Genomic DNA, 72,089 nt, shown 5'->3' with positions numbered 1-72,089 from the left:
AGGAGTGGTAGACACACGTCGATTGAATCGAATGATAGGCTTCCTTCCTTCCGTCTCTCAGTATTACTGTCGTTTGATGAAGTGGTTCTCCCAACTAAAACTTGGGTGTGTGGGATATGCGGTGAGAGACCGTATGTACAGAAGCTGTTGCAGTGTTGTAAAAAAGTACAGTCACAAATTGTAAAAAGTTTGGTCACGTGGCAAGTGTTCCGAATGAATAAATATGTAGTTGTTGAAGAGTCAGTTGAAGCATGTTGTTTTAATTGTGATGGCAATCACGTTCCCGGAATGCCCTGTACGGATGGATGTCACAGTAGGTAGGATCAGGGCCATCCAGGGCCATCCAGCAGGTCTCCTGTGTGGAGGCAGTGAACATAGCTGTAGGAGTGAATAGAGAGGAGATGGTAGTGGATATCCCACAGTCTGCAGTGAATGACATGCAGGAGAAGAATCCCAACATACTAATAAGAATTTATTCCGTTTATATCGCAAATTCTAAATTGCACTAGTCAAACTAATACTTTTTAAAAAGAAGCTAGACATTGTGAAGGCAGCAAATAGATTCTGTATCTCCAGGACTTTACAGCCGGAATGTTACAGGGAGCACTGAATGAAGAGGTTCCCCCCTCCCAGGTTCCTGGGCCTGTGTAGAGATCTGAAAAGTACCGTTTTTGTTTGAAATACAGTAAGGCAGGTTCGGTTAGAATAGACTGCGATAGCATGATCAAAGTCCACTGTTTAGCATTGTGTGTGTTTAGAGTGAAATTCATATTTAAAGACATTGTAGCCATTCTTTGCATAACGCTCAGTCCAGCTACAGTAGTTTACTAAACTATGCTGTCCAAATCAGCCCTGGGCCAAAGCAAGGAAAATGGACTCTGTAGCAGACTAGCAATCTTCCAGATGATTGAGGAACAGATGTACTACATCGACTAAGAAAGCTAAATCAAGCTACTTTTTAAGCTCCATCTCTGACACTGCTGGTGATCCTTCAAAATGTTGGAAAACAGCAAATGCACTGAAGCGTATAAATTCATCTTCTTCCCTGCCAAAGCAAGTTCTGTCTGACTCTGGCATCATATCTGAGAAGAATGTGTTAAGTGACGCTTGCAATCATTATTTTATCTCAGCAGGCTTTTTATTTGAGATACTGTACATGGTGGTTTAATTGACCTTGGTCAGTCATTCGACTGCTCTTTCCTCTGCCAGACTCTAGCGGACTCAACGGTTAACCTGTCAACTTCTAGTAAATCTTTGCTATCATTTTAACAATTTACTATCTGTGATGTGCTAGATGCCTTAAGATTGATGTAAAACAAAATCCACTGGGGCTTATGTGCTTGATCCATTTTTGTTGCAGCTCTCTGCCCCCCTAAATGCTGAATAATTAACCAATATTTCTTACCTGACGATCATATCTGGTACTATCCCCTCAGCGTTGGAAGGTGGCCCATGTACTCCCCCTTTCTTGCCTAGCTAAAATATTAGAATCCTTGATTAATTCTCAACTAAGATCTTTCTTATCTTTGATATGTATTGCAAATTGATATGTTTTGTACATCAGTTGGGTTTTAGACCAGGTCATAGCACTATCTCTGCTGCATCCCTAGTTATAAATGATGTGGTTAACTGTATGGAGAAAAAGCAACATTGTGCTGCCCATTGACCTGTCAAAGGCCTTTGATAGTGCTAGTCACTTACTGCTAATTCAGAGGTTTTCCTCAACTGGCCTAGACCAGGATGTATGTACTGTAACTGGTTTAAAAATTACTTGACAGATAACTCAATATGTATCTACTGATGGTGTTTAATCAGGTTTCCTGGATGTTACGAAAGGTGTCCCGCAGGGGTCGATTCTGGGTCCTGTACTTTTTACTGTTTACATTAACAATATCAACTTGTCTGTAAAACATTTTAACCTGCACTTGTACGCTGATGATACTGTTGCTTATGCTATTGCCCCAACGGTTGACCAGGCTCTATCTGAACTACAGTCTGCCTTCGTTGTATTACAGAAAAAGTTTATTGATTTGAAATTAGTATTGGATGCAGGCAAAACTAAGTAAACTCAGCAAAAAAAGGAACCAAATAACTTCACAGATCTTCATTGTAAAGGGTTTTAACACTGTTTCCCATGCTTGCTCAATAAAACATAAACAATTAATGAACATGCACCTGTGGAACGGTCGTTAAAGACACTAACAGCTTACAGACGGTAGACAATTAAGGTCACAGTTATGAAAACTTAGGACACTAAAGAAGCCTTTCTACTGACTCAGAAAAACTCCAAAAGTAAGATGCCCAGGGTCCCTGCTCATCTGTGTGAATGTGCCTTAGGCATGCTGGGAGGAGGCATGAGGACTGCAGATGTGGCCAGTGCAATAAATTGCAATGTTTGTACTCTGGGACACATGAGACAGCACTACAGGGAGACAGGACGGACAACTGATCGTCCTCGCGGTGGCAGACCACGTGCAACAACACCTGCACAGGGTCGGTACATCTGAACATCACACCTGCGGGACAGGTACAGGATGTCAACAACAACTGCCCGAGTTACACCAGGAACGCACAATCACTCCATCACTGCTCAGACTGTCTGCAATAGGCTGAGAAATGCTGGACTGAGGGCTTGTAGGCCTGTTGTAAGGCAGGTCCTCACCAGACATCACCGGCAACAATGTCGCCTGTGGGCACAAACCCACCTTGGCTGGACCAGACAAGACTGGCAAAAAGTGCTCTTCCCTGATGAGTTGCGGTTTTGTCTCACCAGGGGTGAAGGTCGGATTCATGTTTATCGTTGAAGGAATGAGCATTACACCTGTTGTCATTGCAGGCTAACTTAACGTTATGTGTATCAGGGAAGAGATCCTCCTCCCTATGTGGTACCCTTCCTGCAGGCTCATACTGACATGACCCTCCAGCATGACAATGCCACCAGCCATACTGCTTGTTCTGTGCGTGATTTCCTGCAAGACAGGAATGTCAGTGTTCTGCCATGAACAGTGAAGAGCCCGGATCTCAATCCCATTGAGCACGTCTGGGACCTGTTGGATCGGAGGGTGAGGGCTAGGGCCATTCTCCCCATAAATGTCTGGGAACTTGCAGGTGCCTTGGTGGAAGAGTGGAGTAACATCTCACAGCAAGAACTGGCCAATGTGGTGCAGTCAATGAGGAGATGCACTGTAGAACTTAATGCAGCTGGTGGACAGACAAAAAACTGACTGTTACTTTTAATCTCGACCCCTCCCTTTGTTCAGGGACACATTATTCCATTTCTGTTAGTCACATGTCTGTGGAACTTGTTCAGTTTATGTCTCAGTTGTTGAACCTTGTTATTTTCATACAAATATTTACACACGTTAAGTTTGCTGAAAATAAACTCAGTTGACAGTGAGAGGACGTTTCTTTTTTTGCTGAGTTTATATGTTCTCTAGAGTTTATATGTTCTTCTAGTTCTCTCTATGTTCGCTTAAAAAAAAAAGCATATGTGCTTTGGATGGTATCCATATTGATTGTGTCAATGCTTGCAAATATCTGGGTAAATGAAAAGCTGTCTTTTAAAAAGCATATTGACGAGTTAGTTAAAAAGCTGACAATAGAAAGGGGTTTCTGCTATAGAAATATGTTCTGCCTCTCACTAAATACTAGAAAGCAGATGATTCAGTCGACGCTCCTGTCGGTCCTAGACAACGGGGAGACATCATCGATATGAACGCAGCTGCCACTTCATTGAAGCCATCAGATGCAGTTTATCTTCGTGCGCTGTGCTTTATTACGGGCGACAATTTTAGTGGTCATCACTGCATTCTCTACCAGAAATATGGAATGCCCTCTTAGTGTCTCCTGACCCCTCCTGTCTCAGCCTCCAGTATTTATGCTGCAGTAGTTTATGTGTCGGGGGGCTAGGGTCAGTTTGTTATATCTGGAGTACTTCTCCTGTCCTATTCGGTGTCCTGTGTGAATCTAAGTGTGCGTTCTCTAATTCTTTCCTTCTCTCTTTCTTTCTCTCTCTCGGAGGACCTGAGCCCTAGGACCATGCCCCAGGACTACCTGACATGATGACTCCTTGCTGTCCCCAGTCCACTTGGCCGTGCTGCTGCTCCAGTTTCAACTGTTCTGCCTTATTATTATTCGATCATGCTGGTCATTTATGAACATTTGAACATCTTGGCCATGTTCTGTTATAATCTCCACCCGGCACAGCCAGAAGAGGACTGGCCACCCCACATAGCCTGGTTCCTCTCTAGGTTTCTTCCTAGGTTTTGGCCTTTCTAGGGAGTTTTTCCTAGCCACCGTGCTTCTACACCTGCATTGCTTGCTGTTTGGGGTTTTAGGCTGGGTTTCTGTACAGCACTTTGAGATATCAGCTGATGTACGAAGGGCTATATAAATACATTTGATTCGATTTGATTTGATGTCACGTAGGTTAATACATTGCTATGTTTTCATGTATAAAGCCCTTTTTACAAAAAGTCCCCCTGTTCCTAACATCATTACTAAACTTTAGACATATGAGTTACCACACCCTGTCTCAGGAATGGAAAAGTCTGGAAATTAGTTTCTTCTCCTACTGAGTTGGCTACATTACAGCTTTTAGTTTTCTTGCACCTTATTTGTGGAACAATCTTCAAAAGCTTCTTATATTTGATGTTCTGGTGCCTCTAGGGCCATTCAGAAAGCTGATTGAGGACCTTTATTTCTGATATGAGGAATCAAGGTAAGACCCAGATGCAGACACGTTGAATAAACAATGGTTTAATAGTCCAAGGGGCAGGCAAGAGACAGGTCAAGGAAGGCAGAGGTCAGTAATCCAGAGATGGGGAAAGGGTACCGGTCGGCAGGCAGGCTCAGGGTTGGGGACAGGCAGAGTGGTCAGGCAGGCTGGTACAGAGACGGGACAGGCAGAGTGGTCATGCAGGCGGGGTGAGAAAAAGGGTGAGAGAAAAAGGGTGAGAAAAAGAGACTAGGAAAAAATAGGAGCTGAGAGGACAAACGCTGGTAAGCTTGACAAACAAGACGAACTGGCAACAGACAGACAGAGAAACAGGGGATAATGGGGAAGATGGGAGACACCTGGAGGAGGGTGGAGACAATCAGAAAGACAGGTGAAACAGATCATGGCGTGACAGATGAATGCGTTTGTTTTTTACGTCTGTGTTCCTTTCTGCTTGCTTTTTGTATTTATATTGATGTATATATATTTTTAGTCATTTCTGTAATTCAGGGCTCATCTGCAAAAGAAACCTTGGTCTCAGTGTGACTCCCTGATAAAATAAAGGTCAAGTCATTTAAGTCATTTGTTGCCTCATGTGTCTCAGGCCCTTTTTGATATCAGATTCAGAATGAATAATAACAAGATTTGTGGTTGTTTGAAAATGTTTGATTCACCTTAGGCCAGGAGTGTTTCCAATTCACATGATCCGACAAGAAAAAACCCAGTCCTATAGTCATTGCACAGACCAAAAGGGAAGCTATCTATCATTTAAAAAAATTGTCATAGCCTCCAGATAGGACCCAGAGTTTTACCTGACAAGGTAATGAGATCAGGAAAAAAAAACATAAGAACACCTTCTAGATATTGAGTCTGGAATAAAAATATATTTTTGCATGATGGTGTGTATGGACAGTATATTAATAGAAAAGGTGTATACGAAAGGTGTGTGAGGTCTTTGTACACAAGTAAGTCAAACTCAATCACTGTGGTGGACTTTTGGTGGAGGGACCAAACTGAGTGTTGTTAGTAGGTAGTCAATACTATACACATACAACAAAGATTTTACTGAGTTACTGTTCATAAGGAAATCTGTCAATTTAAATAACATTTACATTTTGTAATTTGGATAAGAGCGTCTGCTAAATGACTTAAATGTATATGTAAATGTAAATAAATTGACTAGGCCTACTCTGTGGATTTCACATGACTGGGCAGGGGTGCAGCCATGGGTGGTCCTGGGAAGGCATAGGCCCACCCACTTGGGAGCCAGGCCCACCCACTGGGGAGCCAGGCCCAGCCAATCAGAATGAGTTTTCCCCCACAAAAGGGCTTTCTTACAGACATAAATACTCCTCAGTTTCATCAGCTGTCCAGGTGGCTGGTCTCAGATGATCCTCCCCAGATGTGGAGTTCTTGGGCTGGAATGGTTACACATGGTCTGCGGTTGTGAGGCCGGTTGGACGTACTGTCACTCTGAAATGACGGAGGTGGCTTATGGTAGAGAAATGAACATTAAATTATCTGGCAACAGCTCTGCTCGACATTCCTGCAGTCAGCATACCAATTTCAAGGTCCCCCAAAACTTTGTGTTGTTTCACGAAACTGCATATTTAAGAGAGGCCTTGTATTGTCCTCAGCACAAGGTGCACCTGTGTAATGATCATGCTGTTTAATCAGGTTCTTGATAATCCACACCTGTCATGTGGATGGATTATCTTTGCAAAGAAGAAATGCTCACTAACAGAATTGGAGAGAAATAGGCTATTTTGTATGCATGGAACATTTCTGGGATATTTTATTTCAGCTCATGAAACATGGGACCAAAACTTCACATGTTGCGTTTATATTTTTGTTCAGTGCAGATTTAGACTTGTAATATTTTAATTAACATCCTGGGACCATTCCCATCCCCCGCCCACATAGAGCATTCCATTGTTGTCCAGGATCATCCAGTTATGGGGTAAGGCTTAAAACACAAGATAAATATATGTATTTATTTATTTAACCTCTATTTAACCAGGTAGGCCAGTTGAGAACAAGTTCTCATTTACAATTGCGACCTGGCCAAGATAAATCAAAGCAGTTTGACACATAGTGTACAACTACACAGAGTTACACATGGAGTAAAACAAACATACAGTCAATAATACAGTAGAAAAAAATAAGTCTATACACGATGTGAGCAAATGAGGTGAGATAAGGGAGGTAAAGGCAAAAAAGGCCATGGTGGCGAAGTAAATACAATATAGCAAGTAAAACACTGGAATGGTAGATTTGCAGTGGAAGAATGTGCAAAGTAGAAATAAAAATAATGGGGTGCAAAGGAGCAAAATAAATAAATAAATAAAATAAATACAGTAGGGAAAGAGGTAGTTGTTTTCGGCTAAATTATAGGTGGGCTATGTACAGGTGCAGTAATCTGTGAGGTGCTCTGACAGCTGGTGCTTAAAGCTAGTGAGGGAGATAAGTGTTTCCAGTTTCAGAGATATTTGTAGTTCGTTCCAGTCATTGGCAGCAGAGAACTGAAAGGAGATGCGGCCAAAGAAATAATTGGTTTTGGGTGTGACCAGAGAGATATACCTGCTGGAGCGTGTGCTACAGGTGGGCGATGCTATGGTGACCAGTGAGCTGAGATAAGGGGGGACTTTACCTAGCAGGGTCTTGTAGATGACATGGAGCCAGTGGGTTTGGCGACGGGTATGAAGCGAGAGCCAGCCAACGAGAGCGTACAAGTCGCAATGGTGGGTAGTATATGGGGCTTTGGTGACAAAACAGATGACACTGTGATAGACTGCATCCAATTTGTTGAGTAGGGTATTGGAGGCTATTTTGTAAATGACATCGTCGAAGTCGAGGATTGGTAGGATGGTAAGTTTTACAAGGGTATGTTTGGCAGCATGAGTGAAGGATGCTTTGTTGCGAAATAGGAAGCCAATTCTAGATTTAACTTTGGATTGGAGATGTTTGATGTGAGTCTGGAAGGAGAGTTTACAGTCTAACCACACACCTAGGTATTTGTAGTTGTCCACGTATTCTAAGTCAGAGCCGTCCAGAGTAGTGATGTTGAACAGGCGGGTAGGTGAAGGCAGTGATCGGTTGAAGAGCATGCATTTAGTTTTACTTGTATTTAAGAGCAATTGGAGGCCACGGAAGGAGAGTTGTATGGCATTGAAGCTTGCCTGGAGGGTTGTTAACACATTGTCCAAAGAAGGGCCAGAAGTATACCGAATGGTGTCGTCTGCATAGAGGTGGATCAGAGACTCACCAGCAGCAAGAGCGACATCATTGATCTATTCAGAGAAGAGAGTCGGTCCAAGAATTTAACCCTGAGGCACCCCTATAGAGACTGCCAGAGGTCCGGACAGCAGGCCCTCCGATTTGACACACTGAACTCTATCAGAGAAGTAGTTGGTGAACCAGGCGAGGCAATCATTTGAGAAACCAAGGCTGTCGAGTCTGCCGATGAGGATGTGGTGATTGACAGAGTCGAAAGCCTTGGCCAGATCAATGAATACGGCTGCACAGTAATGTTTCTTATCGATGGCGGTTAAGATATCGTTTAGGACCTTGAGTGTGGCTGAGGTGCACTCATGACCAGCTCTGAAACCAGATTGCATAGCAGAGAGGGTATGGTGAGATTCGAAATGGTCGGTAATCTGTTTGTTGACTTGGCTTTCGAAGACCTTAGAAAGGCAGGGTAGGATAGATATAGGTCTGTAGCAGTTTGGATCAAGAGTGTCCCCCCCTTTGAAGAGGGGGATGACCGCAGCTGCTTTCCAATCTTTGGGAATCTCAGACGTCACGAAAGAGAGGTTGAACAGGCTAGTAATAGGGGTGGCAACAATTACGGCAGATAATTTTTAGAAAGAAAGGGTCCAGATTGTCTAGCCCGGCTGATTTTGCAGCTGGATTTGGGAGAAGGAGAAATGGGGAAGGCTTGGGTGAGTTGCTGTGGGAGGTGCAGTGCTGTTGACCGGGGTAGGGGTAGCCAGGTGGAAAGCATGGCCAGCCGTAGAAAAATGCTTATTGAAATTCTCAATTATAGGTGATTTATCAGTGGTGACAGTGTTTCCTATCTTCAGTGCAGTGGGCAGCTGGGAGGAGGTGTTCTTATTCTCCATGGACTTTACAGTGTCCCAGAACTTTTTTGAGTTGGTGTTGCAGGAAGCAAATTTTTGCTTGAAAAAGCTAGCCTTGGCTTTTCTAACTGCCTGTTTATAATGGTTTCTAGCTTCCCCGAAAAGCTGCAGATCACGGGGGCTGTTCGATGCTAATGCAGAACGCCATAGGATGTTTTTGTGATGGTTAAGGGCAGTCAGGTCTGGGGAGAACCAAGGGCTATATCTGTTCTTGAATGGGTCATGCTTATTTAAGATGGTTAGGAAGGCATTTAAAAAAATAACCAGGCATCCTCGACTGACGGGATGAGATCAATATCCTTCCAGGATACCCCGGCCAGGTCAATTAGAAAGGCCTGCTCGCTGAAGTGTTTCAGGGAGCGTTTGACAGTGATGAGTGGAGGTTGTTTGACCGCTGACCCATTATGGATGCAGGCAATGAGGCAGTGATCGCTGAGATCTTGGTTGAAGACAGCAGAGGTGTATTTAGAGGGCAAGTTGGTTAGGATGATATCTATGAGGGTGCCTGTGTTTACGGCTTTGGGGAGGTACCTGGTAGGTAATTTGTGTGAGATTGAGGGCATCAAGCTTAGATTGTAGGATGGCTGGGGTGTTAAGCATGTTCCAGTTTAGGTCGCCTAGCAGCACGAGCTCTGAAGATAGATGGGGGGCAATAAGTTCACATATGGTGTCCAGAGCACAGCTGGGGGCAGAGGGTGGTCTATAGCAGGCTGCAACGGTGAGAGACTTGTTCTTGCTCTTCTCTACTTTGCATTCAAATTTATGGATATGCATCTCCGCACTTGGTGTGAGATCTGTATAGGCCTTCAACAGTACAGTAGATGATAGCTGTCCAACTGTATAACTAAAAGCTAGTATTCAACAGCATATAATAACAACGTATGCCAAGCACGCCTGACCAACTTGTCTTGTTGAAATCTGAACTTAGTTCATCACTTTTCATGAATCAATCAACTTCGTTTCGTGTTGATATTAATGAAAGAGAGTGACCCGGCTCGACATGTTTGCTGGTTTGTGACCCACCGACTTCGCCTTTAAAGGGGAATAAGGCGACCCGAGAGTTGACACACACGTGAACATTATTTATACACACTGGAGATGAACATGGAGGTAAACATGGGGATGGTTCTGTAAAGATACAGAGAATGAAGGAATAAAGAATATTCACATACAGGATAGAATATGCTACAGTTGACTGTGCCTTTAAACAGCTTGGAAAATTCCAGAAAATGATGTCATGGCTTTAGAAGCTTCTGATAGGCTAATTGACATAATTTGAGTCAATTGGAGGTGTACCTGTGGATGTATTTCAAGGCCTACCTTCAAACTCAGTGCCTCTTTGCTTGGCATAATGGGAAAATCAAAAGAAATCAGCCAAGACCTCAGAAAACAATTGTAGACCTCCACAAGTCTGGTTCATCCTTGGGAGCAATTTACAAATGCCTAAAGGTACCACGTTCATCTGTAGAAACAATAGTATGCAAGCATAAACACCATGGGACCACGCAGCCGTCATACCGCTCAGGAAGGAGACGTGTTCTGTCTCCTAGAGATGAACGTACTTTGGTGCGAAAAGTGCAAATCAATCCCAGAACAACAGCAAAGGACCTTGTGAAGATGCGGGTGGAAACGGGTACAAAAGTATCGATATCCACAGTAAAACGAGTCCTATACTGACATAACCCGAAAGGCCTCTCAGCAAGGAAGATGCCACTGCTCCATAAAAAAGCCAGACTACGGTTTGCAACTGCACATGGGGACAACAAGGACTGTACCTAGGACTGTACCTAATGATGACCTAATGATGACCTAATAACCATGTATTACATAGTAACACCGGATTAATAACTAGCATGACAAAAGCACAGTAAGGAAAATGAGGAGGACTGTATATTATACAAATAGTAGGCTATTGCACAGCAACACACAAGCGCAAGGACTGTTTAAATATATAGGAAGTAGTAAACAGTGAATAATCATTGCAGACAATATCAGTAGTAACATAATAACAGGAATGAGAAATACATAGAATACTGCTACTCTAGCTCATCCTACACTGGTAACAACAGGGACAACTTTGTAATCATGCACCGATGTCCCCCCAAGCTATGAGTACATGGGGATAGTCTGATTGGCTGAAGCCACGAGCTGGAGGTGAACGATATCTCTCACGTGAGGGGGAGAACTGGACTACGCAGCGCTAGACAAACATAAACAACTACACACACGCTGGAAATGAGTCCCACAGCATCCTCCCCAGGGAGATTCTGTAACAGTCACCTACATACGGTACATTGCCTTCAAAAAGTATTCAGATCCCTTGAATTTTTCCACATTTTGTTACTTTACAGCCTTGTTCTAAAATGGATTTATTTCTAAATCCTCCACAATCGACACACAATTACCTCAGAATGACAAAGCGAAACCAGATGTTTTGACATTTTTGCAAATGTATTAAAAATAAAAACAGAAATACTTTATTTACATAAGTATTCAGACCCTTTGCTATGAGACTCGAAATTGAGCTCAGGTGCTTGCTGTTTCCATCGATCATCCTTGAGTTACTTCTACAATTTCGTTGGAGTCCACCTGTGGTAAATTCAATTGATTGGACATGATTTGGAAAGGCACACACCTGTCTATATAAGGTCCCACAATTGACAGTGCACGTCAGAGCAAAAACCAAGCCATGAGGTCGAAGGAATTATCTGTAGAGCTGTGAGACAGACAGGATTATGTCGAGGCACCGATCTGGGAAGGGTACCAACACATTTCTGCAGCATTCAAGGTCCCCAAGAGCACAGTGTCCTCCATCATTCTTAAATGGAAGAAGTTTGTAACCACCAAGGCTCTTCTAGAGCTGTCAGCCCAGCCAACCTGAGCAATCGGGGGAGAAGGGCTTTGGTCAGGGAGGTGACCAAGACCCCGACAGAGCTCCAGAGTTCCTCTGTGGAGATGGGAGAAGCTTCCAGAAGGACAACCATCTCTGCAGCACTCCAACAATCAGGCCTTTCTGGTAGAGAGGCTAGACAGAAGCCACTCCTCAGTAAAAGGCACATGACAGCATGCTTGGAGTTTGCCAAAAGGCATCTAAAAACTCTCAGACCATGAGAAACAAGATTCTCTGGTCTGATGAAACCAAGATTGAACTCTTTGGCCTGAATGCCAAGTGTCACGTCTGGAGGAAACCTGACACCATCCCTACGGTGAAGCATGGTGGTGGCTGCATCATGCTGTTGGATGTTTTTCAGCGGCAGGGACTGGGAGACTAGTCAGTATCGAGGCAATAATGAACGGAGCAAAGTACAGAGTAATCCTTGATGAAAATCTGCTCCAGAGCGCTCAGGACCTCAGACTGAGGGCGAAGGTTCACCTTCCAACAGGACAATGACCATATGCACACAGCCAAGACAATGCATGTGTGGCTTCGGGACAAGTCTCAATGTCCTTGAGTAGCCGAGCCAGAGCCCGGACTTGAGCCCGATCGAACATCTCTGGAGAGACTTGAAAATAGCTGTGCATCAACGCTCCCCATCCAACCTGACAGACCTTGAGAGGATCTGCAGAGAAGAATGAGAGAAACTCCCTAAATACAGGTGTGCCAAGTTTGTAGCACCATACCCAAGAAGACTCGAGGCTGTACGTCTGAATACTTATGTAGATGTGATATTTACGTTTTTTAATAAATAATAAAATCTAAAAGCCTGTTTTCGTTTTGTCATTATGGGGCATTGTGTGTAGATTAATGATGAACTATTTAATCCATTTTAGAATAAAGATGTAAGGTAACAAAATGTGGAAAAAGTAAAGGGGTCTAAATACTTTACGAATGCAATATAAAGGCTTGATGTGAGTTGTTACTGTTACGTGAGTCTGGGTATTTAACCTACTTTATTACACATAAAAAACAGAGAAACTATCCGCCACAGTGGAGGGGGCGTCACTCAGACATCTTCACTTTGATGCATGCCATCGATGCACAGCATCTAATTTACTCTGCCCTTGGGGTTTTAACAATGTACAGGTAGGTAAGAGAACGCTTGTAGGCAAACTACATTTACAAGCGTTATTTTTTTATTTATTGGCGGTGGATGTCCGTGTCCAGGCAGTGTGCAGGGATTATTTCAACAGCCAAATCAGATTAAGAAATTACATCAAATATAGCCTATTGTTTTCACGACATGTTTTTGTATCTAGGCTACAGAAACTGCCGTCTGCTGGAAACACAGGGCGGAGCTTTAGCGCCTACTTTTTTTGTTTTGATGCATTTTTGTCTGGAAGCCTATTGCTTGTAGTCTGTCGAGTACTAAACCGATTCTATTTCAAGGGTAGCGAGTCGAAACGGGACATCGAGACCATAAACGACCCGACGGAAACTTTGCACTCTGGGCACATTGAGAGCAGTAAGAAATCACGCCAGGAATTCATCCGGGAGCAAGCAGTAAACTATGTAATTGGAGGACTGTTCCCGATAAAATGATTTGACAACTTTCTACGGATGCATGCTACTGTCATCGTGTTTAAAAAAAATATTTGCTGAAGTGTGTAGTTAGGCTACTGGAGGACACAACAAATTCGTTTAGGTCTTGAGGTAAGGTACTTTTAAAAAACCATCTTTTCCTACTGTATAAATATACATCTGTATAAAATAAACGACAGTTCATATGCAAATGTTTTAATGATTGCTTTTCATGGTGCCACCAAAACGTTTGAGGAGGACAGTGCATTGTGGTGAAGAGGAGAGGGGATAAACAGTCCTTCAACGGTTAATTAATTCACAGTGCGAATGTAGCGTTCAACAGGCAGGTTAGAAGGCTCTATAATATCAAGATCTATAATGTCTATTCTAGGCTACACTTGACTAGATTAGAGACATAGAATTTTATTTTTTTCTTGACATCTCAAGATAACGAAAAACAGGCTCACTCTGCTGGCACACAATTGCTTTCCATTGGTTTCTTTCTGTAGACCTATTTTATCCTTTTCACACGTATCTTTCTCTCTCTTTCCATTCCTAAGGCAGACTATTGGTGCTATCGTTGTCAGTGCAAACTTGTGTTTGTGAGTGGCCCTAACAAAAGAGACAAGGCGTCTATTGTACAGGATCAGCAGCAGATTACTAGAATTCCTTTTCTCTCCACTCGCTCAATGGCCTCTTAGTCTACTCCATCTGGACTGCCTAAAAACCCACACTGGCAGTGGCAATAATATTTGTATGCCTTTGTCATTCTTCAGCCGTTGCTGCTGTTCAACCTTCTCACCACAGTATGTTGGAGACCTATAGAGAAGATATGGACAGTTAGGCAATAGACAGTTAGACCATCTCCATCCTGAGTTGTATTTCTGTATTGCAGATGTATATCCACACAGCATGCTGTGGAACTGTAGGCCAGAGACACAAAATCCCCGCTATCAAATCTTAAGTCTTGTCAAATAAAAATGGTTTGGATGACTTGCCTCCTGGATAGGCCTAGACTTTATATCAGTGTAGGCCTGACGCAGTCGAAATCAAGCTTGGCACAATGGGATCTGATGTTTAGAGGTCTGTAATCGTAATGATGTGTATATAGATGGAAAGATATCTGTAGATGAATCTGGATGGTTGAAAAGACAGACAGACAGACAGACAGACAGACAGACAGACAGACAGACTATCTCCCGGCCATCAGACTGTTAAAATAGTCACCACAAGCCAGCCTGCCCTGAACTTAGTCACTGTTACTAGCTGGCTGCCACCCGGTACTCTACCATGCACCTTACATAGTCATTGAACACTGGTCACTTGAATAATGTTTACATACTGTTTTACCCACTTCTTCTGTATATACTGTATTCTAGTCAAGGCTCATCCTTAATAACTACTGCTGTACACACCATTTCTATTAATGTACTGTCCATAATGTCTATACACACCATCATATACATAAACTCAGCAAAAAAAGAAACGTCCTCTCACTGTCAACTGCATTTATAATCAGCAAACTTAACATGTAAATATTTTTGCAAACATAAGATTTAACAACTGAGACATAAACTGAACAAGTTCCACAGACATGTGGCTAACAGCAATGGAATAATGTGTCCCTGAATAAGGGGGGTCAAAATCAAAAGTAACAGTCAGTATGTGGTGTGGCCACCAGCCGCGTTAAGTACTGCAGTGTATCTCCTCCTCATGAACTGCACCAGATTTGCCAGTTCTTGCTGTGAGATGTTACCCCACTCTTCCACCAAGGCACCTGCAAGTTCCCAGACATTTCTGAGAGGAATGGCCCTAGCCCGCACCCTCTGATCCAACAGGTCCCAGACGTGCTCAATGGGATTGAGATCCGGGCTCTTCGCTGTTCATGGCAAAACACTGACATTCCTGTCTTGCAGGAAATCACCCACAGATTGAGCAGTATGGCTGGTAGCATTGTCATGCTGAAGGGTCATGTCAGTATGAGCCTGCAGGAAGGGTACCACATAGGGAGGAGGATGTCTTCCCTGTAACGCACAGCGTTAAGATTGCCTGCAATGACAACAAGCTCAGTCCGATGATGCTGTGACACACCGCCCCAGACCATGACGGACCCTCCACCTCCAAATTGATCCAGAGTACAGGCCTCGGTGTAATGCTCATTCCTTTGACGATAAACGTGAATCCGATCATCACCCCTGGTGTGACAAAACCGCGACGAGTCAGTGAAGAGCACTTTTTTCCAGTCCTGTTTGATCCAGCGATGGTTTGTGCCCACAGGCGACGTTGTTTCCGGTGTTGTCTGGTGAGGACCTGCCTTACAACAGGCCTACAAGCCCTCAGTTCAGCCTCTCTCAGCCTATTGCGGACAGTCAGAGCACTGATGGTGGGATTGTGAGTTCCTGGTGTAACTCGGACAGTTGTTGTTGCCATCCTGTACCTGTCCCGCAGGTGTAATGTTTGGATGTACCGATCCTGTGCAGGTGTTGTTACACGTGGTCTGCCACTGCGAGGAAGATCAGCTGTCTGTCCTGTCTCACTGTAGCGCTGTCTTAGGCGTCTCACAGTACGCACATTGCAATTTATTGCCCTGGCCACATCTGCAGTCCTCATGCCTCCTAAAGCACGTTCACGCAGATGAGCAAGGACCCTTCTTTTGGTGCTTTTCAGAGTCAGTAGAAAGGCTTCTTTAGTGTCCTAAGTTTTCATAACTGTGACCTTAATTGCCTGCCGTCTGTAAGCTGTTAGTGTCTTCAGGTGCATGACTGTTCCACAGGTGCATGTTCATTAATTGTTCATGGTTCATTGAATAAGCATGGGAAACAGTGTTTAAACCCTTTACAATGAAGATCTGGGAAGTTATTTGGATTTTTACAAATGATCTTTGAAAGACAGGGTCCTAAAAAAGGGACATTTATTTTTTTGCTGAGGTTACATATTTATATTCTGGATTCTGACATTGCTCCTTATGATATTTCTTAATTACTTTCTTATTCTTTTTTGGATTTGTTTGTATTGTTAGGTATTTCGCTGCACCTGCGATAACATCTGCAAATATGTGTATGCGATCAATAACATTTTATTTGAATTGACACACAAAAAGGATAGACAAAGGCAGACAGATATTTTAGACAGACAGATTTAGACCAATATTGTAGGTAGCCATGCTTTCAGATATATAGCTAGCGAGAGATATTCTACTACCACGGCTCCCTATACACACACACACACACACACACACACACACACACACACACACACACACACACACACACCATCCCCCTGTGTGTGGCCAACATGTGGGGAGGTAATCTGCTGCTATTAGGGTAATCTTCATCTGCATGGCCATCAATGGGGAGTATGCTCAGCAACTATCCGGCAGGCAGAGTATCGTCATCCCCGACTAAATTAGGGCCAAGGAAAAATGATTTAATCATACAGATTAAGTGGGAGAGACTGGGGGGGGAGACGTGGCGGACAGAGGTTGTTTGTTGAGATTTTTCAGTTCTATGGTTTATCTTGAAAAAGTAGTTTTTTAATCATGTAGGAAGGTAGGTTCTTAAAATCATATAGGAAGGTAGGATCTTAGAATCATGGAGAAAGGTAGGATCTTGAAATCATGTAGGAACGTAGATTCTTGAAATCATGTAGGAAGGTAGGATCTTGAAATGATTGCATTCATGTGTTATTCCCATGATGGGGGTATTCATGACGCTTAGTGCTGCGGTCAATGTATGCTACAGGACAACCTGCTATGGTACAGGACAACCTGCTATGGTAAGGACAACCTGCTATGGTACAGGACAACCTGCTATGCTACAGGACAACCTGCTATGCTACAGGACAACCTGCTATGCTACAGGACAACCTGCTATGGTACAGGACAACCTGCTATGGTACAGGACAACCTGCTATGGTACAGGACAAACTGCTATGCTACAGGACAACCTGCTATGGTACAGGACAACCTGCTATGGTACAGGACAACCTGCTATGCTACAGGACAACCTGCTATGGTACAGGACAACCTGCTATGGTACAGGACAACCTGCTATGGTACAGGACAACCTGCTATGCTACAGGACAACCTGCTATGCTACAGGACAACCTGCTATGCTACAGGACAACCTGCTATGGTACAGGACAACCTGCTATGCTACAGGACAACCTGCTATGCTACAGGACAACCTGCTATGCTACAGGACAACCTGCTATGCTACAGGACAACCTGCTATGCTACAGGACGGTACAGGACAACCTGCTATGCTACAGGACAACCTGCTATGCTACAGGACAACCTGCTATGGTACAGGACAACCTGCTATGGTACAGGACAACCTGCTATGCTACAGGACAACCTGCTATGCTACAGGACAACCTGCTATGGTACAGGACAAACTGCTATGCTACAGGTCAACCTGCTATGGTACAGGACAACCTGCTATGGTACAGGACAACCTGCTATGCTACAGGACAACCTGCTATGCTACAGGACAAACTGCTATGCTACAGGACAACCTGCTATGGTACAGGACAACCTGCTATGCTACAGTACAACCTGCTATGCTACAGGACAACCTGCTATGCTACAGGACAACCTGCTATGCTACAGGACAACCTGCTATGGTACAGGACAACCTGCTATGGTACAGGACAACCTGCTATGGTACAGGACAACCTGCTATGGTACAGGACAACCTGCTATGGTACAGGACAACCTGCTATGCTACAGGACAACCTGCTATGGTACAGGACAACCTGCTATGGTACAGGACAACCTGCTATGCTACAGGACAACCTGCTATGCTACAGGACAACCTGCTATGGTACAGGACAACCTGCTATGCTACAGGACAACCTGCTATGGTACAGGACAACCTGCTATGGTACAGGACAACCTGCTATGCTACAGGACAACCTGCTATGGTACAGGACAACCTGCTATGCTACAGGACAACCTGCTATGCTACAGGACAACCTGCTATGCTACAGGACAACCTGCTATGCTACAGGACAAACTGCTATGCTACAGGACAAACTGCTATGCTACAGGACAACCTGCTATGGTACAGGACAACCTGCTATGCTACAGGACAACCTGCTATGCTACAGGACAACCTGCTATGCTACAGGACAACCTGCTATGGTACAGGACAACCTGCTATGGTACAGGACAACCTGCTATGGTACAGGACAACCTGCTATGCTACAGGACAACCTGCTATGCTACAGGACAACCTGCTATGCTACAGGACAACCTGCTATGCTACAGGACAACCTGCTATGGTACAGGACAACCTGCTATGCTACAGGACAACCTGCTATGCTACAGGACAACCTGCTATGCTACAGGACAACCTGCTATGCTACAGGACAACCTGCTATGCTACAGGACGGTACAGGACAACCTGCTATGCTACAGGACAACCTGCTATGCTACAGGACAACCTGCTATGGTACAGGACAACCTGCTATGGTACAGGACAACCTGCTATGGTACAGGACAACCTGCTATGGTACAGGACAACCTGCTATGGTACAGGACAACCTGCTATGGTACAGGACAACCTGCTATGGTACAGGACAACCTGCTATGCTACAGGACAACCTGCTATGCTACAGGACAACCTGCTATGGTACAGGACAACCTGCTATGCTACAGGACAACCTGCTATGGTACAGGACAACCTGCTATGGTACAGGACAACCTGCTATGCTACAGGACAACCTGCTATGCTACAGGACAACCTGCTATGCTACAGGACAAACTGCTATGCTACAGGACAAACTGCTATGCTACAGGACAACCTGCTATGGTACAGGACAACCTGCTATGCTACAGGACAACCTGCTATGCTACAGGACAACCTGCTATGCTACAGGACAACCTGCTATGGTACAGGACAACCTGCTATGCTACAGGACAACTTGCTAAATACCTCTTGTAATCTATAGCCTGATAGGAATGGTTAACCACCATCTAAGGCATTATTACTATGCTACATAGAAGTAGAATCCAATCTACAGTATATATTTTTACTACGTTTTGAAAAAGATGTAGAAATGTACTGCACTTTACTGTAGGGACAGTTTTATTGAATGACAATCCTCACGTGTCAGGTGCAGGGTACTGTAGTGGCTTCCTCAGTAGTATGCAAATACACTGTTTTCACAGCTGCTGTGCCACTGTGGACCACGAACTGAAAAACACTATTCATAGTCAAGAATGACAGTTGAGCATAATATTGTTGAAATGCTTCATACTCAATGTGAGTGTGCTTTTGCTTAAAGTTCTTTGTGTGTAAAGGCTGTAGACATAAGAGTGGTTTTGGTGTATGTGTGTGTGTGTGGAGAGTGCTCAATTGCGGTAGCTGTGTTTAGAACACACATGCTGGTGTCTGGTGAAGAGCTTGGCTCTGGTCAGTTGGCAATGCCATGGCTGAGAGCAATGTGGGCAGAGGACTCTGTTCTGGCATGGTGTGTGTATTTGTTTGTATCCGGTTAGTGTGTGTGTGTGCATGAGTGAGACATTTAGCTGAATATGCATCTTCTCTTTGGATGTTGGTACTAAACAGAGGATCTACTATCTAACCATCGAGGCTGTTCGTGTGACTGTCTTGCCAGCATACAGTATGCCTACTGTCCCTGTTTTTGGCTTTCTAATTTGGGGATAGTTTGAGCATAACCATGCTTCAAATGAAGAGCAATCAATCAGGCTAAACAAATAACAAATGGGTTTGAACAAAATGTATATACAGTACACAACAGCACTTAGGGGCCAATATTAGGCATCTTTAATTAAAAAAAATCACTAAAGTCTCCCACTATATACAGATGGGAAACATGTTGACTGATTCGTGAATGGATATACAGTACCAGTCAAAAGTTTGGACATAACTACTCATTCCAAGGTTTTTCTTTATTTCTACTATTTTCTACATTGTAGTTTAATAGTGAAGACATCAAAACTATGAAATAACGCATGTGGAATCATGTGGTAACGAAAAAAAGTGTTCAACAAATCAAAATATATTTTACATTTTGGATTCTTCAAAGTAGCCACCCTTTGCCTTGTTTTCATTGACCTGGCCAAGGCTTTCGACTCTGTCAATCACCACATCCTCATCGACAGACTCGATAGCCTTGGTTTCTCAAATGACTGCCTCGCCTGGCTCACCAACTACTTCTCTGGTAGAGTTCAGTTTGTCAAATCGGAGGGCCTGTTGTCCGGGCCTCTGGCAGTCTCTGAATACATCAATGATGTCGCTCTTGCTGCTGGTGAGTCTGATCCACCTCTACGCAGACGACACCATTCTGTATACTTCTGGCCCTTCTTTGGACACTGTGTTAACAACCCTCCAGACAAGCTTCAATGCCATACAACTCTCCTTCCATGGTCTCCAACTGCTCTTAAATATAAGTAAAACTAAATGCATGCTCTTCAACCGATCGCTGCCTGCACCTGCCCGCCCGTCCAGCATCACTACTCTGGACTGTTCTGACTTATAATATGTGGACAACTAAAAATACCTAGGTGTCTGGTTAGACTGTAAACTCTCCTTCCAGACTCACATCAAACATCTCCAATCCAAAGTTAAATCTAGAATTGGCTTCCTATTGGCTTCCTATTTCGCAACAAAGCATCCTTCACTCACCCTCGTAAAACTGACCATCCTACCGAACCTCGACTTCGGCGATGTCATTTACAAAATAGCCTCCAATACCCTACTCAATAAATTGGATGCAATCTATCACAGTGCCATCCGTTTTGTCACCAAAGCCCCATATACTACCCACCACTGCGAACAGTACACTCTCGTTGGCTGGCCCTCGCTTCATACTCGTCACCAAACCCACTGGCTCCAGGTCATCTACAAGACCCTGCTAGGTAAAGTCCCCCCTTATCTCAGCTCGCTGGTGACCATAGCAGCACCCAACTGTAGCACCCGCTCCAGCAGGTATATCTCTCTGGTCACCCCCAAAACCAATTCTTCCTTTTGCCGCCTCTCCTTCCAGTTCTCTGCTGCCAATGACTGGAACAAACTACAAAAATCTTTGAAACTGGAAACACTTATCTCCCTCACTAGCTTTAAGCACCAGCTGTCAGAGCAGCTCACAGATTACTGCACCTGTACATAGCCCATCTATAATTTAGCCCAAACATAATTTTGCCCAAACAACTACCTTTTCCCCTACTGTATTTATTTAGCTCCTTTGCACCCCATTATTTTTTATTTCTACTGGCACATTCTTCCACTGCAAATCTACCATTCCAGTGTTTTACTTGCTATATTGTATTTACTTCGCCACCATGGCCTTTTTTGCCTTTACCTCCCTTATCTCACCTCATTTGCTCACATCGTATATAGACTTATTGTTTCTACTGTATTATTGACTGTATGTTTGTTTTACTCCATGTACAACTCTGTGTTGTTGTATGTGTCAAACTGCTTTGCTTTACTTGGCCAGATCGCAATTGTAAATGAGAACTTGTTCTCAAGTTGCCTACCTGGTTAAATAAAGGTGAAATAAAACACTCTTGGAATTCCCTCAACCAGCTTCATGAGGTAGTCACCTGGAATACATTTCAATTCAATTAATTTGTGGAATTTCTTCTTTCTAAAAGCTTTTGAGACAATCAGATGTGTTGTGACAAGGTAGGGGTGGTATACAGAAGATAACCCTATTTGGTAAGACCAAGTCCATATTATGGCAAGAACAGCTCAAATAAGCAAAGATAAATGACAGTAAATTACTTTAAGACATGAAGGTCAGTCAATGCAGAAAATGTAAAGAACTTTGACAATTTCTTCAAGTGCAGTCGCAAAAACCATCAAGCGCTATGATGAAACTGGCTCTCGTGAGGACCGCCACAGGAAAGGAAGACCCAAAGTTACCTTTGATGCAGAGGATACGTTTATTAGAGTTTCCAGCCTCATTGCAGCCCAAATAAATGTTTTACAGAGTTCAGGTAACAGACACATCTCAACATCAACTGTTCAGAGGAGACTGCGTGAATCAGGCCTTCGTGGTCGAATTGCTGCAAAGAAACCACTACTAAAGGACACCAAAAAGAAACACTAGCAATGGACATTGGACCGGTGGAAGTCCAAATTTGAGATTTTTGGTTCCAACGGTGTCTTTGTGAGACGCAGAGTAGGTGGACCAATGATCTCTGCATGTGTGGTTCCCACCGTGAAGCATGGAGGAGGAGGTGTGTGGGTGCTCTGCTGGTGACTCTGTCAGTGATTTATTTAGAATTCAAGGCACACTGAACCATAATTGGCTACCACAGCATTCTACTGTGATACGCCACCCCATCTGGTTTGGGCTTAGTGGGACTATCATTTGTTTTTCAACAGGACAATGAGCCAATACACCTCCAGGCTGTGTACGGGTTATTTAACCAAGAAGAAGAGTGATTAAATGCTGCATCAGATGACCTGGCCTCCAACAATCCCCCGACATCAACCCAATTGAGATGGTTTGGGATGAGTTGGACCGCAGAGTGAAGGAAAAGCAACCAACAAGTGCTCAGCATATGAGGGAACTCCTTCAAGACTGTTGGAAAAGCATTCCAGGTGAAGCTGGTTGAGAGAATGCCAAGAGTGTGCAAAGCTGTCAAGGCAAAGGGTGGCTACTTGGAAAAATGTCATAAAATATATTTAGATTTGTTTCACACTTTTTGGTTACTACATGATTCCATATGTGCTATTTCATTGTTTTTTTCATGTCTTCACCATTAATCTACAATGTGTGTCCAAACTTTTGACTGGTAATGTAGGTGCCAATGTGTTTTTCCATGTGTTTATTCCACAAATTAGGCCTATTAATTTAAGTAAACTACATTGGGAGACATTTTGGGACTATACGAAGAATTGACAAATTAAATAAATACAACGTTTTTGGGTGGAGTTTTCCTTTAAATATTGATCTGCTGGGAAAACTCATACTCCCATGGTTCTTCACTCTCACTCCTCTCACTCTCGCTGTAGTAGTGACCCCTTAGATTCATTGTCTTCCGAAAGGTGGCGTCACTTCTACGTGACGCAAGTACTTCAAATGTCCTGTCTTGTGGGACGTGGAACTCATTAGTGCTCGGAATTGCCAGGGACCTTACGATACGATATTATCACAATACTCATGTGCCAATAAAATATGCGATGCTCGCGATTCTACATTAATTTGCGATTCGATACTGGGATTTTATTGCTATTCGATGTTCCAAACATCAAGAGAACGCCATGAGAAAATGAGTTTTGTTCAGTCATGGAAATAAAAGCACTAGACACAAATTGGCTCTCTATTTAAAGTGAAGATGGAGAACAAGCTATAATGGGGAAAATACTGGAGTCTTATTTCAGGCATTGGTATTGTCAAAACAATACAAGATGAAATATCATCAAAAATGATATCCCGATATGTAACTGTATCGATTTTCCCACGATCACTCGAACTCATCCTAAAATCTTTGTATTCCAGAGCGTCCGCCATTCCAAAATGAAAACATAGTTACTAATTTGTGATATCATGTCACGTATACTCCCTCTCAGGCCTCTAGGTCATCAGGCTGCTGATTATTCCACACACCTGTCACCATCGTCTTGCGCACCTGTACCTCATGACACTCACCTGGACTGCATCACCTCCTTGATTATTTTCCCATTAACTGTCACTCCCCTTGGTTCTTTCCTCAGGTGTTATTGACTCTGTTTTCATGTAGGTGTGTTTGTGTTTCGTGTTCATTGTTTCTTTTATTTATTAAAACACTCACTCCCTGAACTTGCTTCCCGACTCTCAGCGCACTCATTACAGAAAAACACCTCACCTAAAGGAAGCGTTTATTTTATATATATTTTTTGTGTCAGAGTAATGACGTCGGGTCCGAACTGCTACAGGCTCTCATACCTCAACCAGATCACCAGGCTTCCCTGCGTCAGGCTCTCATACCTCAACCAGATCACCAGGCTTCCCTGCGTCAGGCTCTCATACCTCAACCAGATCACCAGGCTTCCCTGCTACAGGCTCTCATACCTCAACCAGATCACCAGGCTTCCCTGCTTCAGGCTCTCATACCTCAACCAGATCACCAGGCTTCCCTGCTACAGGCTCTCATACCTCAACCAGATCACCAGGCTTCCCTGCGTCAGGCTCTGATACCTCAACCAGATAACCAGGCTTCCCTGCTTCAGGCTCTCATACCTCAACCAGATCACCAGGCTTCCCTGCTACAGGCTCTCATACCTCAACCAGATCACCAGGCTTCCCTGCTACAGGCTCTCATGCCTCAACCAGATCACCAGGCTTCCCTGCTACAGGCTCTCATACCTCAACCAGATCACCAGGCTTCCCTGCGTCAGGCTCTCATGCCTCAGCCGGATCGACAAGGCTCCCCTGCCTCAGCCGGCATGTCGGGCTTTCATGCCTTAGCTGGATCGCCAGGCTCCCCTGCTTCCACCGGCTTGTCAGGTTCTCATACCTCAACCGGATCGCTAGACTCCCCTGCCTCAACTGATTTGTCAGGTTCCTGCTCCCCAGTTGACTCCACAAGTTCCCGTGCCTCAGCTGGCGTGACAGGTTCTCGCACATCAGCAGGTGTGACCGGTCCACTCCTGGTCCCCGGGTTCATCCCCTTTGAAGGCATCTTGTGGCTGGAGCTGCGCATCCGGTGAGGGGGTACTGTCACGTATACTCCCTCTCTGGCCTCTAGGTCATCAGGCTGTTGATTATCACACACACCTGTCACCATCGTCTTGCGCACCTGCGCCTCATGACACTCACCTGGACTGCATCACCTTCTTGATTATCTTCACTATATCTGTCACTCCCCTTGGTTCTTTCCTCAGGTGTTATTGACTCTGTTTTCATGTCGGTGCATTGTTTCTGTTTTGTGTTCATTGTTTCTTTTATTTAAAACACTCATTCCCTGAACTTGCTTCCTCGTTACATATCACTGCGCTCTCGCATGACTCTCCATGAAATAGGCAGACCGACTAGCTAAATTATTACAAACTTTGTGACCGTGATTTAATAGTTTGCAATTGTGAGAAAATAAAAACAAGGCGGTGGCTATCTCCTGCAAAACTTACTTGACCAGCTGCTTAGCTAACTATTGTAGCTAGCTTACTGACATAGCTGACTAGCTAGCTAGCTCTGCATAAACATTTCTTAGCCTTTTTAAATGAACCTAAAGTTGTAGACTTGTGGCCCGAAATTTAAGAGGAACTGTTATCAGAAATCAGTCTGTAGATCAGCATGTTTCCCCGTGATCGCTAACGTTGCTTTATATCGTTGGGTAGGCTGAGCACAACAGCTGACTCGGGAGGCTACTGCAATGAGTCGCTGCAGAATAGCTCATCCCTGAACACATAATAAAGAATTAGCACTACTAAAGTATCTTGCCAACTAGCTTTTTTTGGAAGATTCAACAATGTGTGTTAAGCACTAAGTTAGTAGCGGGTTGGTCAGCAGCATTTCACTGACTGGCTCAGATAGCAAGCTAATGTTGTAAAAATGTATGCTAGCTTTTACTACCCATAGTCAAATCATTGAAGCAAAATAATCTTTAGCTAGATGTAAAATGGTGTGACTTCCTCACAAAAAAAACATCAACGTTATTTACATTTTTTAAAATCTTAGATTTATTCTGATGGTTTTGAGGGAGAAATCCAATTTTATTGGTCACATATACATGGTTAGCAGATGTTATTGCAAGTGTAGCTAAATGCTTATGCTTCTAGTTCTGACAGTGCAGCAATATCTAACAAGTAATCTAACAAGATGCAATAGGTGGTATAACATACAGTATATACATATGGGATGAGAATTGCAAGATATGTAAACCTCATTATTAAGGTGCCATTTATAAAGTAACTAACTATTTGTTAGTTGCAACGCAGGACATTTTAAACTTATAGTGTATTTTAAATTTAAAAAGTCTTCTGATGTTTGTAATTTCCACTTTGAAATTTCTAACTTCATTTACCCTTATGGAAAATGTATCAACCCCTACAAAAATGTCTATTAATTATAATCCACAAAAAAATAATGACTTTTTCCTGTTGCTGCAGGATTATTTTCATGCTATAGCAAACTGTATCAAATTAAGATCTCACATCTGTAGGGGAAACATTGTTCATTTGTCCAGATGGGAGATGAGGAGGTAAGGCAGACCCAGATCCCTTCTGTTCAGCCCTCTGAGACGGGGAGAAGGAGACATGATTAGATGGGTCTCAGGGTGTCCGGTTACCTACAGCCTATACTGTAGTCTCCCAATGAGGCGGTGTTGAGATGCTGCACCACCTCAGGGAACCTGATCCTGATTCTGCCAGCTGTCATTAGTTGCACACAGGAAATGAGGACATATTGGATAGCACTTCATTAGAATGGTCCCTCACAGATGAGGTCTAGATGCTCAAACTGTCAACAAACAATGTATTTTTTTTTAAAGCAAGGGAGACCATATCATTCAAATGCCTTTATTTGTATGGAATGTCCAATGGAACAAAGATGAAAAACTCTGACTTGTTTCGGCAGCTTGGCCTTCGTCAGGGAGTACACAGATGTATGTTGTACTCCCTGACCAAAGAGCACCTTCTATTTACAAAAATGCCTACCATTGTGTACCCTAGCAGTGCTTCCCTTCCTTATTTTTACTACAAACTATTGGTTTAATTTAGTGATTGATAGACTGCAAATTATTTAATGATAGGCCTAATTACTTGTTAAAAACAGTCTAACTACTGACTAAGTACTGTTTGTTGTGGAAGGTGGTGATAGACTGGGTGGTGATATAATTGTTTTTAAGAGGGAATTTGTCTGTAAAAAAAAAATCAGATATGGCCTTTTATCCTATTTGAAAAGACTCCTGTCCTACATATCGACAATAGGATTTCATGGTTTGGTTTATTTCAAGTTGAATTCACATTTGTTGACAACTCAATCCAATGGCAACCAAAATTGGATGTTAATCTGTTGTCTATGTGGGTAGTTACTTTCTGGATAAAGTTACATAAGGGTGATAGCGTAGATGTAGCCTACACAGCCTTAGGCGATATGTTTTACCGGCTTTAGACTGCGTGCCTTTCATTTCAGAATTATATAAGCTTCCCTTACTCTACTCTTTCTATGACGGAGATGCATCCGGAAATATTGTGCCTATTGCCAGGCTATACGATACTAGGATTATCACCATGTTTTAGCACCGTTTCAGCCTCAAGCTCCACCAATTTCACCTACAATTGTATCAATCAGCAAATTGACACTTATTCTACTAAAAGTATACCATCAGCAAATTGATACTTATTGTAATCTCTGTGTAATGGCACTATCATTGTTTGAGCGACACAACATTAGCCTGCCAGGCTACCACTAATTACATGTGAAAGATGCGCTGTCTGAGAAATTAGATGGACTTGGATGAGATGGATCATATGTATTGGACATGTTGACTGTATTTCTTTAGATGCTCTCACTTGGGTATTTAACCCTTGTGTCGTTCCAGATGATTTTACACACTGCGCTTGACAGAGAGACAGACAGAGGGTTGGATGGAGAGAGAGAGTCTGAGCTGACTACCGTGATAATCTAATCCCTGTCGAGAGTGCTTTTTTTAGAGAGCAAGTTAATGCTACCGGATTATACTCCTGTGTCCCCCACACCAACCAATCCAGGCTGCAGAGATAGAGAGAGAGAGGTCTGTGCTCCGCTGTCAGGCCCACCAGGAAAATAGAAACGCCACCTCATATACACAACATCCTGGAATTGCTCAAAATCGTGCCTTAAACTCGCGTAGGGGTGCTATACAATGCGTTTGGAAAGTATTCAGACCCCTTTCGTTTCCCCACATTTTGTTATGTTACAGCCTTGTTCTAAAATGGATTCAATCTACACACAGTATCCCATTAAAAATGTATGTTGTTCTGTCCTTGAGCTGTTCTTGTCTATTGATGTTCTGCATTATGTCATTCTGTATGTTTCATGTTTCATGTGGACCCCAGGAAGAGGAGCTGCTGCTTTTGCAACAGCTAATGGGGATCCTAGTAAAATACCAAAATACAACGTAGTGAAAACAGGTTTTTAGTAATATTTGCAAATGTATTCAAAACAAAAACAGAAATATTTGATTTACATACAGTGAGGGGAAAAAAGTATTTGATCCCCTGCTGATTTTGTAAGTTTGCCCACGGACAAAGAAATGATCAGTCTATAATTTTAAGGGTAGGTTTATTTGAACAGTGAGAGACAGAATAACAACAAAACAATCCATAGAAACGCATGTCAAAAATGTCATAAATTGATTTGCATTTTAATTAGGGAAATAAGTATTTGACCCCTCTCAATCAGAAAGATTTCTGGCTCCCAGGTGTCTTTTTTATACAGGTAACGAGCTGAGATTAGGAGCACACTCTTAAAGGGAGTGCTCCTAATCTCAGTTTGTTACCTGTATAAAAGACACCTGTCCACAGAAGCAATCAATCAATCAGATTCCAAACTCTCCATCATGGCCAAGACCAAAGAGCTCTCCAAGGATGTCAGGGACAAGATTGTAGAGCTACACAAGGCTGGAATTGGCTATAAGACCATCGCCAAGCAGCTTGGTGAGAAGGTGACAACAGTTGGTGCGATTATTTGAAAATGGAAGAAACACAAAAGAACTGTCAATCTCCCTCGGCCTGGGGCTCCATGCAAGATCTCATCTCGTGGAGTTGCAATGATCATGAGAACGGTGAGGAATCAGCCCAGAACTACACGGGAGGATCTTGTCAATGATCCCAAGGCAGCTGGGACCATAGTCACCAAGAAAACAATTGGTAACACACTATGCCGTGAAGGACTGAAATCCTGCAGCGCCCGCAAGGTCCCCCTGCTCAAGAATGCACATATACATGCCCGTCTAAAGTTTGCCAATGAACATCTGAATGATTCAGAGGACAACTGGGTGAAGGTGTTGTGGTCAGATGAGACCAAAATGGAGCTCTTTGGCATCAACACAACTCGCCGTGGTTTGGAGGAGGAGGAATGCTGCCTATGACCCCAAGAACACCATCCCCACCGTCAAACATGGAGGTGGAAACATTATGCTTTGGGGGTGTTTTTCTGCTAAGGGGACAGGACAACTTCACCGCATCAAAGGGACGTTGGACGGGGCCAGGTACCGTCAAATCTTGGGTGAGAACCTCCTTCCCTCAGCCAGGGCATTGAAAATGGGTCGTGGATGGGTATTCCAGCATGACAATGACCCAAAACACACGGCCAAGGCAACAAAGGAGTGGCTCAAGAAGAAGCACATTAAGGTCCTGGAGTGGCCTAGCCAGGGATTTTAAACAGGTGTCCTGACTCTCTGTGGACACGAAAGATCCCATGGCACTTATTGTAAGAGTAGGGGTGTTAACCCTGGTGTCCTGGCTAAATTCCCAATCTGTCCCTCATACTATCGCAGGCACCTAATCAGCCCCAGTTTACAGTTGTCTCATTCATCCCTCTCCCCTGTAACTATTCCCCAGGTTGTTGATGGGTCATGATGGGTGTTTTCTCCTATATTAAACGTTTAAATCCCAGCCCCCGTCTCCGCAGGAGGCCTTTTGCCTTTCAGTAGGTTGTCATTGTAAATAAGAATTTGTTCTTAACTGGCTTGCCTAGTTAAATAAAAAAAATGAAATGTGCGTTTTGCATGTGTTTTCTTCATTCCTTCAACTTCCGTGCTCAAGATACCTCCCTGGCTTACCTCCAGCACATTGCAGAGGTGTAGCAGGCCTGGAATGTTAAAAGGCAGCTCATTGAGCAGCTCATCACATGCTATCAAGTCCCTGTGTATTTGTTGTGTAACAGGGAGGGAGAGTTGAACAAGGAGGGCGATGGGAGTGTGATGTGTGTTTGCTGTCTTTCCCTCCAAAATGCACGCGCCCGCCCGCCCACACACACACACACACGCACACACGCACACACGCACACACACGCAGCAGCAGCACCACACCAGCTGCCGGAAGCCTTAAGGGCCAGACATGCTGTGTGTTTGCATGAGTGCACATTTGGCACCTCTTATGCCATAACATAATGCTTAAACAAAGCATGAACAATGAGACTTCATCCTATGTCTTACTCTTATTTTAACAATCACCTTTTTGCTTTTTTTGTGGGATATATTACTAGATCTTTTTTTTGTGGATTTGGGAGAGTGGTGTTATGGGAATGGTGACCAGACATCCTTCCTCATATGTCGGTTTTGCTGATTGAAATCTATAAACAGTATTTCTAACACTCCCATTGTGTGGAACACACCCATACAAAGTGAATTTATGTAACACATCTATATACAGCGTTTCTTACACAACTGCACTGTTTTTCGTACAAATGTACCATGTTTTTCTGACCCGTATACACGGTGTTTGAGACACATCTACAGTGTTTTCTGACACACCTGTATCCAATATTTCTTACGTGCTGTATCTATCCATGACAGTGTTTATGCATGTCATTAAGCAGCATTTTAGACAATGCGTGTAACATATCTACACACAGTTCTGACACATCTATAAACAGTGTTTCTTTCTTACCTAGACATACAGTGTTTCATACATCTGTTTCTGACATGTTTCTACACACAGTGAGTCTGTGTTTCTTGCACGTCTACACACGGTGAGTCTGTGTTTCTTGCACGCCTACACACGGCGAGTCTGTGTTTCTTGCACGCCTACACACAGTCAGTCTGTGTTTCTTGCACGCCTACACACGGTGAGTCTGTGTTTCTTGCACGCCTACACACAGTGAGTCTGTGTTTCTTGCACGCCTACACACAGTGAGTCTGTGTTTCTTGCACGCCTACACACGGTGAGTCTGTGTTTCTTGCACGCCTACACACGGTGAGTCTGTGTTTCTTGCACGCCTACACACGGCGAGTCTGTGTTTCTTGCACGCCTACACACGGCGAGTCTGTGTTTCTTGCACGCCTACACACGGTGAGTCTGTGTTTTGTATACATCTATAACACAGTGTTTCTGACACGTCTTCACATAGTGGGCCTCCGGTATGTGGATTAGTCAGTGTGGCGGATGCTCGAGCTGCAGTACGGCCTGGTAAACAAAGCCTCATTTAAACGGCCTCTACACTGTGACCTAACCGCAACAGACGGCTGTCACCCTCGTCGCTTCTGTAGACAAAATAGGGACACTTTAGGACCGAAGAGGGTCCCTTTGTTATCAAAGTGGAGGCATCCCCCAGCCTATCTCTCTATTGCTTAATTTACTATTCCTCTCTCTTGTATTTCTAAGTGGTATTGTCTCCTGTTTTGTCTGCTATTTTATACCTTCCACCTACAAAACAATCAGGGTGAAACCTTGGGCTCCCGAGGGACGCAGCGGTCTAAGACACTGCATCTTAGTGTGAGAGGCGTCACTGTAGTCCCTGGTTTGAATCCAGGCTGCATCACATCGGCCATGATTGGGAGTCCCACAGGGCGGCGCACAATTGGCCCGGCGTCGTCCAGGTTTGACCGGGGTAGACTTATATCTCCCTCACTAACTTTAAGCATCAGATGTCAGAGCAGCTGACCGATCGCTGCAGCTGTGCCTAGCCCATCTGTAAATAGCCCATCCGACTACCTACCTCATCCCCATATTGTTTATATTTACTTTTTTTGTTGCTCTTTTCTACTTGCACGTCATTATCTGCATGTCTATCACTCCAGTGTTAATTTGCTAAATTGTAAATACTTGGCTACTATTGGCCCATTTATTGCCTTACCTCCTTACTCCATTTGCACACACTGTATATAGATTTTTCTGTTGTGTTATTGACTGTACTTTTGTTTATCCGACGTGTAACTCTGTGTTGTTGTTTATTGTCGCACTGCTTTGCTTTATCTTGTCCAGGTCGCAGTTGTAAGTGAGAACTTGTTCTCAACTAGCTTACATGATTAAATAAAAGGTGGAAAAAAAAGTTTAAAAAAATAATTTGTTCTTAACTGACTTGCCTAGTTAAATAAAGGTAAAATAAAACAATTATAACACTGGGATGCATTCACCCAATCCCAAATTGACCCCTACCCTCTATGAAATGAAACAATTAGATGGGTGTAAGCAATACCATAATAACTGCCCCTTGCCCTTTGATAAACTCACAGGAATGTTCACCTCATTGTGTACGCCTATCCAATCCTTACAGATCTAGGACGGACTGGGGCAGAGTTTCCCAAACTCTGTCCTCAGTGCCCCAAGGGATGCATTTTGGTTTTTGCCCTAACAACTAGACAGCTCATTCGAATGATCAACGGTTCATGATTGGTTGATTACTTGAATGAGCTGTGTAGTTGTTAGGGCAAAAAAACAAAAGGTGCACCCATTGGGGCACTGAGGACAGAGTTTGGGAAACTCTGCCCTACTCCGTCCTAGATCTGTAAGGATTGGATAGGCGTAGGGGGCTAGAGGTTGATTTGGGATTGGGCAAAACACTCATTTGGAACACTGACAGAAGCGCACTGTATAGCATAACATTAGCATAGGGACGGTCACATGCTAGCACTAGTGGCTGTGTTGGCACAGTTTGCGGTTGGTTGAGAGAACTTATGTGGATGACTTCAGCACGTACTCACGTACTCAGACATGGGTGTACTGGTGCGTGCACACAGCCACACACATACATGTATTCACTTACTGTCGCTCTCTTTCTCTCACTCACCACACACACACACGTGTATACACACACACACACACACACACACACACACACACACACACACACACACACACACACATATACATACACACACAGGCTCTTAGCTCAGCAGCAGAGCCCTGGCCATGGGGAGTTTGTGCTGAGCTGGTTTGGACGTGAGTACAGCTGACTGGACATGGCTATTCATCTGTCAAAGAAAAGAGGGGGAGAAAAGGGAGAGGGAGAGAGGGTCTGTAAAGAACAAATTCAGCCCAGAGCAACATGTTTGGCATTCTGCGCCTGTGTGTGTATCCTCCATTGGTTTATCCTGTTTTTTTGTTCCTATGTGTGTGTGTGTGTGTGTGTCTAAAGCATCACACTTCCAGTTTTATTTATTGAATGTTATATCAGCTCTGTTTTCATTGAATGTGTTATCTAGCTAAACTATAGCCTATATCAGGGTTCTCCGACTCTGTTCCTGGAGAACTACCCTGCTGATGGTTTTTGCTCCAACCCCAGTTGTAAATAACTTGATTCAGCTTTTCAACCAGCTAATTATTAGAATCCGGTGTGCTAGATTATGGTTGGAGTGAAAACCTACAGGATGGCAGCTCTCCAGGGACAGTGTTGGAAACCCCCAGCCTATAAGTTCCTTCATGGAGACCAATCGAGGGAACACTGCCCCTCATCTTCAATAGAGCTTACCTCTTTGAATGGTTCGACACAGAGTTAATATATCTTTAGAGGCACACTTACAATTCGTTTTGAATTGTAAATACTGCAGATTGTACGTTTTTGCACTTAGTTTCTATTGGCATGCTGTCTATTGCACAAACCAATGATCATTCAAGATCACGGTCTTCTCTATTAGGCCCATTTCTGTTTAGTTTAGGCTTTCGAAGAACACAGAGATTCATATGAACAGTGACTAATAAAGAAACAGCCAGATGTCAGAGAGGTCGGAATACACAACACACTCTGTCAGAAGTCTTCTCGCTCCACTAAATGACACAGCATGTGTTTAAACCCCCTCAAAGAAAGCCTCTTTTTGTTTTGTGTGTGTTTGTGGGTGTTGGAGTGTGTGTGTGTGTGTGTGTTTGTGGGTGTGTGTGTGTTCTATTCAGGAAGGTTTGGTGGAGTTGTTTAGTTTCTAAGTATGTCTAGATGTCTGTCTTACATTTTTGTAGCTTGTTCTCATTGGTCCAAAATGATGGGAGCACTATGCTGAATTGAATTTGAGAGTTTCAAAAACGATGAAGCATATAGGCTAGTCAATGTTGCTATATGTATTTGTAAGACCCAAGACCTAACAATTCCCTCAAGAGTGCCTAGTTGGAAATACTATCTATACACACACACACAGACACACACACACACACTCGTTACGTTATTTTATCCTCGTGGGGATCTAAATGTATTTCCATTCAAAATCCTATTTTCTCTAACACCTAACCCGTAACCCTAAACCTAACCCCTTATCCTAACCATAATTCTAACCGTAATAGTGAACCTAACCCCTAACCATAATTCTAACCGTAATAGTAAACCTAACCCCTTACCCTAACCATAATTCTAACCGTAATAGTAAACATAAACCTAACCCCTTACCCTAACCATAACCCTAACCGTAATAGTAAACATAACCCCTTATCCTAACCATAATTCTAACCATAATAGTAAACCTAACCCCTTATCCTAACCATAATAGTAAACCTAACCCCTTACCCTAACCATAATTCTAACCGCAATAGTAAACCTAACCCCTTACCCTAACCATAATTCTAACCGCAATAGTAAACCTAACCCCTTACCCTAACCATAATTCTAACCGCAATAGTAAACCTAACCCCTTACCCTAACCATAATTCTAACCGCAATAGTAAACCTAACCCCTTACCCTAACCATAATTCTAACCGCAATAGTAAACCTAACCCCTTACCCTAACCATAATTCTAACCGCAATAGTAAACCTAACCCCTTACCCTAACCATAATTCTAACCGTAATAGTAAACCTAACCCCTTAACCTAAGCATAATTCTAACCGTAATAGTAAACCTAAACCTAACCCCTTACCCTAACCATAATTCTAACCGTAATAGTAAACATACCCCTTTCCCTAACCATAATTCTAACCGTAATAGTAAACCTAACCCCTTACCCTAACCATAATTCTAACCGTAATAGTAAACATAACCCCTTACCCTAACCATAATTCTAACCGTAGTAGTAACCCTAACCCTAAACCTAACCCCTTACCCTAACCATAATTCTAACCGTAATAGTAAACCTAACCCCTTACCCTAACCATAATTCTAACCGTAATAGTAAACCTAACTCCTTACCCTAACCATAATTCCAACCGTAATAGTAAACCTAACCCCTTACCCTAACCATAATTCTAACCGTAATAGTAAACATAACCCCTTACCCTAACCATAATTCTAACCGTAGTAGTAACCCTAACCCTAAACCTAACCCCTTACCCTAACCATAATTCTAACCGTAATAGTAAACATAACCCTAAACCTAACCCCTTACCCTAACCATAATTCTAACCGTAATAGTAAACATAACCCTAAACCTAACCCCTTACCCTAACCATAATTCTAACCGTAATAGTAAACCTAACCCTTACCCTAACCATAATTCTAACCGTAATAGTAAACCTAACCCTAAACCTAACCCCTTACCCTAACCATAATTCTAACCGTAATAGTAAACATAACCCCTTACCCTAACCATAATTCTAACCGTAGTAGTAACCCTAAACCTAACCCCTTACCCTAACCATAATTCTAACCGTAATAGTAAACCTAACCCCTTACCCTAACCATAATTCTAACCGTAATAGTAAACCTAACTCCTTACCCTAACCATAATTCTAACCGTAATAGTAAACCTAACCCCTTACCCTAACCATAATTCTAACCGCAATAGTAACCCTAACCCTAAACCTAACCCCTTACCCTAACCATAATTCTAACCGTAATAGTAAACCTAACCCCTTACCCTAACCATAATTCTAACCGTAATAGTAAACCTAACCCCTTACCCTAACCATAATTCTAACCGTAGTAGTAACCCTAAACCTAACCCCTTACCCTAACCATAATTCTAACCGTAATAGTAAACCTAACTCCTTACCCTAACCATAATTCTAACCGTAATAGTAAACCTAACCCCTTACCCTAACCATAATTCTAACCGCAATAGTAAACCTAACCCTAAACCTAACCCCTTACCCTAACCATAATTTTAACCGTAATAGTAAACATAACCCCTTACCCTAACCATAACCCTAACCATAATTCTAACCGTAATAGTAAACATAACCCTAAACCTAACCCCTTATACTAACCATAATAGTAAACCTAACCCTAAACCTCAAATAGCATTGTCCTCATGGGGACGAGGGAGAATTCTTCTTGTTTTACTATACCTGTGTGGACCTTTGGGGATTTTAGGTCCCCACAAGGGTAGAAGAACCAAACACACACACACACACACACACACACACACACACACACACACACACACACACACACACACACACACACACACACAGGACTGATGGCCTCCACTACCATCTGTTGCCTCCTTTCGCTCTGACATCATCCCACCATCCCCCTATTGTGTTAACCCCTCATCACCCGGCCTTCACCTTAACCTCTTAATTACCACTAACCACCCCCCTCCCTGTCCCCCCCACCCAGAGACACTGTGCCACTCGGTCCGTGTGCTAATCCGTCAGCGTCTGCCCTCAACACCTGCCGCCACACTCGTCTAACTCAACTCCCATTCTGGAGCCCATGCCAGTTTCTTCTCTATTTCGCCCGGTAGAGCGCGCACAGCGAAAAGCCCAAAGCGGCGGGCACACACACACACACACATGCTGAGACACACACACATGAACGCATGCAGGCACGCACACACACATACATTTACATTTACATTTACATTTAAGTCATTTAGCAGACGCTCTTATCCAGAGCGACTTACAAATTGGTGCATTCACCTTATGACCTCCAGTGGAACAGTAGTGCATCTAAATCTTTTCAGGGGGAGGGGGGGGTGAGAGGGATTACTTTATCCTATCCTAGGTATTCCTTAAAGAGGTGGGGTTTCAGGTGTGCACGACACCACAACCTTCATTACAGAATCCCACTTCAACACTTTGCAGCACAGTGCTTGCTGGTGAATTAGGCAGTGGACTCGTAGCGGGGCGGTGAGACCCCTTTTTCCAACTCCCGGTTCACGTCCTATTAGACCGCGACAGTTTCGCCCACCATGCTAGGAGCCCCGTCAGTCGTGATGCTAGCTAGCTTTGACCAGTCCAGGTCCAACTTCTCCATGGTTTGGCACACTTTGTCAAAAATATCCTCTCCCGTTGTAGTCCCTTTGAGACTTTGGAGGGCTGCCAGCTCCTCGCATATCTCAAAGTTTGCGCTAACTCCACGAATAAAAATGAGCAGTTGCGCTGTGTCTTGCACGTCCGTGCTCTCATCCAGTGCTAATGAAAAAAGTCAAATTCTTTCGTCTTCTGCTGCAGCTGGGCATATACATTACTCCCGATTTCTTCAACGCGTCTGGTGATTGTACTCGCCGACAGACTTACGGCATTAAATGCATCTTTCTTCTCGGGACACACCTCCTCCGCGACAGCATCCATACATTTCTTAACAAACTCTCCGTCAGTGAAAGGCTTACCGCTTCTTGCTATCAGTTTAGCAACCCGAAAGCTGGCCCGAACGGATGCCTGGTTCAGCTGAGCTTGGCGTACAAATGTATTCTGCTGAGATAGTAGTCCACTTTTTAGCTTTGAGAGTTTGTCTGCTCGTATTTGGCCTTGCAAGCTATCGTACTTGTCTTTGTGACGGGATTCATAGTGTCGGCGAAGATTGTATTCTTTGAATACCGCCACCGTCTCTTGACAGATGAGACAAACAGCCTTTTCTTTGCATTGAACAAAAAAAAAATTGTTTGTCCACTGCAGGTTAAATACCCTGCATTCTGAATCAATTTTTCTCTTACCTAACCTTTTCGCCATTATTCCGTTCTCTCCGCGGGCCGGAGTTTGGTGACCACTGATCTAGGGTATTGCGCAAGGTTAAATTGAGATCCTCAGTTACATGCGCACACACACACACACACACACGGCTGAGAATAGATAGGTCTCTTTTGTCATCGTCGTCCCCAACTCCACTGCCCTCCCACCCCCAGACATCTTTTGCTGGGCGCTGAAGTGTAGGGCGCTGAGCCCATTGTCCAACAATGGCCACCGTAGGACCCCAAGGACCCCCTGGTGATAGGTGGAGGGCGAGACGTGAGGAAATGTGACAGTTCTGGTGCAGCTGACACAATGGTGTTTCTTTCCCGCAGGCTGCCTGCCCTGCGTTGGCTTTAAGAGAGCCTGGGCACTTCTCTCCCTGTTGTAGTTTTCGAGAAGGAAACCAACATCGTCTGCTGTGGTCTGGAAATTACTGCCAATTACTTGGCTGTAATGGATGTGTGTATATCATCCACAGAAATAAAAAGCAACTTGGAACCGATGCCCCTTCGCAAAGATAAATGCTTATCTTAGACATGAATAATGATTTTTCTGAAGATGTTTGATATAGGAACACATTTTTGTTTTATTTGACTTTAGGTGATCTAGTGTGCTGGAGGTTGATTACGAAAACAGATTTATCATATGTTCTTGTGATTATACTGACGCCACCTGCCCCTTTTCATCATTTCTTTGCCTCTGCTTTTCTCTGTGTGTCTTCTAGGAGTGAGGTTAACTACTGTTTGTCGATGATGGCACATTTAGTCATTTCCCTTCATATTACTACCACTCTCAATGTGACCTTGGCATCCACTGACAGTATTGGGATTGTGTGAGTGCGTGTGTATGTGTGTGTGAGTTTCAGTCTGCATGTGTGAGTGTGTATGACTGTGTGTGTGTGTGTATGAGATGGAGAGAAATAAATGTAGTTTGTTGATAATGGCGTATTGATGGGGTTTGGAATGGACTGGCCCTGAGGCCTCATCCTGACTGGTCAGGACTGAATGCACCTCTTCATGCTTCACTAAACACACTCAATTAAGGCATGGGGAACAAAGGACACGAGCGCACACACACACACACTTTCAGTATAAGCTTCCTTTAAGGACAACCGTCAATCATCCTGTTCGGGACAATAGCCATTCCAAAATCAGTGTCATGCAAATTCTCGCCCTCTCCTCTTTCTTACACACACTGTTACATTTCTAAAACTGAAATATGCACAGACGTAACACCCTCTTACGTTGTGACAGTGAAACATACACAGTGAGAAACGGACTATGTAGAAAGTCGTTTTTTTTAGTAATAATGCTTATACTTAAACACGTTGCACTGGGGCCCAGTGGGAGAAATTATTTCAAATGATTGCAAACTGTTGTTAGGGTGTGTTAAAAATTATTTTATTAACTGAGCATACCAGGGAACGGGATGTGTAAGTTTTTATTTATTAGCAACCATCATTCTAAAGAGGCTAGTCCTTTAGTGTCACGCCCTGACCTTAGAGAGCCTTTTTATGTCTCTATTTGGTTTGGTCAGGGTTTGATTTGGAGTGGGCATTATATGTTCTGTGTTCTGTGTTTTTGTATTTCTATGTTTTGGCCGGGTATGGTTCTCAATCAGGGACAGCTGTCTATCGTCGTCTCTGATTGGGAATCATACTTAGGCAGCCTTTTCCCCTTTTGTCATTGTGGGAAGTTGTCTTTGTTAGTGGCACTATAGCCCTGTAAGCGTCACGGTTGTTTTTCGTTTGTTGTTTTGTTGGCGACATTTACTAAAATAAAAGTAAAATGTACGCTCACAACGCTGCACTTTGGCCTACTTCTTTCCATGGTCGTGACATTTAGACAAAGTTGCTTTGTTGTTGATGACTGTGGCATGATAGCATTTCCTCTCTATTTGACCTCCTGGTGACTGTGCCAACTGCGTTCTTTCTGTCTCTGTCTGTCTCTGGGTTGAAAATATAGCAGATGTCAGTTACTGCATTGGTTGTGTGATTATTATATAACCTATTATTAGATTCTAAATGTTTTCTAATAGTTTCTTCTTGTGTTTTCAGGTGTTTTTCAATGATCATCTCTCCAGTCTTAATGTTGGTTAAAGAAAATCCCTCCAACAACAGAAGGAAAGCAATATCTACAAACATGTCCCCCATCGCAATCACTATGAGAACCTTATGACTTTGGAACGCACGGGTTAGTTCTCTTCGTCAGGGATACTTGAGCTACCACAGCCCTGGGGCCGGAAATGGAGGTGGAGCCGACGCAGGAGCGGGCGGACCAAAGCAAGGCCGACGCTGTCAAGAGTGACCAGGAGGAGTACGATGCGACGGTCTCTCGCCACAACTGTGGCCTCTGTGGACGGGGCTTCCCTCTCCTGAGCTCGCTGTCCCAGCACATGCGCAGGCACACTGGGGAGAAGCCCTACAAGTGTCCCTACTGTGAACACCGGGCTGCACAGAAGGGCAGCCTGAAAGCCCACATCCGCAGCCACAAGCTGGGCCTGCTCAACCGGAGCCTGGGCAAGTTGGACTGTGAGGAGGGGGTTGGGGAGCAAGGACAAACACAGGGGGACCCTAAGAAACTGGATAGTCCCGCCGACAACCTCGCCAATGGCACCTCGGCCAAGAAGCACAAAGTCAATGGCAAGACGAAAAGCTCCAAGAAGAAAGGTGAAGAAGCAGTCGTCCAGGATGACGGCAAGGAGGACGAGCCGCAAACCATGACTGAGGGCGACTCACTTCCGGGAGGGACCTTCTGGGTGGACAATGGGGACGGTGCGGGTTCCTTTCCCTGCGGCTCTTGCAGCCAGGTCTTCCCCCAGGCCCTGCTCCTCAAGGCTCACATGAAGAAGCATCGAGGCTCCCTGGACCACGGTTGCCGCATTTGCGGCCGGCGCTTCCGCCAGGCCTGGTTTCTCCAGAGCCACATGCGGATTCATCGGGCCAAGAGCCAGCTGCGGGGTGGGAGTGGCGACAGTAGTGAGTCCCAGACCACCCTCAACGGGGTCACCCGGGAGCCGGCGTCCCTGGTGAACGAGGACTGTCTCTACGAGCTGTGTGCTGGCTGCGGCAACTTCTTCTACGACCGCAAGACCCTCCGGCTGCACGAGAGGGTCCACAAGCAGAGCCACACCCCCAGCAAGCCGCCACAGCAAGACCCCGGCAACAGCTCGTCGTCACCTGCCGCCAAGAGGCGCTTCCTGGAATGCCTTAACCTCAGGGCAGCCGGGGCTGGAGAGGCAGCTGTAGAGGGGAATCTTGGAAGACGGATCCCCGAGCTGGACCCGGTATGCAGTTACCAGGCCTGGCAGTTGGTCACCAGAGGATGTGTGGTAGAGGTGACAGATAAAAGCCTAGGCTGGGAAGAGAGGCTGGTGGATGCCGAGGTGGCGTTTGCCCGGGAGAAGGGCGAGTATGTGCCTCTGAAACAGGAGAAGCGGAAGAGGCAGCTGGCCTCGTCCCAAAGAAAGAAGAAGAAAGGGGCCCAGGATGTTGTCATTAATGGTGGCAGCGGTGGGATCTCCCACCAGCAGGGTGACAGTAGAAATAGCCACACCTTATTAAATGGGCTCAGCCCAGAGACGTTTGGGATATTGCAGAAACAGAAGGTGAAATATGGCCATCAGTCCATCAAGCCAGCCACTAAATCAAACTCTGCCAGTCAGCCCAGCACACCAAGACAAGAAGATTCTCTATCTTCCTCTTCCATAAAGAGGAATAGTATCAAGGACCCAACCTATGAAGGTAAGACCAAAAAAATGCCTAGATTAGCAACAAGAATTTTATTTTATTTAAATGACATGACAACGGGCATCTTGGTCGTATTCACACTTAAAATCCTGATTGAAAAGGGAACATTTTGTTTACTACTACAGCAATAACAATGACCCCCCCAAATTTCAGACATTACCTTACCAAATTCCATTCCCATACTATATTCTTTGATGTAAATCACAGTTTTCAGTGTGATTCAGTCATGTTTGTTTTGGTTTCTATTGCTACTCAGTCCTGAGTTATGGTCAATCTATTTCCACGTGGTAAAAGGGAGACCTCACCTCGTGTTGATTCATCAATTTACACATCTTAGCATAACTAAACGCCTCTGTGTATGTGGGCACATGTCTCTCCCGAGCTGCTGAGGTATGTAGCATACTTAGCATAGTAGACTGCAGATTGAGCAGTATGTCAAACAGGGACCTGTTCTTATGTTATGGTTTAATTGTCTGTATTCATGTACAGCAACTGATTATTGGAGACAAGACAGTCTGAAAAGTGATGCTGCTTTGACTGTTAAACTCTGTGACAGGATAATAAATGGTTCCCTTCAGAGTCCTCTTGATAACAGTATTAACCAAGAACCGGAAGTACATGGTAAATATGCCCATATCGAGCAACTCAGAAGTTTGTAATAGGCTTTTCATGTTTGAAATTGCACTCATGACATTGACAAGCAAAAGTCATAGATATAATTATGAATTCTGCAGCACTTTCAGTTCAGTTTTCCAGTTAAAAACTGGACTTCAGTTGCCATGGAGCAGTACTCATACAGGTAAAATGTGTGTTTAGCAGTTGCCTTTAGGTTGCCACTGCAAATTAATTGGTGTTATGGCACCATCGTGTGGCATAGATTGCCCATTACACCCTTCATCCTACATAAAGAAATATGAAAGGCCTTTACATCTGGTACTTTGCTGAATGGGGCATAACCCTTTCTGTACCATTCATATAGGTAAATGACCTATGGAGAGTAGCATGACAATGTACTCCTTTCTCATCCACGTGTTTGTTATATCATATTAGCACTTATTAAATCTTCATACTTTGCTGAAGCTCATTTTCTTAAAATGACTGTTTTTCAATATGAGCTTAGTCTAACTGTACTCTGCAATCCACAGATACCAAGCCATACCTCTGCGAGCACTGTGACTTCCACACCAGTGACCCCTCTTCCTTCACGTCCCACATGCACAAGCATCACAAGGACGTCAGGGATGCACATCATCACATACTGGGAGCTATTATGGAAGAACCAAGCCACGGCGCTCCCAAGGCCTCAGGTTATGTGGAATATCTCCGGCTGAAGAGCACACTGCTCAGCCAGCCCTACACAAATCCCTACGTCTGTCCTCCTGGCCAGGAGAGGGCGGCATCAAGCTGCCAGTCGGAGAAGTCGAGGAGCCTAAAAGTCAAAGGGCAATCCTCCCAGGATGCCATCATCTACGCCAGTCTCCTCAACCTGTCTGCCCCGCCCGATGGCCAGGAGGAGGATGGCGGTGTGAATCCTGTGGCAGCAGTGTCTGAGGGTAAGCTGGTCAGACACCAGTGTCCGTTCTGCTCCCACACAACCCATTACCTGGAGGTGCTGTGGATCCACCAGCGTGTGGCCCACAGGGTGGATAGTGGCAGCTCCCTGGCCCCCAAGTGGGCCCCCTGCGTCACCGGCTTCAAGGGCCCCAAGGCTGCTGGACGGCGCACGGGGCCCCCGCCCTTTCTGGAGGGCAAAGACTGCCCGGCACTCTCAGTCCCCCGGGCCCAGCGCACACAAGCCCCGGGTTCCACCGCCACACAACCTTCAGGTGGAGGCACCAAGAGGCCAAAGACACACACAAGCAGTACAACTACTACTTCCCAGCCCAACACCAGCCAGGCCATGGTGTCAGTGTCGCGTACCTCTACAAGGTCTCCCCCTGGTGGTGGGAAGTCACTCCTACCTCAAAAAAAGAAGTCGAGCCGCCCAACCCATATGGAGGAGGTGGCAAATAAGAGCGTCCGATCTAAAACGAAAGCCCACCGCAAAGCTCCTGCCGCTACCACCACCGCCTCAACCATCATTCAAGGCTTCTCCCAGCAGTCGACAAGCAGCCCCAAAACCGGACATTATCGGGCGGCTGCCGAGGGAAGCCTGCTTCCGCAAGAGGGCCTCGGCTTTATTCTGGCCAGGAACCATGGCTGGGCCGACCACGCGTCCCATCTCACCCCAGACAGAACTCACCCCCACCCCCAGCCCCACCCACACCCCCACAGCCGTCCACGGGATCCACCTGCAGCCCTGAAAGGTCAAGACCTTTGGTCAGTCACAAACATGTTTGGGGCGCAGGGCAGCAGCGGGTACCTGGCACCCACCACCCTCCTCGGCCACGGGAAGAGGGAGTCGACTGCTGGGAACAGCAGAGACACCCCGATGGACATGGGCATCCTGGGTCTGTTGAAGAACTACAGCCCCCACGAGCTGGCAGCTCTCTACCAGCACTGGGGCTTTGTAGATCCCAGGCTTGACCCACAAGGTAAGGAGGGATTGAGTGTTGGGTAATGTAGTCCATTAATTGGCAGTGAAAATGGTTTTATAATGTTCACCACAGCCCTACATAATTCAGCATGTATACAGACACACTGCGAGGGAGAGAAAGATAGACAGACATTCACAAAACTGACCATGTCCTTTACACGGTACAGTAAGGTCATTTTGAGAGTAGCAACTCTAACCTGCAGCTTGTCGTCGTAGATATCATCATCATCCTCTTTAGCCCTTTGAGTCACATTTAATAACGTGACCTTTACAAATATTTATATATATATATTTGTCCTCCACCTTCTCTTTTTCTGTGAGTGTTTTGGCATGAATGCTAATAGCTTTTGGGAAACATGTTTACCAAGGCCGACAGAAGGACATGTTTCTGTCGGTGATAGTACCAGTCAAGGAATAGGTCTCTGTCTAGTGTTGACCTGTGTGTAGGTCCTGGGGTGGTGTGTGTGTGTGTATATGTGTCAGTATGTGCATGCATGGATCACAGTGACACAGATGGGGTGTGTGTGTGTGTGTGCGTGTGTGTTTAAGTGTCAGTATGTGCATGCATGGATCACAGTGACACAGATGGGCTGTGTGTGTGTGTGTGTGTGTGTCTGAGTGAACGAGAATGATAGAGGTGGCAAGTCCACACACACACACACACACAGTAAATTCCATGGCCAGGACATCAGAGAGACCTGACACAATTGGAGTGACAGTGGGGGGAAAGCTCAGCAAGCAAGTACAGGGAAGGAGAGCGAGACAGAGGAATGAGAGGGAGAAACAGGCAGTGAAAGAGTGACCCAGTGAGAGAGATATACAGACATAGAGAGAGAAAGAGCGAGAGGAGTACACCTGACATGTGACACGGGAGCGCTGGCCAAGGGCACATCAGAGGCCCGGCAATTTAATTTGCAGTAATTTATGCGCTACTTCCCAGGCAGCCAGGGGGTGGGTCAGGGCTGTCGGGAGGTACACCACAACGATTTGGTACGAAAGTTGCCATCCACTGCCCTAAAGGAAGCTCCACCCCCCAGATTAATGGCACATCAGATGTACTAATTAGCCCTGTACTTTGTGGCTTAGGTGGTCTAGCGGTTGGCGTCGCCGCTTCTAGCACACATGTATACCTGTGTCTGCGCGGATTCAAATCTGACCCACAACCCCTTGACACTGACTCCTATTCTTTCCACGCTATCACGATATGACTTAATTCTGTTCAATTACATTCTGGAAGAATAACACAATAAACTAACTAGCCAGCTACTGTTTTTGCACAATACATCCCCGCTGTGTGAGATAATTGTCACTATTTTCATAAATGGAACAGGTTAGCTTCCTATCAAACACTGCAATTAGAGCTAGCTGGCTCGCTAACTGTGACTAACAGGTCAGCTGCAATGTAGGTCAGCTAGCGAGCTAGCTAGCATTTCCTTCATAAATGAAGCAAACTATCTAGCTAGCTATCAACCTAGAAGAATAGAGGCAAGAGAGTGGTGTTGAACTACCAGACAGCTTTGTTTATAAACATTCTGATTTGGTCTTTACTCATTCTAAATAATTGGATTTGTGCAAGCATAGGCTGACTGGACTGGTGCGAGTACAGATTTGCACACGTACACTAATGATGAAAAACCATCAAAAAAGTAATTTACATTTCTTTACGAAGTGTGTTTTGTTGTTGTGTGTGTTTGCATGTCTGCCCTTGTATATGATTTTGTCCTTGGATGGCAGTCCTTCAACTTTGAACAAACACATTTGCTTGTGACACTGACCTGTGAAATGTTTTATACATTATTAATCAGATGTCAGTTATGGGGATGTAATTGGTGTGTGTGTGTGTGTGTGTGTGCATGCTAATAAGATACCGGGCCACCAAGCACAGTGACCATTGATCCTCTGTAGCTCAGTTGGTAGAGCATGGTGCTTGCAATGCTAAGATAGTGGGTTTGATTCCCGGGACCACCCATACGTAAAATGTATGCACCCATGACTAAGTCGCTTTGGATAAAAGTGTTCCGCTAAATGGCGTATATTATAATTTGAACACAATTTCAATAGGAGACTAAAAAATAGAACAAGCAGAAAATCCATCACTTTCTCCCCTGCGTGTCACTCCAAGGCGATATTAACCTGAAATCCAAATGGAATATTGCCCTGGAAATATAGAACCAGTACCTTAACTGACTGTTGCTTTATTAAGTTCAGTTTTTTGGTTGTGAAGGTCTTGGGATTCTAAAGTGTTGCTATGTCTCTTGTTTCTACAGGGATACTGCAGTACAACGGACATTTTGAAAACGAAGTCCATTCCTCCACAGAGGCCTCCAAACAAGTATGGTACTTTTTGTTTGGGTTTTGTTTCGCTGTGACCTTTCTCCCCTTTTTATAATTCCTCACCTGTGCCAGAGTCTGGTTGAGTGCTAATGTTCCCCTATATGTCCCCTGGCCCAATTTATCTATCTGGATTTCAGCTATAGAATCTCCTTACTGTCTGTGCTTCTTTTACATGTGTTTTTCTCTCTTTGCATTCCCGCTATCCTGTCAATAACAAAAATACTAAAGGTATTTAGACCTTTAAAAAAAAAAAATATCTCGCCACTCCTTTCTGCTCCGAGAATCCAAAAGAGAAATCAGTGTTTGAAACACTAAAAGCGAGGCAGTGATACTTGGGCGTCTGTGTCAGACGGCTCTTTCTCGGGCTCGGTACGAGGAGCTGACAGGAAAACAAAAACATCTTGACGCCCCCCTCGGGGTAAACAGTCGTGTGTCTCCATATGGCATGTCAACATCCTGCCAATCATGACCACATGCAGGCCCTCCTGGACACTCTCTACCTGCCTGTCTGTTCTCTTTACTTACTTTGTCTTCTACTGTTGCCTTTGCAACGTGTGAGACGTGAGGACACATTGACACACACCGAAAGATGAACTCACGCACTCTTGCACAAACTCTTGCACTCTTGCACATTCGGAAACACACAGTCGGAGTTATACTTGCACACACACAAATACACTCATAGAAAGACAACTGACACTCAGCAACACGCGCGCACACACAAACGTGTCTTGGTGTGATCTGTGATCTGACTCCATTTTGCCCCTTGTCTCTGTCCTCTGCAGGTGATCAGCTGTTCCGCTACTTCAACAGCATCTCTCAGGAAGGGGACATGAAAACTCCACTTCCCAAAATGCACTGTTGCAAAATGAAAGGCCTGCAGTCTCTCACAGGAACCAAGCCATGACTACAGGAGCTCTTCACTTTAGGGGCCCAATTGTCTCAAGGGACACTCTTTGTTTACAACTAACTAATCAACCCGGACAAAAGGAGTTACCATAACATGCGGATGTGACAGAGTGGAAATTCTTCCCCAACTGGAGTGGAAACTCACAACCGTCTGCACTGTAACTCAACAAGCACCGTCAATGTGTCGGACCCAGAACGGCTAAGGCATTTCTACATCCAGAGCAACAGAACTTCTCAGGAAGGCAGTAGCGATGCACTGAACCATCTGCTACATCACCCACTCGGCTTAGATCACAGGAGGTTGGTGGCACCTTAATTGGGACAGACTGGTTCATGGTAATGGCTGGAGCAGTATAAGTGAAATGGTATCAAATACATGATTTCCATGTGTTTGGTGCCAGTCTGTTCGCTCCGTTCCAGTCATTATTATGAGCTGTCCTCCCCTCAGCAGCCTCCACTTAGATGTTTCTGTGGTGAAAGTATACTGATCTAGAGATGGTGCAGTTGGGTTAGATAACTGATCCTAAATCAGTTGTTAAAGGGCATGAAACCAGGATCCCCCAGGAAGTTTTATGTCAACTTTAAACCCTTTAAATCCATGTCAGAGAAAACAAAAGAAGCAAAGACTGAAAGTTTCATGTTGTAACCCTCCAGAGAATTGTTAGAAAAGGGTGAAGTAATCGGATTGGTATGTGTATTTACTGTGAATGTGTGTTAGTGTTTTAGTCATCTGTTTATTTGAGCTTTTGGCACTTTTTTCTGTGGTATTTGGAAACGGTTTGGATTGGTCAGGTCAGCTCACACCAGCAACGTTACTACCTACCTTTTTAAAGCTGGAATCCTTAATGGTGAAACAGCCACGTCCGTTTGTGATATTACCACGGCAAAGAAGTTTTCACTCGGACATCATTGCGCGATGCTCCCCAGGCTCTGCTTCGTCCCAAAACAACTAAAACTATAACAAAGGCTGTGGGGCGGACAGTTTCCCCAACTTATTATTCCATCTTTAAGCAACAATAATGAGGCAGCTGTTTGTGACTTACCAGCCATCTCCAGCCATGTTTACATGAACAGCAAGCTAGACTCTGCTGACCTGGGATGTGGTGGAGGGTAAATGCACGTAAACGTCGGCAGGTAGCCTCGGCAGGTAGCCTCGAGGTTAGACTGTTGGGCCAGTAACAGGGGACGCAAGCAGAGAGAGGTTAGTACAGTGTTTCCCAAACTTGGCTTCGGGGCCCTATGTGGGTTCCCCTGAGAAAATCTGTACTAATCTTATTAAACAACTTTAAAAACAAAAAAACATTGTTCATTATTTCTCCATGTCCTACCTTCCCTATAGGCCTACATTAAAATGCCATCAACATGCAAACAATACAGTTATGAAAATGTCATACGTTATAGTTTGTATAGGTGGTTGTTCGTCTTATCTCGATCGCCCACTGGAGGTCATAGTTTAACCACTTTTTTTTTTACCTCTACATCACAGCTTCTGAATAGCACCTAGATGGAGTATGTATGTTCTATTTTAGTTATGTTGCGTTAAGTCTGTATGTCCACTCAAGTTGATATCCCAACGTTGAAAGACTGGCTTCTCCGTGTTTTTGCAGTGTTTTATTTTGGTGTTTTGCTGAATCACTGAGTATCTCTGTCTTAGAAATGGCTTCTGCAGTGTTTTCAAGTTATTTTAGCTGCCCACAAGGAAGGAAAGCCATACATGTTAAACAGTACCAATCTGATGTTCTTTCTTCGTTATTTATCGATTATTATATGATAGTTATCCACCTTGATCGATTGTCGTATGTAAAAAAAAATATATGATTTGAAGTCAATTATAAAATGGCCGACTTTTGTAATAAGAAAAGGTTGGTGTTTTAGAGGGACGTATTTCTCAGAATGCTTCATGAAGACTAGCCGTGTTTGCTAATGGCAAGTGCTCAGATATTCTTTTAGGACTTTAGATGGTGGGGTTGTATTTTCAAAGTATTTATATGGCACAATACCTGTTAGTACAAATAAAACTTGCTATATTTACATGGGCATGGTTTTGGTCATTTTGTTATCCTTGAGGCTCTTTCATCAGCCTTTGAGGTGATATGTTTATGACACATGATTGATTATGTAACATGAAAATAGTTGTTTAACAGTGCTTAGTAAAGCCCTCACCAATTTATTATTTCTAAATTAGCTGTTTTATTAGAAAGTAAAAAGTGTTACCGAGCAATCTGGAAGGAATTTGACATTCGTTTTTTGAGAGGACAATCCAGGTGTACAAAACATTAGGAACACCTTCCTAAATTGAGTTGCACCCCCTTTTGCCCTCAGAACAGCCTCAATTTGTCGGGATATGGACTCTACAAGGTGTCAAAAGTGTTCCACAGGGATGCTGGCCCATGTTGACTCCAATGCTTCCCACAGTTGTCAAGTTGGCTGGATGTTCTTTGGGTGGTGGACCATTCTTGATACACACGGGAGACTGTTGAGCATGAGAAATTCAGCAGCGTTGCAGTTCTTGACACTAAAACCGGTGTGCTTGGCATATACTACCATGCCCCGTTCAAAGGCACTTAAATCTTTTGTTTTGCCCATTCACCCTCTGAATGGCACTCATATAATCCATGTCTCAAGGCTTAAAAATCCATCTTTAACTTGTATAGTCCCCTTCATCTACACTAATTCAAGTGTATATAACAATTGACATCAATAAGGGATCATACCTTTCACCTGGTAAGTCTATGTAAATGATTTACGCATAATACTCTAATGTCAACGTAAAAAATAAAAACAATCAAAAATAAAATGTATATGTTTTGATTACATAAGTATTCAATCCCCTGAGTCAATGCATGTTTACAATCAACTTTGGCAATGATTGCTGTGAGTCTTTCTGGGTAAGTCTCCCAAGTGCTTTGCAAACCTGGATTGTACAATATTTTCCCATTATACTTTTAAAATTTCCTCAAGCTCTGTCACGTTGTTTTTTGATCATTGCTAGACAGCCATTTTCAAGTCTTGCCATAGACTTTCAAGACGATTTTAAGTCAAAACTGTATCTTGGCAACTCAGGAACATTCAATGTCATCTTGGTAAGTAACTCCAGTGTATATTTGGTCATAGATTTTAGGTTATTGTCCTGCTGAATGTGTCTGTTTGGAAGCAGTCTGAACTAGGTTTTCCTCAAGGACTTTGCCTGTGCTTAGCTCTGTTCCTTTTCATTTCATCCTAAAAAAATTCCCTAGTCCTTGCCGATGACAAGCATATCCATAACATGGGCTCCCGACTGGAGAAGCAGTCTAAGGCACTTCATCTCAGGCTAGAGGCGTCACTACAGAACCTGGTTCGATCCCAGGCTGTATCACAACTGGCCATGATCGGGAGTCCCATAGGACGGCGCACAATTGGCTCAGCGGTGTCCGGGTTAGGGGAAGGCATCATTGTAAAGAATCATGTTAACTGACTTGCCTAGTTAAATAAAGGTTAAATCAAATAACATGGTGCAGCCGCCACCATGCTGGAAAATATTTAGAGTGGTATTCAGTGATGTGTTTTGTTGGATTTCCCCCAAACACAAGGTTTTGTATTAAGACAAAACATGTATTTCTTTGCCACATTTTTTGCAGTATTACTTTAGTGCCTTACTGCAAACACGATGCATGTTTTGGAATATTTTTAGTCTGTATAGGCTTCTTTTTTTCACTGTCATTTAGGTTAATTAATACCGTAACTACAATGTTGTTTATCCATCCCTCTCTTGGCCATTTTTTTGTTATTCTTTCCATTTTTTAATAATGGATTTCATGGTGCTCCGTGGGTTATTCAAAGTTTCGTATGTTTTTTATAACTCAACCCTGATTTGTACTTCTCCATAACTTTGTCCCTGACCTGTTTGGAGAGCCCCTTGGTCTTCATGGTGCCGCTTGCTTAGTGGTGTTGCAGACTCTGGGGGCCTTTCAGAACAGGTGTATATATACTGAGATTATGTGATAGATCATGTGACAATTAGATTGCACACAGGTGTACTTTATTTAACTACTTATGTGACTTCTGAAGGTAATTGGTTGCACCAGGTCTTATTTAGGGGCTTCATAGCAAAGAGGGGTGAATACATATGCACGCACCCCTTTTCCGTTTTTTACATTATTTATTTCACTTCACCAATTTGGACTATTTTGTGTATGTCCATCACATGAAATCCAAATAAAAATCTATTTAAATTACAGGTAGTAATGCAACAAAAAAGGGAAAACGCCAACGGGGATGAATAATTTTGCAAGGCACTGTACCTACTGTAAAATATGGTGGTGGATCGTTGATGTTATGGGGTTATTTTGCTTCCACTGGTCCTGGGGCCCTTGTTGAGATCAGCGGAACAATTAACTTTACCCAGGACTAGGACAGTTTATCCAAAAACCTTGTTTCCCATTCTAGGAGGCTGCAAGTGGATATTCCAGCAAGACAATAACCCAAAGCACTCATCAAAATCTACAAATAAGTCAGACCTTATCCAAGAGAGAGTAGTGTGTTATCCCATAAGAGTCTAAGCTACTAAGCTATATGGAACTGTTTTAATTTGTGTACAGTTGAATCCTACCCTACTTCATGTCTAGCTCCCAGTTCAACCCTAACCCTAGCCTCAACCCTAACCCTAACTTCATGTCTAGCTCCCAGTTCAACCTTAACCCTAACCTCAACCCTAACCCCACCTTCCATGTCCACCTCCCAGTTCAACCCTAACCCTAGCCTCAACCCTAACCCCACCTTCCATGTCCACCTCCCAGTTCAACCCTAACCCTAGCCTCAACCCTAACCCCACCTTCCATGTCCACCTCCCAGTTCAACCCTAACCCTCAACCCTAACCCCACCTTCCATGTCCACCTCCCAGTTCAAACCTAACCCTAGCCTCAACCCTAACCCTACCTTCCATGTCCACCTCCCAGTTCAACCCTAACCCTAGCCTCAACCCTAACCCTACCTTCCATGTCCACCTCCCAGTTCAACCCTAACCCTAGCCTCAACCCTAACCCTACCTTCCATGTCCACCTCCCAGTTCAACCCTAACCCTAGCCTCAACCCTAACCCTACCTTCCATGTCCACCTCCCAGTTCAACCCTAACCCTAGCCTCAACCCTAACCCTAACTTCATGTCTAGCTCCCAGTTCAACCCTAACCCTAGCCTCAACCCTAACCCCACCTTCCATGTCCACCTCCCAGTTCAACCCTAACCCTAGCCTCAACCCTAACCCCACCTTCCATGTCCACCTCCCAGTTCAACCCTAACCCTCAACCCTAACCCCACCTTCCATGTCCACCTCCCAGTTCAACCCTAACCCTAGCCTCAACCCTAACCCTACCTTCCATGTCCACCTCCCAGTTCAACCCTAACCCTAGCCTCAACCCTAACCCTACCTTCCATGTCCACCTCCCAGTTCAACCCTAACCCTAGCCTCAACCCTAACCCCACCTTCCATGTCCACCTCCCAGTTCAACCCTAACCCTAGCCTCAACCCTAACCCCACCTTCCATGTCCACCTCCCAGTTCAACCCTAACCCTAGTCTCAACCCTAACCCCACCTTCCATGTCCACCTCCCAGTTCAACCCTAACCCTAGCCTCAACCCTAACCCCACCTTCCATGTCCACCTCCCAGTTCAACCCTAACCCTAGCCTCAACCCTAACCCCACCTTCCATGTCCACCTCCCAGTTCAACCCTAACCCTAGCCTCAACCCTAACCCCACCTTCCATGTCCACCTCCCAGTTCAACCCTAACCCTAGCCTCAACCCTAACCCCACATTCCATGTCCACCTCCCAGTTCAACCCTAACCCTAGCCTCAACCCTAACCCCACCTTCCATGTCCACCTCCCAGTTCAACCCTAACCCTCAACCCTAACCCCACCTTCCATGTCCACCTCCCAGTTCAACCCTAACCCTCAACCCTAACCCCACCTTCCATGTCCACCTCCCAGTTCAACCCTAACCCTAGCCTCAACCCTAACCCTACCTTCCATGTCCACATCCCAGTTCAACCCTAACCCTAGCCTCAACCCTAACCCTACCTTCCATGTCCACCTCCCAGTTCAACCCTAACCCTAGCCTCAACCCTAACCCCACATTCCATGTCCACCTCCCAGTTCAACCCTAACCCTAGCCTCAACCCTAACCCCACCTTCCATGTCCACCTCCCAGTTCAACCCTAACCCTCAACCCTAACCCCACCTTCCATGTCCACCTCCCAGTTCAACCCTAACCCTAGCCTCAACCCTAACCCCACCTTCCATGTCCACCTCCCAGTTCAACCCTAACCCTAGCCTCAACCCTAACCCTACCTTCCATGTCCACCTCCCAGTTCAACCCTAACCCTAGCCTCAACCCTAACCCCACCTTCCATGTCCACCTCCCAGTTCAACCCTAACCTCAACCCTAACCCCACCTTCCATGTCCACCTCCCAGTTCAACCCTAACCCTAGCCTCAACCCTAACCCTACCTTCCATGTCCACATCCCAGTTCAACCCTAACCCTAGCCTCAACCCTAACCCCACCTTCCATGTCCACCTCCCAGTTCAACCCTAACCCTAGCCTCAACCCTAACCCTACCTTCCATGTCCACCTCCCAGTTCAACCCTAACCCTAGCCTCAACCCTAACCCTACCTTCCATGTCCACCTCCCAGTTCAACCCTAACCCTCAACCCTAACCCCACCTTCCATGTCCACCTCCCAGTTCAACCCTAACCCTAGCCTCAACCCTAACCCTACCTTCCATGTCCACATCCCAGTTCAACACTAAACCGCTAAACGCAGTCATAGTGTAAGTACAATTTCTATCAGGAGATGGCGCACAATACCAAGGTTAGGGTGGAGAAGAGTTCAGCTGCAAAGGACGAAACACATCAAATAGTATTACACATGGCTCATTTATAGACAAAATGTAGATAACGTCACCACACCACATACATAATAAAAGGAATATTGCCATAACAATGTTAATAAAAGTACAGATTGTGAAGTGTGGATTGTCAAAAGACATAGACAACAAACCTCTGGATAGACAGCCGTTGAAACAAAGACAATAAATGGGGCAGCTAAGGACAGATCAGTTTTTCTCTTTCACCCAAAATGACTGAGATTGGGTTTAAGATGAGGTAAACGGGCCCCACAGCCACACTCAGGTGTGAAAAATCAGGTAAAACCAGTTTTGTTTACTGATCACAAAACATAAATCCAAATCAACGGTTTCAGTCCATGCCTCCAACATCCGTTCGGTTCCATTGCTTCCTCTTGGATTCACTCTGTGAACACATTCGTCCGATGCCCTTTGAACAGACACGCACGCACGCACGCGCACACGCACACGCACACACACAGCCATAGTAGAGTGTAGCTATCACATCCTGTTTGTCAATGGGACCGCATCATCTCTAGGCGTGGTGACAGCGTCAGTCATCGGCCTAAAATACACAGATCATGGCCAGAGCCACGAGCAGAGGACCAGTGAGAGTCATGTTGGCCATAGGGCCCGAGAGTAGATCATGTCACCAGTCTGGCTGGGAGAAGGAGATGGGTTGGCATATGTTCTTTGACAGGAAACAGCCTCGCTTTAGTTCACCCCTTTGCAGGCAAGAGGAGAGACTGACTGGTGGCTGATCGGAGTGACAAGCTTCTCCTGTTCTGTTGGTCCATGTGAGGTGGATCTCTGTGTGTGTGTGTGTGTGTGTGTGTTTGTGTGTGTGTGTGTTGGGGTCATATGCACACTGCTTGATTTCTGCAGAGATAAACCGTCTACTGTGGGAGGTAATATCACACACACACACACGCACATTTTAAATAATTTATTTGAATACACCAATCAAATTGACAAAAAAGGAACCAAACATTTCAAAGGTCCCTGTATGCATGGCACTCAAGGGTACAAAAGCACCTCCTACAAAGAGCTAGGCTGTCCACGACAGCTGAAACAAAGCAGTACCTAGCCAATTGCTTTGCCCTAGTTTTTGTCAGGCCCGCAATCTGGAGGCCACACACACACACACACACACACACACACACACACACACACACACACACACACACCATTAAGGTAGTCCATTGTATCCAATGATGAATTCCACTACTGCTTGTGGGTTCGCTGATGACTGTATAATCCGATGCAGAATGCACATTCTCTGCCACAGACAGGGCACACAAAGGCCGGTGAAGGCATGGTCATATTTCTTCTCTGTCGCTTCACCAGGTGACATTCAGTCCTCTTTTTCTCGGCCAACTGCACTCCTTGAAGGCAGAGGCCACGCAGGTAGAGCGGTCCTCAGCAACAGTCTGGAGGGAGGCGCGGTTTATCCCCAACTTCTTCAGTGATGTCGTCAGTTGGTCCTTTAGCCACTTTTTCTGCCCACCTGCATAGCGACGGCCCAGTTATAGCGGTCCGTATAGCATCTTTCGCGACAGGCCAAGCCGTCTAAGCAGGTGGTGTGTGATGGACGCATCAATGCTCATGCAGTTGGTTCTCTTTAGGATCTCTGAGTGCGGAACACGGTCCTGTCCGATCAATTTCAAAATGTTTTGGAGGCATTTTATGTGAAAGGACTGTGTCAGCTGTAGACTGTCCATGTTCAAATCAAATTGTATTGGTTACGTACACATATTTTGCAGATGTCATCGCAAGTGCAGTGAAATGCTTAGTTGTGACTATTTAACAGTCTGATGGCCTGTAGACAGAAGCTGTTTTTCCGTCTCCCGGTCCCAGCTTTAATGCACCTTTACTGTCTCTGTTTCACATCCATAAAATGAGTGTAGATACACAACCAAATATCTGCACCTGACTCCATCCTGGACCAAGCACACACCCTTGCCTCACACCCTTGCCTCACACCAGTGCCAACTCCAAAGAGTTCAGATTCCTGACCAACAATTGTTACTCTGGCACCATCCCCTCATGAAACTGAGGCAGGATGTTCACAAATTCCCCTGGCAGCCCTACTGCAGGATAACCTTGCACAATGTCTGTGCACAATGATGATGGCTTTGGAGAGGTCCACAAAGGCCATGAACAGATGTTGTTTCTGTTCACAGCATTTTTTTCTGCATTTGGCGTGCACTGAAGATCATGTCCACCGTGCTTCTGTGCTTTCTTAAGCCGCACTAGGACTCCGGTAGCAGGTCTTCAGCGATGGTGACGATGAGTCTGCAGATGTTGCCAGCAACTGCAAGGAGGGGTATGCCCCTGCTGTTGCCGCAGATGGATTTGTCTCCCTTGTTGTTGAATGTGGTGACAATGATTGCATCCCTCCATTGATGGGGGATGCTCTCTAGACCACATATCTCAGATGATGAACAGAACAACTCCTTTGAACTCAGCAGGGATGGAGTCAGGTCCAGGAGTTTGGTTGTTCTTCAGTGACCTGATGGCAGCGCAGACCTGGGTGGGTGATTAAGGTTCTGGATGGTGGGCAGGGTTGTGAGCTCCTCCAGCACTGAGTAGTCACCTGGGTCGGCTGGTTTAAGAGGGCTTCAAAGTGTTTTCCACCTCTGTAATATCTTAGTTTGGTATTTTATGAGAGTGGACCAATCTGTACTTCTGAAGAGAGAGAGCGAGCAACTCCTTGGGCCATGCATGGGTGGTCTTCAGTGCATCATAACAGTTGTGCATGTCATATCTGTCTGAAAAAGAATGGATTTCTTATGCTTTGGAGATCCACCACTCATTTTGTAGATATCGTAGAGCACTTCTGTGCCCCCTTCCGCTCCACTTGTCATTGCTTTTTGAGGGCCTCAGAAGTAGGCTTGTTGAGTTTTCATTGAACCAGTCCTGGTGTTTCTTTCTGCTGTAGCCAATCGAGTGGGCTGCTGACTCATAGAATGATGTTAGGAATGACAATTTGTCAACAATCGCACAGTCTGCATTCAGGAGAGTCTCAATGTTTTCTATTTTTTCTGATAGAGAGCGACATAGTTTGTTATCTGCCTCTGTTTCCTGAAGTCGAGCACAGTGCTGCCTTTTTTTGTGGACTTCTTGAGGTGGATGGCTGGGCGAACCTTCATTCTGAGCTTGGTTAACATAATCCAATGATCTGTCCAGCACTCCGCTCTTCACGTGGCTAGTGTAATGATCGTGGGTGCATCCAGGAGGTTTTGTATTGGCATGACCAACGCCGTGCTGTCCTATCACTCCCCTCAATCTCACAATCTCTCCCCACTCTTGCGTTGAGTACATATTTGGGTACTCTGTGGAGGGCCTCGTCCAGAATCCTGCAAAGGTGTAGCCCTCGCTAATGCCAGTCTTTTGCATCATCTTCTGATGGTCGAGTTGGTGCATAAGCACTGAGGAGAGTGGCATGCTGCTTTTCAACGAGGGGAATGCGGAGTGACATTAGCCTTTCGCTAATGCCAGTTGGTGTTTCTGTGAGATTTGACAGGAAGCAGTTCTTCATGGCAATGCCCATATCCTGCAGACGTTGTCCTTCTGGGTGGTATCCCTTCCAAAAGAAGGTGTATCCCCTCCTTCCTCCCTGAGCGACCCAGGAGTCTGGCCTCACTGAGAACAGAGATGTCGATGTTATATCGCTTCACCTGCTGCATTGAGTGCAGTCCTTCGTTTGGGCCTGTCGGCACCCTGGCTCGAGTCCTTATGTTCCATTTTGCAAGTCATAAGGGGACATATGTAATCTTGTTTAGGTTTTGACCGCTGAAATGGAATGTTGTGATAGGTGCGGTGGCCTATCCAGGAGAGTTAGAGTGGGCAATGTGTAGGTCACATTTTCTAGACCTTTCTCCAGTCGGCGTGAGCAGTGTGTCTCCAAAATACAGCTGCTCACATTCCAGCTGATGACGACCAACAGCCTTGTGAATCTACCGTGCAGGGTCGTTTTACATTTTTGCTATTAACTTGCCATTTTATTTTCAACTAGGGCCTTTGAATTGTTTAATTGTGTAGCAGGCTCAAGGGTGTGGGGTTTCCACATCACCAAAACTTGCACCAGTAGCACAAATAGAATGCAAATGGGAAGTCTATGGGGGTTTTTGGTACACTGGGGAAGAAGAGGGAATTCACCAATCACCTCACTGTCCACAAGCCATTCTCTTTGTCCATTCTGTTTTCCAGGGATAATCCTCACACTCGGGTCCTCAGCTAATCCCGTCTGGTACACAAATCAGGTAGACAGACAGTCCGGGTCACAATGGGTAATCATACAGCTAGTATTCTCTCTTCTCCCACTCTTCATAATGCTATTGGTCCTCTCCTACTCTGCCCCTTTGTGCAGGCTGCTTCCTCCTTTATCCCCAAACACTCCCTGGCTTAACGAACCACAGCCTTGCCTCATTGGGGCAGGAAGTCCATATAAGGCCCGGGGGGTGGAGCCAACGGACTGCCAGATATCTCCCCTCAATAACCACTCCCCTCAACTCCTCTGCCGTCTGCCCCCCCAGCTCCCTAGAGCATACTTCCTGGAGAGGGCATTGGCATTTCTATGGGCTGCACCTGATCTGTGGACAACAGAGAAAGCAAAGGGCTGTAAGGATAGGAACCAGCGGGTGACCCGGGCGTGACTGTCCTTATTCCATGACATCCAAACCAATGGTTCATGGTCTGTTACGAGGGTGACTTGCAGTCCCAATAAGTAATACTTCAGCTTTTCTAGTGCCCACTTGATCGCTAGGCATTCTTTCTCTACCGTGGAATATATTTGTTCCCGCGGCAACAGCTTCCGGCTAATGTACATGACTGGGTGTTCCTCACCTTCTTGGAGCTGTGATAGAACGGCACCCACCCCTGTTTTGGACGCATTGGTCTGAACCACCAGTGGTTTGGAGAAGTCTGGTGTCACCAGCATTGTTACAGAACACGGTGCTCACTTTAGGTCCTGGAAGACTTTCTCTGTCTCCTCGGTCCACTTCACTTGCTTCTTGGTGAGGGGACAGGGCCAGTCACGAATCGCTTCCACTGACTCTTTTTCCCGTTAGGCCTCCTGCAGTGCCTTCTTCTGAAGGGAGATCTCCTGCTCCCTCTTAGCTAGCTGCTCCTGTAAGGCGGATGGTTGCCTTCTCTGTCAGAATCCTGAGCTGCAGGTCGTCTGCTGCTTGGAGGGCCTCCATCTTCAGAGTGGCCTCATCTCTGCTCCTCTCTCTCCTGCTCCCTCAGTTCCCTCAGAGCAGCCTCCAGGCTCTGTTGTAGCTCTGCAGCTCTCTGCTGATTGAGGATCACCTCCCCTCTCAGAGCGTCTACCGCCTCCTCCTGGAGGGCTACAGCCTGGGCCTCCTGCAAGACCTTCTGTAGGGAGCTGTCCTTCTGCTGCTGGACAAGCTGGTCCTTCAGCTCTCTAAGGGTCTCCTGCTTTTCCTCCTTCTGCCTGGCAAGATCCTCCCTTATAGCAACATTCTGCTCTTCCAGGCTATGCTGGAGCTCTGCAGATCTCTGCTGATTGAGGGACACCTACCCTCTCAGTGCATCCTTGGCCTCCCTCTCCTGGAGGACTGTGGCCTGCACCTCCTGTAGGTAGTTGTCCTCCTGCTGCTTGACCAGCCGGCGTAGGATTTCCTTTTTCAACACCTTGTACTGCATCGCCTGGTCAACCGTCAGATCCTGATAGGTCTAGCCACCGTCCTTTCGAAGGCTTGTAGGTAAGCCTCGATGTTGTCAGACTCTGCCAGCTTCAGTAGAAACCTACTGGGTTTAGGACGAGAGACTGCTGCGCCTGCCGCTATGCCGGCCTGCGCGGCTGTCAGCTGGCTGAGTTCAGCTCGCGTGAAAGCGGTCTGCTGATGTTGTTAATCCAGCAGCTCCCGATGCATAGCCTGCTGTGCTATGTTCGCCTCCACCAGCTGTCTCACAATGCTTCCATTGTGCTCTGTGTCTGTTTAGTTATCGAGCTTGGTTTGGGTTGCCCGCATTCTCCACCACATGGAGCAGGCTCAAGGGTGTGGGGTTTCCACATCACCAAGTTCAATAACAAATCTTGCATGAGTAGCACAAATAGAATGCAAATGTAAAGTTTATTAGGGGTTTTGGTACACTGGGAAGGAAGGGGGAACTCACCAATCACCTCACAGTCCACAAGCCGTTCTCTTTGTCCATTCCAATTTCCAGGGGTAATCCTCACACTTGGGTCCTCAGCCAATCCGGTCCAGTACACAAGGCGGGTTGTCCGACAGTCCAGGTCACAATGGGTAATCTCACAGATAGTATTCTCTCTTCTCCCACTCTTCATAATGCTATTGGTCCTCTCCTACTCTGCCCCTTTGTGCAGGCTGTTTCCTCCTTTATCCCCAAGCACTCCCTGGCTTAACGAACCACAGCCTTGCCTCGTTGGGGCAGGAACTCCATACAAAGCCCGGGGATGGATCCAACAGGCTGCCAGATATCTCCCCTTAATAACCACTCCCATAAACTCCCCCTGCCATCTGCCACAATTGGTAAGGGCGTTTCCAATGTGAATCCACATTTGAGTGGGAAAAACGACCTGTAGTACATCATGTTTTGTGACGAGAAAAAGGATAGCGTACTTTAGTCGCTGAACACAGTTTCCATATTAGGACAGACTCCGAGAACGTGGCAGGCTGCCTCACAGTCTGAGGCTGGCCTAATATGGACATACCTGGCGCTCATACCGTCATTGTCACCTAATCATCCCCAGCTTCCAATTGGCTCATTCATCTCCCCTCCTCTCAATCAAATCAAATGAAATGTTATTTGTCACATGCGCCGAATACAACAGTATTCAACGCCCTGCACGGTAGACCTTACAGTGAAATGCATATTTACAAGCCCTTAACCAACAATGCTTAAGAAGTTAAGATTTTTTTTAAATAAGTGTTGAGTAAAAAATAGATAAGTGGAAAATAGAAAATAATAGTAACAAATAATTAAACAGCTGTAGTAATATTACAAGCGAGGCTATATACAGGGGGTACCGTGCCAGAGTCAATGTGCAGGCTATATACAGGGGGTACCGTGCCAGAGTCAATGTGCAGGCTATATACAGGGGGTACCGTGCCAGAGTCAATGTGCAGGCTATATACAGGGGGTACCGTGCCAGAGTCAATGTGCAGGCTATATACAGGGGGTACCGTGCCAGAGTCAATGTGCAGGCTATATACAGGGGGTACCGTGCCAGAGTCAATGTGTGGTGGCACCGGTTAGTTGAGGTAAATGAGGTAATATGTACAGGTAGGTAGAGTTAAAGTACTATGCATAGATTATAAACAGAGAGTAGCAGCAGCGTAAAAGAGGGGTCTGGGTAGCCCTTTGATTAGCTGTTCAGCATGGCTTGGGGGTAGAAGCTGTTAAGAAGCCTTTTGCTGCTTGCCATGCAGTAGCAGAGAGAACAGTCTATGACTAGGATGGCTGGAGTCTTTGACAATGTTTAGGGCCTTCCTCTGACACTGCCTGTTATGGAGGTCCTGGATGGCAGGAAGCATGGCCCCAGTGATGTACCTAGCCGTACCCACTACCCTCTGTAGTGCCTTGCGATCGGAGGCCGAGCAGTTGCCATACCAAGCAGTGATGCAACCAGCTCTCGATGGTGCAGCTGTAGAACCTTTTGAGGATCTGAGGACCCATGCCAAATATTTTCAGTCTCCTGAGGGGGAATAGGCTTTGTCGTGCCTTCTTCATGACTGTCTTGGTGTGTTTGGACCATGATAGTTTGTTGGCGATGTGGACACCAAGGAACTTGAAGCTCTCAACCTGTTCCACTACAACCCATTCGATGAGAATGTGGGTGTGCTCGGTCCTCCTTTTCCTGTAGTCCACAATCATCTCCCTTTAAGAGTGTGCTCCTAATCTCAGCTCGTTACCTGAATAAAAGACACCTGGTAGCCAGAAATCTTTCTGATTGAGAGGGGTCAAATACTTATTTCCCTCATTAAAATGCAAATCAATTTCTAACATTTTTGACATGCGTTTTTCTGGATTTTTTTGTTGTTATTCTGTTTCTCACTGTTCAAATAAACCTACCATTAAAATTATAGACGGATCATTTCTTTGTCAGTGGGCAAACGTACAAAATCAGCAGGGGATCAAATACTTTTCCCCCTCACTGTAGGCTGTCTCATCATTGTCGGTGATCAGGCCTATCACTGTTGTGTCATCGGCAAACTTGATGATGGTGTTGGAGTCGTGCCTGGCCATGCATTCATGACTGAACAGGGAGTACTGGAGAGGACTGAGCATGCACTCCTGAGGGGCCCCTGTGTTGAGGATCAGCGTGGCGGATGTTCCCTACCCTTACCACCTGGGGGGTCCGTCAGGAAGCCCAGGATCCAGTTGCAGAGGGAGGTGTTTAGTCCCAGGGTCCTGAGCTTAGTGATGAGCTTTGAGGGCACTATGTTGTTGAACGCTGAGCTGTAGTCAACGAATAGCATTCTCACATAGGTGTTCCCTTTGTCCAGGTGGGAAAGGGCAATGTGGAGTGCAATAGAGATTGCATCATCTATGGATCTGTCGTGGTGGTATGCAAATTGGAGTGAGTCTAGGTTTGCTGGGATAATGTAACTACTCCCCGTAGTTACATTATCCCAGATCGTTGCTATACATGAGAATGCGTTCTCAGTCAATTTACCTGGTAAAATAAAAATAAAAACATAGAAGCTATATAGCTTCACTGTACATTATGTCTGGTTAAGCTCTGGCATGTGTAAACTGTCCTGTCTCTCATCTCAGGAGAGCAACGGAGACAGGTGGCCATCTTGACAATAACAGATGCTGAACCAACAACACGTTGATGAGAAGATATGGGAAGTAAGACAACAAGGGGTGTGAAAATCAAGTCAGCAGACTTTTTTTCAGGGGGGGGGGGGGGGGTGTTGCTTCTACTCAAGGCAGGGTCCCCCATGTTATGGAGCGTGTAAGCAGTTTGTTCCCCCGTGGCCAAGAACCAAACCGCAGCAGCAATACAAGACTATTCTATAATAGTGTGGCGAAAGTTGACACTTGAAGGATTTATGCGCGATGAAAGTGATATGCAGTTGTTTCACCATCAGCATTTTGTAAGTCACCCTGCATAGAAATCAAATTGAAAACGAATTCAGTGAATTCCGTTTCTTTTTATGTATCGGTTGCCTTTTGAAATAGAAACAAGTGGCAATGAGTTGCAAATGGAAGCTAAAGTCAACAGATCATTTCCAGAACGATGTGTCTTCTTTGTGTGAACAGTACAGCGTACGTATTGTTCAACAAACAACTGTGGAAGACGAGAAACGATATGTGGAGAACAATGGAACAAAGTGGGCCTTTGTTTGTTTCTGCTGATGGGTGGAATTGTGTTCTGGCTTTATGGCTGTGTACAGTTAGTATAGCATCCAATTTCAGGGTGTAAAAGTCTCCTCTTATTTTCCTGGAAAGCTCAGCTTCATTGTGTGTGTGTGTGTGTGTGTTTGGCTTGCTAATTTTAGAACCGGAGAATTCACAACACATTTCACACTATTTCACACACAATGTGCAGACACACTACAAGAAACACCAGGACGTAACGTACAGTACCTCTATTCCACAACCAGTCAGTTCATGCATGCTTTAGAGAGCATTAGATACACCCTGATCTTGAGGCAGGGCAGGGATCAGTTCCACCTCAACTCAATATGTTTCAGAGTGAAACTAAAATGGACCCAAACCCTGATTGTGGCCTCACCTTCCAGCATTTTTTTGCTGTTGGTTTGTTTGTTTAATTTTCTGTTGAACATGTTATAATACGTTTTTCTATGTTGTGCCATACTGAACGTGACCCAGGTCTTGGTGCTGCATGCCTGTGGGTTCGAGTCTGGTTTGATTCCACTCGGTTGTTTCTTTATATTTTTTTGTTCTCTCTAAGGGTCCCATCATTATGCTGTGTAGTTGTTTGTAGAAACATAGTAATTCAATGGAGATATAACATATGCATCATGAATGTCAAATATATTTTGCAATGTAACCACTGCAATTTAGTTAGATGGACAGTAAAAAGGAAAATAATTGTGGGTACTTTGTATCTTGGCTTGTTTTACATTCATGGAGAAGACCGGTCATGAATGATTCATGTCACAGTTGTGAAGGCTTTATGACTTACCATTTAAGTGAAGTGTTGCCACTGATGTCTTTACCCACCCTGGGTGTAATGTCTCATTTGAAACCCCTTTCAAAAAATGTATCACATTTGTTTTCCCTGTAATGTCCAGTGTGCCACAAGCTGTTTGTGGCCATTCTTGGACCATTTCAGTCCCTAGACACTCTATCTCTCCCCCTCTCTCTCTCTCTCTCTCTCTCTCTCTCACACACACACACACACACGCACCTCCCCCTCAGGAGTGCAGAGAAGTGATGGATGGACATGTGTCTGCATCACAAAAGCACCTATCCACGCTCCGGTGTCAGCTCGCCTTTATCAAACGGCGGTCTGGGTATATTCTGCTGTGCTGCCTCATTACCCAGTGCCACCGGGGCGTCGTGCCTGAAATGTTTGAGCTGCTCCCGTCGCTTCTTTAACACCTTCACTCCTCCTCCCTCCCTCATCCGCCCTCCCTCATCCGCCCTCTATCATCGCCCCTCCTTCTTTTCCTCTCATTATCTCCTGTTCTCCACCCCACTGGTCTTTTCTTCTTCTGTGCATAGTATTTTCTAGCACCCCAGACCTCACCCTTCCCTCGATTCTCTTCCTTCCTCCCGTTCTTCCTCTCTTTCCATCCCCTCTACTGACTGCATTGCCCTATTCTCTGTTCTCTGTCAGGGGATCTTGTCACACCTGGGCGACAATCGGAGTGTCAGCCATTACGGGGCACAACGGCGGCAGTTGCAGCGCTACCTCTGGGCCCGAAGTGATGGATCTCACTGCGACGCCATCTCTCCGGCTCAAGCACTCGGTGATCGCACTGCTAACGGGTGAGCCATTACTATTGCCCAGCTGGGGTGAAGGATGGCCATCGGCGGCGATTGGTATTGGCAACCGATTGACGGGGACAGGGTGATTAGAGGACCCCTGAAAGCCCTCTTACCCTCCTGACCTCTCGTTAGAGCGCTCTTCCTCCCCCTCCCTCACTGTCGCTGACCGCTGTTTGACATCCTACGATAGGAAACTGAAGTGGGTTCGTGGGACGTGACTGACATCTAGGTAGACTCACATGCGCACCTGGGTCGCGTTCAGTAGTGCATGCAATGGAAAACGTTTGACAGAATAGTGATCTAACGTTATAAGACATTTCTGCTCCTACGACCTTTGTGATGTCGAACCATCAATCCCGTCAAAATAGTTGGCACTTCTGAAAAAAATAACTCCTGGGCTGTGTTCATTAGGCTCAAAACGGGAGACAAAAAACAGAAACACTGTCAAAAGTCAAATAAATATTTTTAATTGTGTGCCTGACCCTTTTCTATGCTGTGATGCGTTACGCCAGAGCAGTGGCATCAATTTTGACCCCTTTGTCATCGGTCAGCTTCTCCAACTTTTCCAGGAGAAAGAAATAGAGGGAAGAAGAGAGGAGGGAAAGAAAAAGCAAAGACTCACCTTGTTAGAGGAAAACAAACAGCCTGGGGTCTCCTGGTTAGCAGTGCTGCACTATTACTCTCCTGATAAAGAGCCCAGTGTCGGCCAACACCACACCGTGTGAGGAGAACACTTTTCAGCCTGTCTCCTCCCTAGTGGTGTCTGCTTACTGTAGCTCTTAGTCTACTCAGATCATATACTATGACACAAAGAAGGGTTAGCTGACAACATCATAAAACCAATACGTGTGCTTTAAAGGGGGGGATGTGTGTTGTCATCGTTTCTTGATAGCCAGACAGCAATGACAAGAACCTGCCATGTGGTGAATCGTAAGTGGCTCGTTCTGCATTGGATCTTGTTCTTGGCACCACGTATGGTTTTGAGGTGTTTTGACTGATGTCACGTCTATGCTAATATGGCTAAAAGTTGCTAACTAGCTAGCTAACCAACAACTGTAACGATGTATTTGAGAGACAACAAGTGCTCATTGTGCAGCTTTATTTATATTTTCAATAAACATTGGCGAATAAATCAAGTTTAAATCAACAATCTAAGCCAACCCTGTCTGTTTTGCCTCATTGTTGTGCACGTGTCGGTTTTGTTGCTAAAGTACCAACTCACCTATACATCACTCTTAAACATATTACCGAAGCCATACTCATATCAGCTCTGCATTAAATATTGAACCATTTAGGTTTGCGTCTACAACATAATTGTGATTAAATGACAGGTGGCATGTTGTTAGCTGGTTTTACCACATGGCTATAGTTGTCCAAGTGAGGGGAGCCATATACAAAGACTATAGCATATTAAATGTTAGTATCTCACCAGACTCCTATTAAATTATATCAAATATAGCCACTGACTTAAATCCAAACTCCTCTCTCTCAACATTTAAGTGCCTATAGTCGACCTCTGGGACATGTTCATTAGGACCCAAACAGAAGGAAACAGGCTCAAACAGAGAGGGACTACTTATACTTATTCAATAAGAAACGTGTACCATTGCAAAATGCTGTAAAAAAAACAATCTTTGTGTGCCCTAATGAACACAACCCAGATACATGCAATGGCTTGGGACTTTCATGATACGTGCGCTAAACTAAATCATGCAGATACAAAGCAGGTAAAAATAATGGATCTGGGATTTGGGACAGTTGTACTGCTGAACTGCTGAATTTGAGATTATAAATCAAATCAAATTTATTTATATAGCCCTTCGTACATCAGCTGATATCTCAAATTGCTGTACAGAAACCCAGCCTAAAACCCCAAACAGCAAGCAATGCAGGTGTTGAAGCACGTTGGCTAGGAAAAACTCCCTAGAAAGCCCAAAACCTAGGAAGAAACATAGAGAGGAGCCAGGCTATGAGGGGTGGTCAGTCCTCTTCTGGCTGTGCCGGGTGGAGATTATAACAGAACATGGCCAAGATGTTCAAATGTTAAAAAATGACCAGCATGGTCAAATAATAGGTCTAGGACAGGTAGCACGTCCAATGAACAGGTCAGGATTCCATAGCCGCAGGCAGAACAGTTGAAACTGGAGCAGCAGCACGGCCAGGTGGACTGGGGACAGCAAGGAGTCATCATGCCATGTAGTCCTGAGGTATGGTCCTATGGCTCAGGTGCTCCGAGAGAGAGAAAGAAAGAGAGATTAAGAGAGAGCATACTTAAATTCACACAGGACACCGGATAAGACAGGAGAAGTACTCCAGATATAACAAACTGACCCTAGCCCCCAGACACATAAACAACTGTACGGTAGGGCACTGTGAAAATCATATCCATTATTGCCATGGTTATGATATACTCTTGATAATAGTAAGTGAGCAAAACACTTGGTACGAGTAACCAACTGTGCTGAATTTGTTGTAGGAGGTATCAGAGTACCAGTATTGTTGTTTGTTTCTGTTTGTGTATGTGTTTGTGCACATGTGTGTTTGGACGTGTGTGTGTGTGAAAGAGAGAAAGACTTAGGGCTGAGTTAGGTAATGGACAGCCATAAATACTGCACAAATGCAATTTGTACTGATCCATTGTTATGAAACGGTGTTCCCGAGACTAAGAGAGATGGAGAGAGAGACAGAGCGAGCCAGCTAAGAGACACAGAAGAGAAATAAGACGTATCAATCAAATTAACACATGGGTGACTTGATTGTTATCTCCCCCCAACTCTATTGTAGCCAGCCGCGGTCACGGCCGAGCCCCCGGCCAGGGTGATTTATCAATGCAAAGCTAATAGCATCAATATGAATCTAACTAAAAATCTATATTTCATTACCAAATTGTTAGCGGGAATGAAGAGGGATGAGCGTTAGCTGACTCTATTCTCCCGGGTGGGAGCATCTGGAGTTCATGAACACAGCGTGAGTAATGGGCGACTTCAGGGGCGTGGGGAAGGACATGGTGAGGAGTTGAGGCTTGAGGCTTGGTCTGCAATGGCCTGAACCGGAACACTCCCTTTCTGGTACAACTAAATGCAACACGCAGACCATTTTCGTCTGATGTAGGCTATCTTGCAGTTTTTCTCGGATGTCTGATCTAGTACTGTATGTCCTAACATAGCTCTGTTGTGATTGAACCTATAACAGCATACAGACAGGTCCTGAAGTATGGTACATTGAATATTCCCCAATCCTCTCTGTTTCAGTTGAACTGTAAGGTACAGGCTGAGTAGCTGCACAGGCAGGCATTCACTCTTTCGCCTTCAATTAGACAGAGCACACATTCTGCATTGTCTTTCATCCTCATTTTCATAATACATTGTGCATTTCTTTCCATTGCTCCGTCTTCTCTTTACTTCCATATCACCCCATTTCATTTCTCACTCCTCCCCCTTTTGTCTTAGACTACCTCCAGGTCCGAATATCTCACACTCCTCCCCCTTTTGTCTTAGACTACCTCCAGTTCCGAATATCTCACACTCCTCCCCCTTTTGTCTTAGATTACCTCCAGTTCCGAATATCTCACACTACTCCCCCTTTTGTCTTAGACTACCTCCAGTTCCGAATATCTCACACTCCTTCCACGTATTTTGGGGCTCCTCTCTCCTCGCCCTCTCATCCTCCTCTTCCCAGGCTTCTGTCTTTCACTCCCCATGTCGATTGTGTGTGCAATTTAAACAAACAGCCACTTCTGAATCTGCACATCAGCAACAGCAACACATTTGGATTGCTCACCGTTTAAATGGTGTTTTATCTTTGTTCCCTGTAAGTGAGCTTTTGATGAGCACAGATCGACGTCCCCCTTATGTTTATAAAGCCCCGGGCAAAAGCTCTGGAGTTACAGTAAAATGAACAGACTTTTCTGTGGAAGTCAGAAAACATAATTTGATTTAAGAAGAAGCAGCTCCAGCGGTAATGATGATATGATTGCGCTAACTGACTTCAGGAAGAAAGCTATAGATGATGAGTCCCTACGGTGGTCTCTGGGAGTGACTTGCCTGTGTGCATCCTTCAGAGCCGGAGAGAATTTCTTCCTTTGGTGGGACGGTAATTGGGTGCACATATGGCCGTCAAGATGTCTTACGTAAAACATTGCATGACACACATATGTTCACGACGGCTTCCACAGGAAAATGGATACACTTCAACTTTCGTGTCAACATACTTTTAGGTTTATGTTCCCCAAAAATAAGTCATTTAAGGTTTGTTTTAAAAAGCGAGAAACGGAAATGTGCTTTGCTAAATGTCTGAAGAGATTCTCGTTAAGAGTTCACTGTGTTTGCGGATATTTTCATCGCAACAATATTCCTTAGCATTTTCTTAGGTCTTAAGCTAGTTATGATACACAGTACAGTACCACAGCATCTATGTTAAGTGTCATAGTCAACAAGATGGCCGATTCTGGAGTTGAATCTGGACCCTAGACCAGACCTTTTTTCTCAAGCTGTTTTTCCTCAATTCTTCAGGTCTCCTCTCCTTACCTTTTTGTCAAACTGCTTGGAGGAGAACATCCGAGATCCGTCCCCTTGGACCTTCTCCTCCAAGGCGTTTGACGGAGGTGAGGAGAGAGGATGAAACATGATTTGGGAAAAGAGCCCTACCCTGCTACTGTAGCTCAGGGACTGTGTTTATTCCGAAAGGTATTGAGTCAAACTTGTACTACCCAGAGACGACCAAACCCCCCCCCATGCTGGTGAGTATAATTAGTAGCTGCGAACCAACTCAGCTTGAACACTATTAGAGCGGATTAAGAAGTGCTCCGTTTGTAATTATCAAAGGAGAGGAGAAGCAGGTGTTTAAGCTCTCGGAGACTGAAGAACAGTGGATTTGTGGGAAACGGCTCTGTGAACAAAGCCAAGAGGGAGAATCAAGAGAGAACAGCGATGTCCCAATGGTTTTCAACAATTGTGGATGGTTCCTGGTTAACTTTCATGAGTGACCAATGACATAAAAAATGAATTAGGTAATGCTATAGTTCCTCCATTTTGTTTTCACCTGCGTGTAGTCCCTTAAAATCACTGGGCATAACAACTAGAAGATTAGTAAAAGGAATGTAAATAGTATTAGGCTATAACCCATTTGGCAGTAAGATAAAATTGAGATTTTGAGGCACACATGGAAAACAAAGATAATTTTAACAATGCCGTGTTTAAGAAAACTACATTGACGCAATTTCGATCCAATTTGCAGCTTTTTTTCTCCCAACGTCCCTTGACTGTCACGCTTGCTGTGCATGTGATTATAGTGGTACGGGCATGGTGAGGATCTGTTAAAGAAGGAACAGTGTGGAGGGAGGTCCCTTGAGTATCCTGGCAGATGTTTGCATGCAGGAGGACGGCATGTGAGGCTTGGGCATTTTGCCCCCTGGAGGAAAAGCCTGTTCTGACTACTCGGGTGTTGGAATAGCTAAAACTGAGGCTGTTTTAGTATAATACAATACACTTTTGTTACTAGCCCCGTAGAGTGTAAAATACGTCACTATGGGAGACAGAGCAGATTGATGGGTGAAAGTCTTTTACTTGAAACACATTTGGTGTCTCCAAAAAGTTGGCCGGATTAAATTGACATGTTGTTGCCAAGAAAACTAAAGATTGGGTTTGTTCCACAAAAATGCTTGTTTGGCTTGCTATGCCTACTCAGTTCCTTCTATGATAATGACTTTTCATACTAAAGTGTCTGTTCTTGTTGCTGATACCCAGGTAACATCCATGTTGTTTCAGATTAGAAAATAATCCATCTTCATTGTCCATCCAGGATGGACATGTTTCTTTGGCATCACCTTCATTAAAAGGATCACATACACATACATTCTCACAATCAGACACATTTCAACCAGTCAGTCCATCATGTTGCAAACACTAACAACATAGAGGACATGAATACATTCACTCCCAACTGTCCCAACTGCACTAGACAGATAAGTACATATACCGATACAATTTACGTTGTATTTAGTAGTCCAACGGCACAAGGAACGAATTAATGTTTGAACACGTTCTTCTTGGCCATCGGCATTCTGAAGCACCGGCCAGTGGGCAGCACAACCTCTCCGATGTTGCTGTAGCACGACCTCTCCGATGTTGCTGTAGCACGACCTCTCCGATGTTGCTGTAGCACGACCTCTCCGATGTTGCTGTAGCACGACCTCTCCGATGTTGCTGTAGCACGACCTCTCCGATGTTGCTGTAGCACGACCTCTCCGATGTTGCTGTAGCACGACCTCTCCGATGTTGCTGTAGCACGACCTCTCCGATGTTGCTGTAGCACGACCTCACCGATGTTGCTGTAGCACGACCTCTCCGATGTTGCTGTAGCACGACCTCTCCGATGTTGCTGGAGCACGACCTCTCCGATGTTGCTGTAGCACGACCTCTCCGATGTTGCTGTAGCACGACCTCACCGATGTTGCTGTAGCACGACCTCTCCGATGTTGCTGTAGCACGACCTCACCGATGTTGCTGTAGCACGACCTCTCCGATGTTGCTGTGCCTGATATGTTTTTACTGAAACAGGATCACTCAAAATCGGGGCAACTACAGTATACTGTGTGAATTATAGTGTATTAAAAAGTGTGATTTATTTATTTGGAGCTTGAGTAGAGTCTTTGAGTGACCCTGTGTCCACCACCCCTGCTGTTATTTACCCTTCCCGGGCAACCCAAGAGAAC

At 44.9% G+C, this 72,089-nt stretch overlaps 1 protein-coding gene across 2 annotated transcripts; it reads left to right on the top strand.

The window, feature by feature from the left end:
- Nucleotides 1-12,853: 12,853 nt before the first annotated feature.
- LOC115131529 (zinc finger protein 516-like) lies at nucleotides 12,854-49,569 on the top strand. 2 transcript variants are annotated; one of them, XM_029663317.2, is made up of 5 exons: nucleotides 12,854-13,447; nucleotides 40,068-41,753; nucleotides 42,905-44,293; nucleotides 46,563-46,627; nucleotides 47,415-49,569. In XM_029663317.2, the coding sequence occupies exons 2-5, from the start codon at nucleotides 40,256-40,258 to the stop codon at nucleotides 47,463-47,465; spliced, it is 3,003 nt and encodes a 1,000-aa protein (XP_029519177.2). In that variant the 5' UTR covers nucleotides 12,854-13,447; nucleotides 40,068-40,255; the 3' UTR covers nucleotides 47,466-49,569. The 2 variants fall into 2 exon arrangements, with proteins under 2 accessions (XP_029519177.2, XP_064876534.1); XM_065020462.1 differs by lacking the exon at nucleotides 12,854-13,447 and adding an exon at nucleotides 39,700-39,800.
- The last annotated feature ends 22,520 nt before the right edge of the window (nucleotides 49,570-72,089 follow it).

This window comes from Oncorhynchus nerka, linkage group LG7, assembly GCF_034236695.1.
Source record: "Oncorhynchus nerka isolate Pitt River linkage group LG7, Oner_Uvic_2.0, whole genome shotgun sequence".
In the NCBI taxonomy this organism is placed as follows: Eukaryota; Metazoa; Chordata; class Actinopteri; order Salmoniformes; family Salmonidae; genus Oncorhynchus; species Oncorhynchus nerka.
Note: the sequence above shows the minus strand (reverse complement) of the source record. Positions and strands in the feature narration are given on the sequence as shown.

Bases quoted from the DNA above. Each gene is read 5' to 3' on its own strand.
- LOC115131529 (XM_029663317.2), top strand. From the start codon at position 40,256: ATGGAGGTGGAGCCGACGCAGGAGCGGGCGGACCAAAGCAAGGCCGAC. The intron at 41,754-42,904 runs GTAAGACCAAAA...TGCAATCCACAG, and splicing joins CAAGGACCCAACCTATGAAG to ATACCAAGCCATACCTCTGC. The intron at 46,628-47,414 runs GTATGGTACTTT...TGTCCTCTGCAG, and splicing joins CCACAGAGGCCTCCAAACAA to GTGATCAGCTGTTCCGCTAC.